The sequence below is a fragment of the Gigantopelta aegis genome, chromosome 14 (genome assembly GCF_016097555.1).
Source record: "Gigantopelta aegis isolate Gae_Host chromosome 14, Gae_host_genome, whole genome shotgun sequence".
NCBI classification, from domain to species: Eukaryota; Metazoa; Mollusca; class Gastropoda; order Neomphalida; family Peltospiridae; genus Gigantopelta; species Gigantopelta aegis.
Genome location: NC_054712.1, coordinates 39792070 through 39864158, shown reverse-complemented (window position 1 = coordinate 39864158; position 72089 = coordinate 39792070). Strand labels below are relative to the sequence as shown.

General features: G+C 37.7%; 2 protein-coding genes across 2 annotated transcripts in view; one reads left to right on the top strand and one right to left on the bottom strand.

The window, feature by feature from the left end:
- The window catches only part of LOC121389237 (piezo-type mechanosensitive ion channel component 2-like), a 77301-nt gene extending 69078 nt beyond the window's left edge, over nucleotides 1-8223 (bottom strand). The window contains exons 1-2 of the mRNA XM_041520835.1: nucleotides 8103-8223; nucleotides 1554-1649 (exon numbers count right to left, since the gene is read on the bottom strand). Of these exons, the coding sequence (XP_041376769.1) occupies nucleotides 1554-1649; nucleotides 8103-8175 (169 nt within the window). The 5' untranslated portion in view covers nucleotides 8176-8223. The remainder of the gene's footprint in view (nucleotides 1-1553; nucleotides 1650-8102) is intronic.
- A 25437-nt stretch (nucleotides 8224-33660) lies between these two features.
- On the top strand, nucleotides 33661-44876 carry LOC121389485 (receptor-type guanylate cyclase gcy-12-like). The gene is made up of 4 exons (XM_041521134.1): nucleotides 33661-33768; nucleotides 34688-35035; nucleotides 36932-39509; nucleotides 44050-44876. Exons 2-4 carry the CDS (start codon nucleotides 34698-34700, stop codon nucleotides 44119-44121), a joined length of 2988 nt encoding a protein of 995 aa, XP_041377068.1. The 5' UTR covers nucleotides 33661-33768; nucleotides 34688-34697; the 3' UTR covers nucleotides 44122-44876.
- The last annotated feature ends 27213 nt before the right edge of the window (nucleotides 44877-72089 follow it).

The window sequence follows — 72089 nt, the reverse complement described above, 5'->3', positions numbered from 1 at the left end:
GAGAGCGTGTTTATGTCCAAATGTCCGTCTAGCTCTCTTACAGTCAGAGTACTCGGGCTAGTGGATATTTTGAAACTGTGCCTGCCGAAATGAGTAGGATTTTCGCTCAGATGTAATCTGTTCGTTTGAAATGGAAGGGAATGGTTTATTTAACGACGTACTCAACACATTTTATTTACGGTAATATGGCGTCGGACATATGGTTAAGGACCACACAGATATTGAGAGAGGACACCCGCTGTCGCCACTTCATGGGCTACTCTTTTCGATTAGCAGCAAGGGATCTTTTACATGCATCATCCCACAGACAGGATAGTACATACCACGGCCTTTGTTACACCAGTTGTGGAGCACTGGCTGGAACGAGAGAGAGAGGGGGAAGGAGGGAGGGAGAGATAGAGAGAGGGGGGATGAAGAAAGGAGATATCACACAAATAAACCAGTGGTCAAAATATTTTTTTTGCGAAAGAAGAAGCGGAATATCTTCATGTTGGTTGTTAGATAAGTATGACATAAATATAAGAGAAAGTCAACATTAATTTATCGCCATAACTGGGACATAACCAGATACACATGCAGGCGTGGACACAAAAACATACATGAATGCATGCATGCATCCATCCGAGGCAGGACGTAGCCCAGTGGTAAAATAGTTCGCCTGATAGGCGGTCTGTCTAGGACCGATTCCCGTCGGTGGACTATTTATCGTTCCAGCCACTGCGCCACGAGTGATATATCAAAGGCCGTGGTATGCGCTATTCAGTCTATGGGATGGTGGCCAGGGTTCATACAGAAAGTGTGAAATCAAATTCAAGAACATTCAAGAACATTTGCGGGGGGAAATAGAACTTTTTCAAGAACATTTTAGGAGTGTATGTACAATAAAAAAAAATCAAACATGTCAGGTGCAAGTAACAGTTTATTGAAAGAAAACAGAAAAATAACGGGTGCTGTCCACAGAAACACTGGTCACACTGTGTGATTCCCAACTCCCAAGAGACGCCTCACATTCCCTTCGGGCTGAAGCAGTGTTGCATCGGCGCTGGCTCGCTGCTGCATACGTTTCTTATGCAGGTCTAATTTCGCGTGGCTTTCTAAAGCATACTTCCCAGCATTCACAATGCTTAACCGTTTCTTGCAAAGATTGCATACTGTAATCTTGTCATCTGCGCGATCTTTCACTATCCAATCTTTATATTTGGAATCAACAAGCTAATCATCCCGAAACTTGCAATTTCCATGTTGGCGAGGCAAACTCATAAAATTATAAGGTATAATGTACCCAGGGTGTTAGATTGCATCAAAGTCAAGGCGATAAATGTGCCCAAAAATATGTATGCCCAAAAAAAATCCGGACCAAATTAAGTACAAATATGCTGACCTTAAAATATTTTACCTTAAAACCACTGAAATGCTAAGTTTTAATTAGATTAAAAGAACTTGACATGGATTTCTGAATATCCACAATTATTCAACTGTGAGATGTAAAGCCCTGGTACTTTAACTTTGTAAAAATAAAAATTGTAATTTTAAAAATTAAAATCTGGACTCACCTTTAAATGAGATGGCACATGGTACACTGAGCAATGGACTGATTAGCAGGAATGCTGTGTACAGAAAAGACAGACCACTGAAGCGGAATATGGCAGCTGAAAAATAAAATAATATAAATTTTCCAAATAGGGATATATAGCATAATCTACCCAAATACACAATTGGAAACAAAATAATTGTTTAATCACTTAAATTAATTATCCTGTGCATCACCTAGAAAGACTACATGTAAACAGGTATAGTTTAAACAGTATCATGCCAAAATAATTCAAATATTGTTGGGGGGGGGGGGGGGGGGTGGGGGTTCCATTACTAAATAGTAAAAAAAAAATTAAGATTTATAAAAATAACTAACAATAATTATTAAAGCCTCACACCCTAGTTCCATCCAGCGAAAATAAATTATAATTTGGTTAATCTACAAACCTGTAACACACTTAGATCACGTTTTTATCAAATGGAGTGAAAAAGCAGGTTTTATATCGATAAATACCATGGGAATCCCCATGTCCCAATTGCTTGAAATAATTTTGAAAGTTTGTATTCTGATGTCACCGGTAGATGTCGCTTGAAGCACAACAATGCCTACGTCACGACAAATTTCACAGACTTGGGGTGCGTTCTTTTCACCTCTCCTGGACGTGTTCCAACTGTTCTGTCCTGGTTGTATCCCCTCTCCAGATAGCGTAGGACTAAGCAAAATTATTGGTTTTAAGGGTTTGTAACGTTTTGTATTGAGATACTTACTTGTCTGAACTTTATTGTTTCTGAAAATGTTCACGAACTGTGAAGAAAAATCTCACAAATGAACAACAAATCGGATGTTGATTGCGCGAACCGTGCACAAGAAAACAAACCGAACCAAAATGATAACGGTCACGTGGTATACCAACGTCTGTGACATTGAAATGGAAATATCCCGTCTAAAAATAGATTAGACCTTGTCTGCTCAACGTTTTTTTCTCAAACGTGCGTCCGTTTTTCAGAAATACGAAAAATGCATTTTGTGGTATTACAAACACCAGGATTACCAGGATTACCAAAATACACTTCAGGTGAATGGAAATGTATATTCTAAATAATAAACGGTAAGTAAAGTGCAACCACCAAATTACATTGATCCACAATAGAATAGATTTTTTAATGTATTTTTAGATTTATGTATATGTATGTGTAGTGTTTTCCCTAGCTTGTTTTAGCATGGTGCAGCACCATGCCTCAATAGTCTAGCACCATCTTGCCTTAATCAGCACCATGCTGCCCTGAGATTAAATAAGCCTTTTTCACTAATTAATTCTAAAATTGCCTTTATAAAACACCCAAAAAGGTATTATTAATTAATAAAATATGCCTTTTACATCTTCTGACATTCATTTATTAAAGCAAGCACATAAATTACATTAATGTTCATTTCAATTATTTTTTGTGTATATTTAATGAAAAAAAGTGCCCCGAAAATGGTGAAAATGTCCCAAAAGTGTTTGGTCTACCATGCCTTGACAAATTTCTAGGGAAATCACTAATGTGTGTGTGTGTGTATATATATATATATATATATATACATACATGTATATATATATAGAGATATATATATATACACACACATACACATACATATATATATATATATATATATATATATTATATATATATATATATATATATACTCTTCAAAAAAAGAAACGCAAAAGGGTACAAATGGGTATAAACTCCGATTTTATGTTTCCTACCAGTTCATGCTTTTGTGAATATAAGGTCATTGCATGTCCCAAACACATTCCCACGGTTACATTCGATAAAAACGCAGCTACTGTACAATAAAGTTCCAAAATGTGAATATTCGCAAAAAACGCAGCCACGTGCAAACCATGTCACCACTGCACGTGCGTTGTCTGCACATGCAACATGAACACCGACAGTATAAAAGTGCAGGGTGTTCGCTTGCCTGGCCTCTGTATCTGGCCGACAATTGACAATCCAGGACATGCCACGTCTCGGTGAACCGCAGAGAAACAATGCCATCGGCCGACTAGACGCAGGCGAATCCAGAACGGCCGTTGCCAGGGCATTCCATGTGTCCCCAAGCACCATCTCCAGACTGTGGGACCGTTACCAGCAACATGGATCAACACGTGACCTCCCTAGATCCGGTCGACCACGGGTCACTACCCCCGGGCAGGACCGCTACATCCGGGTACGCCACCTTCAGGAACGATTGACTACTGCCACCTCCACAGCCGCAGCAATACCAGGTTTGCGCAGGATATCCGACCAGACCGTACGGAACCACCTACGTGAGGTAGGAATTCGTGCCAGACATCCAGTTCGAGGTGTCATCTTAACACCACAACACCGTTGACTCTGACTGCAGTGGTGCCAGATTCATCGACAATGGCCTCAACTGTGATGGAGACAGGTGTGGTTCAGTGACGAGTCCCGATTTCTGCTCCGACGTCATGATGGAAGATGTCGCGTGTATAGGCGTCGTGGTGAGCGTTATGCGGCAAACTGCGTGCAGGAAGTGGACAGATTCGGCGGGGGTAGTGTCATGGTGTGGGCAGCCATCTCACACACTGGCAGAACTGACCTGGTCCACGTGCAGGGCAACCTGAATGCACAGGGCTACATTGACCAGATCCTCCAGCCACACATCGTTCCAGTTATGGCCAACGCCAACGCAGTGTTCCAACATGACAACGCCAGGCCTCAAACAGCACGTCTCACAACGGCTTTCCTACAGAACAACAACATTAATGTCCTTCCTTGGCCATCGATATCACCGGATTTGAACCCAATTGAGCATCTATGGGACGAGTTGGACCGACGCCTCCGACAGCGACAACCACAGCCCCAGACCCTGCCCGAGCTGGCAGCAGCCTTGCAGGCCGAGTGGGCCACCATCCCCCGGGACGTCATCCGTACTCTGGTTGCTTCAATGGGCAGGCGGTGCCAGGCAGTTGTCAACACACGCGGAGGCCACACCCGGTATTGACTCCAGATGACCTTGACCTTGGTGGTGTGTCCTATCACTTACTCACAATGGACTAGAGTGAATTGTGAACAATCCTCCAACATTTGGTAATTATCGGATTCGCCATTCAATAATTAAATCAATTCTCCAAATGTTACGACAATGTGGTTTTGCGTTTCTTCTTTTGAAGAGTATATATACGCACACACACACACACATTAGTGATTTCCCTAGAAATTTGGCATATATATATATACTGAAACAAAGGCACACACATTATTTACCCTCTGCACCAAAGTAAATACTAAACATGGAGAGAGGTGGGGGGGGGGGGGGGGACGACCTATATTTTCTTACTGCAGGCCTGCTACAGACACATCTGTAAAAAAATAATTAATAATTAAAGTTTAAACAAGAATTTAGGCCTATATTATAATTATTATATGTGTGTAATTTAGCATTATAAACTTTTATTTTAAAATTTAAAAATAAATAAATAAGATGTAGTAGCTGTGGTATAGCAAAATAAATACAAGTATAGATAATATCCAAGCAACTAAGATTAAATGAAAAATAAAGACCACACAAATTTAATGATAAAGGAATATACTCTTTATTCAAGAACTGGATGCATCGTTTTGTTGGGGGGGGGGGGGGGGGGGGGGGGGGGGGGGGGGGGGGTGCATGGAAGATGATGGAATTGTGTATTTTATTTACAGTATAATGTGGGATTTTTATCACTGCACATGCTTTAACCATTTTGTTTGCTAAATTAATCTCAGTTGGTGTCAACAAGCAACAACATTAAAGTAAACGTAGTCACATTCTGTGAGGGAAGCCATGGAATTCCATCAGGTTTGTCGTTTTAATGACCCTACCCACAAGCGGCGTCTAGTCTCTTCTTTTGGAAATTTGTAAAACGATATGTTTTTTTTACATCATGTTATGGTTTATGCAGCCAACTGCACAACATGTGTTAGGCATCGTGACCGTTAACTGTTGTAAATGATCGACCAAAGTTTCCTCATTTCACTATCAAACCATACGTAACCATATAATACAGATTTACACAGACGGGTCGAAGGACCCTGACACTGGTAAAACAGGAATGGCCTTTATAATCAAAAATCATAATTCTAAAACTCCGACTGCCATTAGGGCTAGGTTGTCGGATAATATTTCAGTCTATACATCCGAACTGATGGCCATACTGTACTCTCTGAAGTGGGTCGAGCGTTATCATAATGTTAATAGCCCTACCAGATATGTCCTTCTCTCGGACAGCCTTAGTGCTTTGCAGGCTATCGGAGGAGCCCACAGTGTCAGACCAGAGATAATTTCAAAAATTTATAAAATCTATAGTAAAATTGTGGGTGAAGGAGTTGTGCTCGCCATGGAATGGGTCCCGGCTCATGTTGGGATAGCGGGTAATGAGCTGGCCGATGGGTGCGCGAAAAGGAGTTTGCTGGACCCCGTGGTCGCTGTGCCGGTGGCCCATAATTTTAATGAAATAAATTCTATAGCTGAGCCACACTTTGGTAAACTGTGGCAGACAGAGTGGGACCACAGAGCCAGGGTGTGGCATTCTTCTATTAAACCAAAGGCGCCCCCCCCCCCCCCCCCCCCCCCGGTCCAGTATCGTTTAATGTTAAAGCTACAATTTTTTTAGCAAGATGGGTGTCTCAGCCGCATTAAATGATACTAGATTTAAAATTAAAGTCAGTAAATCACCTAATTGTTTGGTATGTCACACTATAGATAATGTGAACCACTTTTTGACTGACTGTACCAAACATACAAAAATTAGAATTAAACTAATTAATTATTTAAATAAATATAAAATGAGGTTCACGGCTTATAATTTATTAAATCCGACTAAAGAACATAAAACGATAGTGGACAGGTTGGTGGTCGCCTTTGTATACCAATCTGGGATAAATATATAAACTAAATATAATTGACTCCCTGGCCGGACATCACTAGGCATTGTTAGATAGGTGCGGTGATGGACGCCCTGGGGGTTATTATTTACTTATTCCGGGAGGGCATAGGAAATGACTCTATAGTCTTGACCTTTGTTTCCCTCTCGGTATTTTCTAACTTGGGTAGGTGCGGCAGTATTACTCTAGCAATACCTCTTCTCCCTTAGGAGTTGGAAGGTTATTGCTCGCCCTACCCCGCTTCTCTTCCGCTTTCTGTGACCAAGTCGCGCCTGGCATGCTACGGCGGATTTTTGCCTATATTATTTTAAAATGTACCGGATTTTTAAACTATTAAATTTTTTATAAATTTTATATATATATATATGATATGTTGTAGGTATTAAATTATTTTTAACTGTAATAAGTGTGTTATGAATGATGTTTGAATGTATATATACTCCCGGCTGGTAATGGGGGGTTTGTTATCTGGCAGTAACACCCCTCCATTCGCGCCGACCAAATATATTGTATATACCTTTTTTTAATTCTTAATTTGGCTATTTTTTTGAAATTTTGTTAAGTTACTGGCGTGCTCTTTTTAATATGTTTTAATTTATTTTATATTTGTTTTTAAATTCTTTGAAAATAAAAAGAAATAGGAACCCAATAGGGCGGGAGACTGCTCCTATGCTGATGGTTGGAACCTGGTAATATACCAATATTCCTCCAGTCAGTGTTCTAAAGCAAAGGGTCACAGCGTCTGTTGAATGATATAACGTTTTGTTTCCCCTGATTACAGAGAGGCGCCTCTGGACTCCGGGATCACCCAGCTACGTTTCGCTCTGCCAGGCTGACCGGACGCAACCTCTTCTTAATCTTAGGGGGTCACTCTAGGGGAACTCTCCTAGTGACCCTCTCCACGCAATCAACGAACACCGAGAATGGAGGGCACGACGGCTGGGTCGGCGGGGGGCGGGGTGCCGGGGGGTGGGGGACATGCCACCAGAAATAGGTTAAGCGGTAGGCGTAGGCGGTTTTGGCCGTAGGGGGAGTTAGGTATGTCTGGGGGCCTGTCCGCGGCCCCCGGGCGACCCTCCCCCGGCTTCGGCCACGCTGAAGTTCCCGATAGGATCGGTGTGTCTGTTAAACTTCCCTTTTAACGGTTAACTTTCCTGTGGCCTAGGCCCAACCTCCTAGAAACCTACACAAACTAAGGGTTAAATGAGTGCTCTAAATGGTTTATTTCTTTTCGGAAAACCCGTTCTAAAATGGCGTCCAAAATTCTATATATCATCTTATAGGTAAATTTTTGTTGGGAAAGTCGCAATTAAAATTAAATATATCAAGGTCCCCCCTTTTTGATTGGCTGTAATATCAAAATTGTCCCAAATAATTTTATCACCCCGGACTGGGTTACTGGCATCCAGTGATCGAGCCGGGGGGGGGGGGGGGGGGGGGGGGGGGGGGGTTCATGCTTGAAACCTTCGTGGTATAGGAGCATGTAAAAAATTTAATGAATGAATGAACGTAACTAAGGAGAAGCTTCACCGCGTCACGTGATAAACAATGGCGGCCAGGGGTCGAAGTACCCGTATGTTCGGTTCCGAGAATAGTACAAGAATTACGCTATGAATGAGTAAAACTGTATAACTCACCAGCCAATAATGTGATGGGAAGTAAAAATCTGAACAACAAATAACACACAAGCCTTGTGACCTTGGTAGACATACTGCAGAATGTACTTTATCCTTTAGTATAATATGCTAATAATATTCCACTGAGCTGCAAGTCGATATCTAGCTTATCCACGGTGGATGTAATAATACTCGTATTACACATCTGTAGACACGTGTGTAAGTTGTCACTTTTTAAAATGTATTTCATCTACACAAGTGTCAAGAAAGATAACTGTGCAAAGACAGTTTTTATAGTACGGTCTCACTACACGGATATTATCAGCGTCTTGTTTATGGTTGAATAAACAAAGAGTTAAAAATCTACATATGTGGTTAGTGTGCTAGTACATCTGTGTTAATATGTAGATTTTAAGTACAGGTAAGTTTTGGAGAAACATGAATAGTTATTATTATAACCATTTCAAACATATCGCCCGAGCCATTATACAAGAGATTGCACCAAGCAAAGGGCGTCCCACCTCAACCCTACCTCAAAGCCCAAACCCCAAAAATGAGAGGGAACGCTAACAAATACATTTACGATAAAAACTATTTATTACAAACTATGGTTGCATTAAACCAGTATTTTATTGATATTTAAGGAAGAGCTCTTTCAAGATTAACTCGCAGCGATATTTTTTTTTTATTATTATTATTTATTTTACCCAGGGCAGAGGAAAAGTTACTCCTGTTAATTTGACAATTAGCAAAACTGCCCGAGCCTTAAAACACTCCGAATACCTAACCGATTACCTAATAAAAACACGAATGGTATCATGAAATGAAACTAGTTTGTAAAGCAAATTTTGTACAAACTCGATACACTCACTGTAGAAGTTAAAAGGCTAATTGCTGTTACCTGCCGACGGTATCAAAGATCTTTTCAAATACAAGGTCAATTAGTGGTTTTAATTATATTAGTAAATTGGGGGACAAGCCCGTTGTGGCCCCGGGTGAGCAGCGCCACTAGGAACTCGTTCAGACGATATGCACTCACCCGGAAAGCCTAGATGGTCCACTACCCCCCCCCCCCCCCCCACCTTTCTGTGATTGAATTATTAAAATAATAAATTACAGGGCGGGCACGCACGACACCCCGACGAGTAGCGCCACTTGGAACTCGTCCGGGGAGCACGGCCGGGTCGGTCTATCAGTGTTGTTAAAGGTCCACAATTATGGCACATTATTCATACACAGTAAGTATATAAGAAAAATGCATAAAGATTACATTATTAACCATAAAATACAAAAATACCACCCCAATTATTAAAAAAGCGACTTTTTGTAAAACGCTCGGGGGAAAAAACACTGATCCAGTCGACTTGACCCGCATCTGACCTATGACGTAGCATCAGGTGAATTCCTTTCATTCATTAGTAGGTTAGCATGGCGACAGCATGTAATGATTCTTCGAAAAATAGCTAATTCTTATCGGACGTTAGTTTGGATATTTCGGACTTGTCGCATTTGTCTATTTATTCTAATGCTACCTCGACTGGTGAGGAAGAAGGAGAAAATCCGTTAGGGGTACTTCCCTATCAGTTTGAACCGTAGTACACCGACGATGATCCGTCGAGCCAAATGTGGTCAGCCTATTTGCATCCCGGAGCCCGGACGTCGCCCGGTGACAAAAACAAACCCCGAATGTTAATGCCGAGGTGTACATTGTTCATATTTGGCACAAAGATACCACCTCAACACGATGCATTTATATATGTTAAGACCGGCCTTGGTGGCGTCGTGGCAGGCCATCGGTCTACAGGCTGGTAGGTACTGGGTTCGGATCCCAGTCGAGGCATGGAATTTTTAATCCAGATACCGACTCCAAACCCTGAGTGAGTGCTACGCAAGGCTTAATGGGTAGGTGTAAACCACTTGCACCGACCAGTGATCCATAACTGGTTCAACAAAGGCCATGGTTTGTGCTATCCTGCCTGTGGGAAGCGCAAATAAAAGATCCCTTGCTGCCTGTCGTAAAAGAGTAGCCTATGTGGCGACAGCGGGTTTCCTCTAAAAAAATATGTGTGGTCCTTAACCATATGTCTGACGCCATATAACCGTAAATAAAATGTGTTGAGTGCGTCGTTAAATAAAACACTTCTTTCTTTCTTTTTTATATATGTTAAAAAACTAAATGTTGGAAAAATATTTTTTAGAAAACATACTAATTAATATTAACTGATGACTGGATAGCATTTAAATAATGTATTACAATTATTATTAAAAACAACAAATACACGTACATACATTAAATATGTTTTTAAAAAAACATCATTAAATATATTAAACAAGGGTCAAGGCGCATTCATCGTCAGTCTAATCATTACTTGGTTACAGACATCTACGATGGTACCTGTTTTGTTTACAAAATATGAAAATAGAAGATTTTATTGTTCGAAGTTAATCCTTTAATTGGTTAACTATTTGGCTTATATGCAAAAGCAATAAATGTCTACAGATTTCGCAGACATCGGTAGCTCGGACAGCATGTGATGCAGTCGGCTCACTACGAGATCAAGGAATCTAAGTGGTTGTGTGTGTACTGCTAATATGCTACGGTATCTGTGATTATGTAATGTTGTAAAGAGGTGTTTTCAGACGACGGATGCACGTTTGTTCCTAATTTGCTCTGTCGGTGTCGGAAGGTGTGAATTCCGTTGTAATGAACAGAATAACACTGATGTACGTTTGTTCCCGACAATTTGTGGTCGGATGGTGTAAATGTCGCAGTAACGACTGTCGTTGTAACGAGGTCTGACTGTATATGTTAGAACAATAAATGTAGGATTTTTTTTTTTTTTTGAAAAAATCGAATTAACATTCGCTAGGCCTATTTGTTTTTGTTTTTTGGCGATGTTTAGGATATCGTTATGTATAGCCCGAACATGAAAAATGCGAGTTTTTTTCTTCTAAAAAATATTTTACCTACATTTATTTTTTTAACATATATACATGTATCGTGTTGAGGTGTATTTTTGTGCCAAATATGAACAATGTACACCTCGGCATTAACATTCGGGCTTTGTTTTTTGTCTCCGGGTGACGTTCGGGCTCCGGGCTGCAAATAGGGAGGGGGGGGGGGGGGGTACAGGCTTGGAACAGACAAGTTCTTTAACAAAAGTTTTGCTGCCATTCCCATTGACCATCATAGATAATTGTCGTAATCCCCAGGTGTGAAGTGGTCACTGCAAATCGAATCCCATCTTGATGGTCCTTTCCAATATGGCCATCGGTCTACAGGCTGGTAGGTACTGGGTTCGGATCCCAGTCGATGCATGGGATTTTTAATCCAGATACCGACTCCAAACCCTGAGTGAGTGCTCCGCAAGGCTCAATGGGTAGGTGTAAACCACTTGCACCGACCAGTGATCCATAACTGGTTCAACAAAGGCCATGGTTTGTGCTATCCTGCCTGTGGGAAGCGCAAATAAAAGATCCCTTGCTGCCTGTCGTAAAAAGAGTAGCCTATGTGGCGACAGCGGGTTTCCTCTAAAAACAGTGTCAAAATGACCATATGTTTGACGTCCAATAGCCGATGATAAGATAAAAAATCAATGTGCTCTAGTGGCGTCGTTAAATAAAACAAACTTTACTTTCCAATACGCACGTGTTCGGTTTAAGAACTGCTTCCGTGCAAACAATGTCGGTTTGTCTTTCGGAAAAATATGCAAACTTCTTTTGCCTTTAACTGCAACTTTTGTACATTCATACACCGAACAATGGTTCACCATGTTTCACATTTGAAAGATATCTTCAAAATAATATGCATTGATAGATAACTGGGAATCAGGAGCCAGCTTCACACACGTTTCAGTGCATATTCAACTGCAACCATATAAACCACTAAAATACAGCATTGCCTCAGGTAATACTGAACACATAGTTCAGTTCACTTGGCATTGAACCACAGAGCACCCGTGGCCCACATTTGCGTAGACGAATTTGTAGTCATAACAGGACCTTTTGTTAGTGATTACAATATCATGTTTTTAACATATATTATAAATATTCATGCTGCTAGTACTACAGTAAAAAAAAAAGGAATTTGGGTGGGTGTGAAAATAGCCAAAAATGTGCTAAAATCATGCATTTTTAAACAACATTTTGGAATTTTAGGCATATAATCGTGGAACTGACACAAAAATATATCTCAAAATATTTTAATTGAACCCTGTTTATAAATATGACCCACATTTTTATTTCGCTAAAACAACAAACTCTTGTGTGTTTCTTTATTTTGAAGACATATTTTTGATGTCAGAGGCTGACATTCATGAATCTCGGATGAAATTTTACCAAAAACTGTTGTCTTCTACCTTAATTTTCTGTAATTTCTTACAATTAATATAACAAAAAACAAGACTAAAGATTATCCATTAGATTCTAAGGACTTAAACAGTATATGCTCTGGTAACATTTGCTTGTAAAACATTTGTATCTCTCTGTACATTGCATCACTTATGCCTTAGTAGAACAGTATAATTGTTGACCATCTGGAATTCATTTTCATTACAAGTCTGACATCTTCAAAATTCACCATCAAATCTCCATCCACTATTCCACTCTTCAATTTTATATCTTAGGCCATTTTACTCTTTACTCTTAACCCACATTACAGCATACAAATTGTTATTCTGATTTGCAGTTCGTCGAAGCTGGTACGCCGACTGTTCAGATAAGACAATGCACGGAATGGCATAACTTCAGCCAGACACACATAAGTCCTATAACTCAGGCAGCTGCATCACCAATACAGGTCAATAGCTTGAAAGAATGATACAACCCAATCCAGAAAATCCACAATTGAGTCAACAGCTTGAAGCATTTGAAAAATGTGCTTCTCCAAGTCCTATTTGTTTGCTCTAAGAACCATCAATACATAATACATAACACTGTGTCAAGTCCATTTGAGAGTCAGCAGTCTGGAACATTGACACTATTAAGTTCTACTGAGAGTCAGCTTGATGGAACAGTTATACATGACACTTTACCAAGTATTAATTGGAGTCTGCTAGCTGAAACATCAGTACACAATACTCTACCAAGTCCCACTTCCAGTCAGATGGATGGAAGATCATATCCGGCCACCCGAGATAATTCTACTGTCATTCAACAACATGAAACTTTGGAAGAGCCCCGCTCACCAACCCCACCTTCAGCACCTTCTCATGATGTCATAGCCATTCATCGTTCAAAAGTTCAGCAATAATTGATCAGTGTCTTCAATGATCCCACAATTGTTGCAGCGTCCATCAAATATAGATTTATAGATGAACTAGGAGCAGATGCTCAGGGGGTGTCACGAGAGGTTTATTCATGTTTCTGGCAACAGTTCTTTGAAACATCTGAAGTTGGTGAAAATGAAAGGGTTCCTGCCATATTTCCTGACAACAGAAGAGAGGAGTGGGAGGCTATTTGGAGAATACTTTTGAAGGGCTATGTGGATACTAATGTCTACCCAATACAGCTCTCATATCCATTTTCCTGTGCAGCTATTTATGGGGAGGCTGAAGTTTCAGGAGAGATCTTGGTAGAATCTCTTAGAATGTATCTGTCAGATATAGACAGGCGTATCATTGACACGGCTTTAATGGGGCAAGAATCTGACGCAGATGACCAAGACGACTTCCTCGACCTTCTTGGGAGGGTCAACTGCCATTCAATTCCAGCTAGTGATGAGATTCAACCCATGATCATTAGGATAGCACATACGGAGCTCATCCAAGAACCAAAGTATGCATTGGATGTCATTGCCTGTATAGCAGGGCCTGGTCTGAAAGAAAAGATCCCTCATCTAGAAGACCTACGTGAGCTGTATGTCACCAAAGTCCCAAATCCACGAAAGGTCATCAAGCTTCTGAGTTTATCTCCAACCATTCAAGAACAGGCAGCAGCCCTTTCATTCTTGAAACAGTTTATTTAGAGTTTGGATGACAGGTTGTTCAAAAAGTTCACGAGGCTTATTACAGGTTCTGAGTTCATCTGTACCAAGTCCATTGAAGTTACCTTCAACCAAATGAGAGGCTTTGCACGTGCACCACAATCCATACTTGTGGCCCACTACCTGAGCTGTCCTGCACATATTAATCATATCTAGAGCTCCGCAGCGAACTGATGCACATACTAGATGCCAACTATATGAATATGGATGTTATTTAATTCAAATATTTACTGTTTTCGTTCTGTAGATCCACTGAAATCATTGTTTGCATTTTTATGCAATGCTATATACTGATGTATTTATGCCTAACAGACTGACTCAAAAAGGCATATTTGCTTCAAATGTCACATACAGCGTCACTATCCAGTGTAGATGTACACATGTAATTTTCTCTCGCATTACATCATAGGTGGCATTGCTGGTGTGTGTACCCTTTTGGGATAGATATTTTATTATGTAAAGTCATAGTTTAAGTCACAGTTTTTGCTACAATTCAGTAGACAGTTTTTGCTACCATTCAGTAGACAAGATTTCAGTTACTGGCTGTACAAATTTAATGCTGACAGTTTCTTTGAAACTACACCTCCTACACTATTTCTGTAATTTAATGGACTGTAGTTAAGCGTTTTTGTTATTGTACTTGAATGTGTAGTATATGTAGAATACTAAACGAGATTGCCTGTCATACCATTTTTATGCAATGAATAAATAGTTCTGATATCTGATGAGCAAAAGCGAGTGAAATATCTACACTGTTCATGAGTTTCGTAACAATGGTATAACAGGCAAACTCATTTAGTATTTTGTTTATTACAAACCAACTACAACCAAGCTGAAATGCAGAAGAAAGCTGAAACTGAGACCTACTAACTGGTTTACATACTGTGTCAGGAAGTGATCTGCATTACATGTATGAATGCCATAGGTGACAATGTCCCCATAAGGTACAGATGAGGATAATTGGTAAAATGTTTTGGGGGCATTTTTGTTAGCCAATCATCATTAGAGTATCGTATGAAAATATTTTGGTTCCAAGATACACGACACGACTGGAATCTTGAACGTTTTTGAAATGTTCAACCTTGAAATTCCTAATGACATCATTTTAAACAATATTTTCTTTGAATGACGTAATTCCTCACCTTGGCGCATGCCAACATTAAACTAGTTAGATACTGAGTAATTGTTATGACATGATCAATATCTTATGCTGGTGTGTAATAAACAAATGTATTTCAGTTCAGGTTTTATGTACATGTCACTGTATGCAGTAGACGTTTTTGTTTGTTGCAGTTACATTATAGTTACTGGCGATACTGAGTGTTCAATTAGATGATCGCTTTCATTGATTTCGTCAAAGATATATGACAATACAGAGCTTACTCCATTATATTGTAGAAATAATTATATTTTTACAACTGATAGATCTCAGGCCTCGAAACGGCCTGTGGCCAGGTCGCCAAATGCGACCAATGTCCCGTGTGGGCGACTTAAATATTAATATATATTTTAAATAATGGCATTAGTCGCCCAAATAATATTATGTGGGCGATCTTCTTTAGAGCTATAGTCTATGAGCCACTATTAATGTTTGTATTCCACATTAAAATCTTGCTTGTGGTTCTCTTACCATAATTTGCCAACATCAATTATTAATTTTTGGGCCACCATATTTTTTGGTGAGTTTCGAGCCCTGAGATCTGTCTATTTTATATTGAAAGGCCATAGCAAGAAATGCACATCCTGAGGGGACAAAAATGTGTAGGTAGGTATGTTTTGTGTTTTTAAATTAAATGGTTTTCTGTGGATTTTTACTTTGATATTTTAGAGTCGGTAGGCATAATTTTATATTTATTTCACACATATTTTCACATTATTGCATTGGTAGTTCAAAATTTGACCAACTAGCAGGTATGTAATTAGGAAATTGCATGAGGGGTTTTCTAGAATCGACTAGATTCAAGAACAGGGGTGACTATTGCAGCCACTTAACTATCGCAATAGTACTGCGACAGTTAAAATACTATAGTGGTAGTATTGCAGTAGTGATAGTACTATAGTATTGCAACAGTATTTTGAATTTTTAAAGGACTTAGTAACAATATTTCAGACAAATTATTAACATCGAAGTCTTCCAACATATGCACAATGCAGATGGCATGAACTTATCAGTTTAGCACGAAGTACATACCCTTAGTTATTGGAAATATGTCACTAACTAGTGAAATATATAATAAAGTAGCTGGATTGTCCTCTAGCCATACCCTGTTTATATGTGAGGATGCACTAGCTAGTGCGCACTTGGTGTTAAAACTGTCAGCTTACTAAAATTCAGTTTCTAAATCTGACAAAACAAACATTTAGTTTGATCATTTTCGAGTTCACCCATGACACTAATTATATGTGTTCCTGGTGAATATAAGTCAAAAGGTACCCAAAATTACCCTTATTTTTTGTCAGCTTTCAAATTTTAAACACATTTCTTTAATTTGTTTGAAACAATCAAATGACGTGTACACGTTAAATGACGACAATATTAAGCAAAATAAATTTATATTTCAATATTTTCACAAATGTACTGAAACAGCAATGTATAGACTACCGAAACGAAAAAAAAAAAAAAAATTCAGCTACTTCATTAAAATATATCCTTGTGCTAAGGAATCTGTCCATTTGTTAAGAAAGATATTTTGTTTTGTTTCATATGTTTTTAATGTTCACATACTGAATCCTCATTTGGTACGTTTTGACCAGATATGGGTATGTTTTGGTAAAGTATAATTTGGTTTAAGATAGTTTAACCACAGTGGGATGTGTTAACTGTACTACATATTCCACTATGTATACTATCCAAACTCAATAGTTGAGCAAACAATTGCGATATCTGATCGAGAGATATCATTTAATTAATGGATCCTGTATTATTTTGGCCACTTGCTTTCCAAGTTTAAATCATTTATAAAGTTGCTGGTATGTATCATTTATTAGTATCTGCGTGTTTTTTAACTTGATAAATGACTTCTTGTATGTTTAAACGTTCAAGGATTATATTACTTTTAAATAAATAGTTAAGTTTGTTAATTAGTTCCAAAATTACACTTGGTGGTGATAAATCTGATACCATTTAAGCATTTGCAATTGTCACCAATCATTATAAATTCATGCGATTTTCTCCCATTTAGCATTTAGACATGTTTATTGAATAAAATATCATTTTATTCTATTTGTTTGTAATGCAAGTGCATATTTGTTTATATGCTTATTAAATATATATAAAAGCTATAAAAGTAAATGCCAAAAGGGGCATAGCACATATTAATTTCATCTTGGAATCTTACACAATTAAAAACAAAGCTACATTTCCATGTCTTATCTTAGCAGATTGCCGGAAAGACGTGAAGCTTTTGTTTGGGGATTTTTGTGGTTACTTATTAATACCAGCTCAGGGTGGGGTGATTGGTCTAGGATCGATCCCCGCCGGTAGCTCCATTGGCTATTTCCTGTTCCAGCCAGTGCACCATAACGGGTATATCAAAGGCTGTGGTATGTGCTCTCCTGTCTGTGGGTTGGTGCATATTAAAGATCCCTTTCTACTAATGGAAAATATAGCGGGTTTCCTGTCGAAGACTATTTCAAACTTACCAAATGTTTCACATACAATAGCCAGTGATTAATCATCGTTGTGCCTAGTGGTGTCATTAAACAAAACACACTTTTTTACTACCAGCTCTTATAGTTCAACTCGTTTCATTTAAATATTTCTTTGTATGAGCTTTTTGTTTTTACAATAATTAAATAGCTATTGCAAAATTATTTGTAAATGTGCTGAAATACACACTGCAACACTTGCAACAAATTGATATTTGGCATTTCCAAATGTTTTTCTTTTTATTGTTGTACTCACATGATTGAAAAGGTTTTCTAAATCTGCTTCAGAAATATTGACTTTTACACTTTATACATAGTAGTCATGGGCGGATCCAAGGGGGGGGGGGGGGACCAGGGGGACGCGTCCCCCCAAAAATTGTTCAAGTGCCCTCAAAATGTCCAAGTGCCCTTTTTGTTTGTAGAATTTTTTTTTTTTTAAGTAAACAATAATTATATTGTAGATAAATGAAATCAAGATTTTCGTGTACATGCGCAAGCTTGCAGATATGTGTCTGTGTTATTGAGTCTCAATGGGGCCCCATTGAGGTTCTAACGCGAGTGACGCCAATTTACTTCATTATTGCTAGTATATTATGACGTAGAACTGTAGGAATTCATATTAATTGTAAATATCAAAACTTGTAGTAAGGTGCCCTTTTGACGAGTCAATGTGCCCTTCTTTTTTGGTCCCCCCCTAAAAATATTTCCTGGATCCGCCCATGGTAGTTTTCTACATCTAGACAGGTGGCATCATTAATTTGCTTACCAGGAAAGTATCTTGTCATGTTTGGCATTAATCAACAGGCAGAAGCATTCCTCAGTATTGTTACACACACCTCCACTTTCACACTAATCGTGTATTTACACACATGCACACACTCCACTGACCCATCCATCTTGTAATCACACACCCTCCATTTATGTATCCACTATATAATCACACACACACACACACACACAGACACACACACACACACACACACACACACACACACACACACACACCGCACCGCACCGCACCACACCACGCACACACACACAAGCTACAAACTTTGGCTCCAAAAATTTATAAATCAAACATATTGTAGGTTACTGCTTATAATGGTGAAGTTTCAAACATAGCTATGTTACAGTATTCAGGAAGTTAGCTATTTTTCACTATTGTACAGTTTCTTTGGCTAGATGTACCCAAGATCAAAATGAGGGACTGAATGAGATTGTTCTGGGTATCAGACCATGCCTAGGAAATGACGAGGTGCCTGCCTTAATGTTACATATAAGTCTGCTCTTCTTGGCTGCTTGAAGGGTGAGAAAGATTGTTCTTATTCATAAGAACAGAACACATCTCAAAAACATCTTCATCACATGGGATAGGCTTTCGAAAGAGACACTTCTGTTTGCAGAAATATATGTCTTCATTTGGGACAAGGCACAGATAGTCTCGAGTTTCATAAAGCTGTGGAAGCAAATACAATATTGAGGGACGTCCACTCGGACTTCTAGAATTTCGAACACGACGAATTCGATGGCCGTTCCATGTTTCAACTACCATAACCAGATCCGCCTGCAATTCAAAGCACATTGAAATTTACTAGAATTAGTGTGCATAATTATTAATGATCATACCCTTCTCTAGACCTTCAAATTTGGAGATTTTGCATGCAAGTACTCCCTTTTGCATTTATGTGATTGTGCGGAACCTCACAATGTCTCACAGTGAAAATGCACTCTGGGTAGCCACTCCCTATACTATAGTGACCCTCCATGGGTATAGCAACAGACAGTCTATGAACATCCTTATTACACATTCTTATGGCTAGAAAGTATCTGTAAACAAACAACCTTATCCGTCTTGGGTAGAGTCTGAATATAGGCATTCATAGGGTTTTTATAAAAACGACAATAAAAGTGTTATGTCCAGTGCCAGCTGTTGTTCTAGCTATAAGGTGTGCCGTTAACAGATTACGCAGCACATCACCATGTTTAATGCACACATTTAGAATCAGGACTAACCTGCTATTGTTTTCTAACAGGATTTAGTTATGAATACTAACAACATAAACTCTCATCGTTTCGTCTCATATTTACTTACCACACTTCTAGGGTCGGAAGTACTATAATGCTGTCTGCTGAAGATTAACTGGTGCCAGTCATATCTGAACTATATTTCGATATTGTCGCTCGCTTCACTTCATAGACACTCAACTGCTTGCTGATATAAAAGCTTGTACAAATTGGCAATATCAGATGCAGGGCCCGTGGTGGATAATGTACATGCCTGAACCTTAGTGGATAGAGACATGTGACATGTCAAAACTGTACTGTACTGTACTGTACTGTACTCCACTGCACTGTACTAGTTACTAATGCTCCCAATATCTGATGATACAGTAATTTAAATGGAATGGGTCAATAAATAGTCATATAGTGTGTGTGTGTGTGTGTGTGTGTGTGTGTGTGTGTGTGTGTGTGTGTGTGTGTGTGTGTGTGTGACCAAGGAATGACTGGTTACCGTCTTAAGATATCGGATTTATCCTGCGAAGGTTAGAATGGCGAACGCAGCGAGGCTCTGCCAAATATGAACTCTTATATATTAATTTCGAAAACTCGAACTCCCTGACACTCGAACTATTTCCTCGTCGAAGAGAGAGAGAGAGAGAGAGAGAGAGAGAGAGAGAGAGAGAGAGAGAGAGAGAGAGAGAGAGAGAGAGAGAGAGAGAGAGAGAGAGAGAGAGAGAGAGAGGCAATGTTTTATTTAACGACGCACTCAACACATTTTATATGGTACGATTATATGGCGTCAGACATATGGTTAAAGGTAGGGTCAACTCAAACAAGAGCCTTATGTGTTGGAAAGATGCATACCCGGACCACCAACACATACTGATACTTAAACAAATGAAAAACGCGTAATTTTAGAGTTTATAAAAAAATATCATTATTCCTGCTAACTGGGGGCAGCCATTTTGTTTCGTTTTTGTGACGACCGGTGGTATAGCCTGGGGCGAAGTGACGTCAGCTCCGCTATCTCCTCTAAGCACAGTGTAAACAAACGCTCTAATTTAGGACAAGGCGCTTCGCTTTCATCAACCTGACTTGTAAAACAACATAAATGACTTGATAGTATAATAAACTATTTAACTAAATATATTTCAATTTACATCAACAAAACGAAATGGAGTATTTTTTTATTTTTTTTAAATCCAAAGAAAAAATGCATATTATTAGGTCTATTGGTAGGGTACGTTCGAGCAAAAACGACCACTCACGATACCCAAGTGATACTTTTCTTTTTGGAGGGACGACGTAATTGGTCAGTTTTGTGATTTTAGATGGGAAAGTCTACTTAATCAAGAGTTTACAGAATTACATACAGTAATAAAGCAGGGCGGTTGATAATGTCCATTACGATTTGAGGTGTATCCGTGCTGTTATCACACAATACCCTGTGATTTTCATAAAAGAGGCACGTTTTTTTAGTGTGTCTAGACACAGTGTCTGAATACCGTCTAAATATACACCTGCCAATCAGGAACCACAGGTACAGGCCACGGAAAGAAAAGATCAATTGACCAAGAAAACATTCCGATTATTATTTCAGTACATGGATTAATTTATGTACAAAACATAATACAGTTATTTCAATACTTTGACAATGGTGGTTTATTTTGTATTGAAAAATAATATATAATTGTTGCTGGCTTACTGGGATGGCTATTATTACAGAACATTGCGATGCATTCAGTTCGAAGACTAATTCCTGACGTGACACGTTAGGTATTACGTAACCACCAGCTCGCCAGATGGCGTATTCACTGGGAAGGTACACAATGGCTGCACCCGTTATATATAATAGCCGTCACATTTAACAGTTTTATTAATTAAATATACGATTATACTTGTTGATATTAAGCAATAATGTGCATTATATATCGTTGAATATGCGTACCAGGCCAAATGCCTTAATTGTCCCCTCCTTTAAGGACTACACAAATATTGAGAGAGGAAACCCGCTGTCGCCACTTCATGGGCTACTATTTTCGATTAGCAGCAAGAGATCTTTTATATGCACTATCCCACACACAGGACAGTACATACCACGGCCTTTGTTACACCAGTTGTAGAATACTGGCTGGAACGAGAAATAGCCCAACGGGTCCACCGACATGGGTCGATCCTAGACCGACCGCGCATCAAGGGAACGCTTTACCACTGGGCTACGTCTCGCCCAGCTAGAGAGAGAGAGGGGCGGGGGGTGCATATACATACATACATACATACATACATACGTGGCAAGTCTGTAAAGTTGCGGGCGATTCGGTGCCATAGGTTCGAGTCTCAGCAACGGCATGGGACAATTTGTGAGGCCAGAAAGGATTTAATTATCCCCTGCGCCAGTGCGTTAATATCTATGTATGTAACAGTCAACCTCGACATACATGCAATATATATATAGATATTCATATATACATACATACATACATACATGCATGCTAAAAGATATAAGTCGATCCTATCTTCAGTCCTGTTTAAGGTGTACTGATTAATAAGTGTTGGTAATCTTTGCAGTCTCCTATCTTTTGCCAACTCAATACTCAATACTATAGAAGGGCAAAGTTATGAACTACATGAAACAATTTACTTGCTATAATGCTTTTAAGAGAGAGCGACTTAGTGAGCAAGAGAGCGAGTGACAGACAAGAGGACAGGATGTGAATGAGTGTGAGTGTGTGTAGCAAGGATAAATGATGAATTAAATAATAATTAGGACTTTGAATCGTTATACCTGTATAAGATGCATGTAACAATACTGGAGTATACTGATGTCGAGAAAGCCCCCATTGAAATTGCCACCAGCGTTTATGTTTCGGAAATGACATATCCAGAATTCTGTGCATTGTCTACGTAGAAAATTCCACAATACTCTATTCTCTGATTTGCAGGGCTTCGTCCTTCAAGATAGCTTCTTTTCCCTGCCCATCTCGCCGGAAGAACTTCTGAAATTCGCGAACGCGAACATTTTCAGTCCCAAGGTCACCTCGTATCATCATGGGACAACCTCCCAAAGAGGAGATCGCTTCTATGAAATAACCACCAATGATCCTTGGATCACTACTTATGATATAACAATTGAGCCAAATGACCCGACGGGTGAATCCATCAACACATCCATTTATACAAAATCCAAAACGTTTCAGTTTATCATATGAATCAAAGTGCCATATGAAATTAGGCCCCTTGGCAATGTATGAACGTCGCACAAGACGGTGTCGTTTTCTCTCCTGGGACCCTTCAGGGTCTAGTGCCCGCAGGATAATGCAGTCTTCTTCCTGTGTGCATTTCAAGCCGTTGCCATGGCACTTCTGTGCCATCCAGCGATAGTCATGCTGACTGCCAGATTCTTGTAGCTGGTGTTCAATAAAATTTACTATATCAGTAATATCGCTGTATCTCTTTTGTCGAAACAGTCGGATACCACTCAGAATATGCTTTATTTGTCTTTCACTGATCGATATGTCATGATAAAGTGCAAGTGTTTGAGTAATATCGCGGTATTTCAATCCCATTTCGAAGTAGACTGATGATGGCTTCACTTTCAGCATCCATGATGAATTACACATTTTGCATTTGCTTGGTATTGTACTATTTTCGATGTCCCTAATGACAAAAGTTTGTGAGATCCTTTAAAATACACGTTACTCACAGATCAGTGCCATGATAACTCAAAAATGCGTGAACAATATTACAAAACTTCAATTAAATATAACAGTAGGCCTTAATAATATGATTCCTTTGAGCATTCAATACATTTTATTGTTCGAACAAAGATTTTATTGTCCGAACAAAGATTTTATTGTCTGAACAAAGATTTTAATGTTCCAACAAAGATTTTATTGTTCAAACAAACATTTTATTGTGCGAACAAACATTTTATTGTGCAAACAAAAAATTTACTTCTTTTTGTTTTCTCTTTTTTTTCAGTTCATGTCCCTTAAACGCCACCGTTTTTTGTTGTTGTTGAGGTGGGGGCATGCAGAATTGATTTTCTTTTATATTGTTTTACAAAAAAATAAATAAAAAAAATAGTTTTTACAAGTTTTTACAGACAATTTTGAAGGTCTAGTAAACTTGGGTTTAGAAAACTGCATTATTCTTGTCTTGTAGCTATGATTGAAGTAATGTTTTGTCCGTTTTCATTGTTGTTTAATGTGCTTGGTGCTGTAGAACAGTAGATGTTAGAAGTTGTAGAGGGTAATAAAATGTTTTCATATACAAAGAGTTCGTGTTATTTATCTTAAATTTTTCCCCAGCTTGGCATCAGATATTACAATCAGAGTATGATCATGAATTTGGTTGATATCTAGTTCAGTTAGGTTTAATTTATTGGATTTTATAAAACAAAGATGTGAATAACTACTGTTTCACCAAAGGCGATGTTATTTCTATACTATCTGTGACTGTTCAGAATTCCATTTAAAAAGTAGCTATAGCCCGTGTGACGACAGTGAATTATCTCTTGCACATATAGCTTGGACTGGAGGATTGAACACCCTCAGTTGATAAATTGTCTGGTGTTTTACCATGTGCAAAGAAAAAAAATAAGAAGACTATTTGCTTACAGCATTTCTGGAAGTAGAGAATATTTTTAAAATTGGGTTAATTTTAACTTTTGAGGGACTGCTCTTTATCAAGGCCCGGAGGATTTACAACTTGGTTTCTCCGTGGCATGTACCACGTGCCATTGAAGCGTCCCTTCCCACAAACCTTTGGTTGGAATTGGTATAGTAATTTTGGAGAAGTAAAAATGTGAAAGCTTTACAAATGACGGACGACGTTCGAAGATGGAACAAAAAGTAAAAACAACTTGCCAAACAATATGCTGTGAGCAAACAAAGATGTGAATAACCATGGTTTCCTAGCTGATATACAGTTATTGTTATTATATCTATAGGAAAGTACAGGAAAGGTTCTGGTTAATAGGTGTATCCTATGTCACAACTCTGTTTATTACTAGCATATGTCTGTGACGGTACATGCTCTTAATTCGCCTGTGGCGATATTAATTGTTTTAGAAGGCCGTGTGCAGTTCCATTATGCACTTAGCCCAGATGGGCAACTTTGTTACGTGATACCTCTGCGCGACGGCCGTGTGCAGTTTCTAATACACACCCAGCCAGCTGCGGAGGCCATGTGGCCAGTAGTTACGTAATACCTCCGCGCGACCATGGAATCTCTAGCGAACTGGCGACATTAAGTCTGACGATCTGAGAAAAAAAAATACCGCTTGGTCGCGGTGGAAATAGCACTTGTAGGGATTCGGTGCCGCGATGTACCCCCGGGCGATATTCGCTGTCTCTGAGAGTTTTGAATAAATAGCTAGGATTTAGATATATCGAAGAGAAACATTAGGAAGGCTCCAGGGGATCGCTGTCCGTCCACTGAACGATCTATATTAGTTCAGACGGAACTTTGGTAAATATATATTTTCTGCTCTGTGTATAACCTTGATGTGATTGATGTGACTTTAAATATTTTAATACTGTATTATACCAATATTATTTAGACGGTGCTGCCGGTCATCTGACGCAGTATTCTGTAGGATCACCGTTCTGATATATATATATATATAAAGCTTAGCCAGTCATCCTAGAGGACCTAGGTAAACTGTAGGTTATTGTCTTTATTGTGATAGGTACCAGTATTAATTCTGTGTTACAAGGTTACTGAAGGAGTAGTTAAGGGTTAATTAAAAATTAACCAGTTAGGAATAGAGTGGTAATTCCTTTATTAATTAAGTTCCCCTGGAAGCGTTTCTCCATTATCACACGTGTGTGTGTTAGCGTTTCTCAATTATCACACGTGTGGGTGTTGTGTCACGGTGAAGTGATTAGCATATTGTGTAAACTAGACACCTAGAGATTAACTAATTAAGTGATCAGTTCTGGGTTGTTATTATTTTTTTTTGTTAATTAACTACTGCGGCAGTACATTGGTCTGCGTAGGTTAATACAGATTCCAAAGTGTATTGTGTTTTTGTTGTGTTTTCTAGTGAACTAAACGTGCTATAATAATATATACTTTATATAAGATCTTATCTCTGATCATACCTAGACGAGCCACACGCGGGTAAATAACTGCCCGTTACAGAGAGATCTAATAGATATACAGTTAGGAGAGATATTTGGATAATCGTGTTTCATTCAGTTACGGGTATTATAGGATCCCCGTGACAATGTCCTAGACAGAACATGATAAAACTCTAGGTGGATGGGAGGAAAATAAAAGTGTAAGTCCATTTCTCTGTTGTTGTGTGTTTGGATACTGGAATTAACACAAGAATAGAATTTTTACTAAATTACAGGGGCGAACCAAAGATTTTGTAAGGATGGGGAGTCGCAAAATTCTAAAAAGGGCAATTTACGTTTGTTGAAGGCAGATGAGCCGAGATCTGTATTGGGTTCGGGGGCATGCTCTCAGAAATTTTTTTTTAATAGAGATGTTCAGGACAATTTAGTGTTGTGTATTGTGGACGATGAATTAAAAAAAAATTTAAACGGTGGTGGGGAGGGGGGGGGGGGGGGGGAATCCGCCACAGTATTATTTGTTTGGAAAATCTAGAAATTTCCATAACCAACATTTTAATTGAACGTTACAGAATCCAGTGAAAAGGTTGTTCTCAAAGCTGGAGCTGATAAAATAATCCTTGTAAACATTTTTTAATCCACTGTATAATGAATTGAATTAAATGATTTAGATCAGTCATTGCAAGTTGGCATATTTTGAGCCTGTGTGGAATGTGTATTGATGACACATCGGCTAATTTATGAACAGAATATATCAGGTTACTACATTTTGACACCGTATGTATTTGATAAGGTTTCAACTAGCGTAATCAGAGGCGGATCTACGGGGTGTCCAGGGGCCCGTCTCCCCCCCCCCCCACCCCTAAATTTTGCGATAGTTATAAATTTATTATATATTAATTTTAAATTTTTTACGATCCCCCTCCAAACCTCTCCAAGGCAATGCACCTCATGTCACTGCCCCCCCCCCCCCCCCAAATGGATTTTCTGGATCCGCCATTGGTAACAGGCAAAAAATCATCAAACTTTTTGCACAGTTATTGAACCGAGCCAAATAAACAATTCCAAGACGCACTTCGAAGTTTCATAGGCATCAGAAGTTGCCAGCAACTGGAAAGGGAGGAGGCTAACTACATATTACTTTATTGGGGTGGGACAAGGCAACTGCATAATCTGCAGATCTGGGGGAGGGGGAGCAGCGCATTCTGTCGTCCACCTACTCGCTTCCATGGCATATGACGCCCCTGAACCCGCGCTTCATCACACATATATTAGTTACGATAAAAATGTAGACATCCGAGAAGAAATATAGTACTATTATAGTTTATGTGTGTGTGTGGGTGATGTGCGTGCGTGAGTGAGTAAAGGTATCATATGACATAGAAAAAGCATACATAAATGTCATCCTAGCAAGTAACTAGAAACTTGTAACAATAGCTATGCGCCCAGAAGGGCTTCTCGTTGTTGATAACATCATTAACGAATTCTGTTTTGAACCTATGACAAATGTCGTTGATGGGTGTATTCAAATGACATGCCAAGGTATTCTACTATCTAATTTGTCTTATGCTAGTATCTGACTACCAACTGTCACGACGGAGTTTGCCAAGTCGCCGATCTCACGACTTCTATAACTGTCCAGTTGCTGGTCTGAGTACTCTTACAATTTGAGTCTCGTCATATAGAACTCCTACGATCGATTAGTTGTTAATCTGAGTGACAGTTGATAGTCTTGACAATAGCATTAGTCTGTTTTTAAAATCATCATTAGTCGAGTACATACTATCGAATTCATGCTGTCGTCAAATTAGTGTTGGACAAATTGGCGATGTAATACTTTAATACTAATGTGTTGGTGGGGGTGAGAGGGGGGGGGGAGGAAAGCAGGCTTGTGTGGTGGTGGGGGGGGGAATGGGGGGGGGTAAGCCAGAATTTGTCTTTATAATATTTTCGTGCAAAGCAAATTAGTTTCAGATTAATCCAGATATCTGGATCCAGTAATTATTTTTAAAATATCATCTGTGCGTATGTTTATTTTAACCTGATCCTTCACATAAATGTTTGTGACTTAAGCACTCACGCACGCACACAGTTGCAATAGTAGTATATAACAGCTCTCTCACCCAGTTGTTGGCACCTTTTAACAGTACTGCATATACAATCTGTAAGTTATATTTATCTGTTAAAGGCATATTGTCACAGACTACTGACCTATAAAATGGCCTAACAAAGTATTACGAGAAAATATGTATTTGATTTGTCCCAAAATGTAGTTTATATAACAATCTAATTAACCATCATACTCCACTTATTAATGATATTTTGTAAAAAAAAAAATTGAATTATGGCAATGGTCCATAATTTAAAAATGAGTACTGTCAAGATGATTGACATGGATTTCACTCCATTATGGTTTAGTAAAGGTGATTCAATAGTCAGATTTGATTTCCAAACATTGATGTAATTTTAATTTATTATCTACTTTTGGAGAAATAAGGTCCTTAAATCCGTGACAGTATGCCTTTAAGTTAATACTAAAGTGACTGTCATTGTAAAATGTTTCTGTCTAACAGACGTTTTAACAAGTATACGAGCGTAAGTACACGTTAAATTCATTTATTTTTGTTTAGAATATCAGTGTCTGTATACTATACTTAGTGTGCTTATAATCGTCAAAATGTTTGTTATAGCTGCTAAAACTTCATTTTACTTCCTAACATATATTTTGTCGTACGTACGAAATTATTGGGAGGTAAAATCTAGTCTCGGCTTCTAGAAACATTCAGGCGATCAGAAACACTTTGTATGTAAAGACACTAATATTCTAAACACGAAAATACATGTCATATGTAATTTTAATGATTCAATATGTTCTGCTGGTCGGAAATGTGTTAAAATAGCAACATACTCAGGACAGTCTCTTTAAATATAATGAAATTCAAGTCTATCTTTAATCACAGCTGTGGTGGCAGTCCTCATGATGGGTGCCACCGGTGGGGCAGGATATGCTCAGCTTACACGAACACCAGATATCACCAGTGGCGTAGGGAGGTGGAGGCACGGGAGCCATGCCCCCCCCCCCCCCCACACACACACACAATTAAACCTTTTTGTTTTTTAAAAACCTTAAATTTTATAAAATCATATATATGTAGTGTGGGTTGCCCTCTCCCCCCCCCCCCACCCCTCATTTAAAATCATGGCTACGCCAGTGATCATCACTGTACCTATATCAATGAGCTCTGTCTGGTGCTAGTTTTGATTTAGTAAAACTAGTCTGATAGTGGCAGTCCTCTTTCTGGTGGTGCAAGAAGGATGAAATCTCCAGTAAAGGATCTCCTCATGAGTGGCTGTCCTCCTATAGACAAGGCATTTTTATAGAGATCCATGGAATCAAACACTATTTTGCCAAATGCTCATTTGACTTTGCACTGAGCAGAGATACGGTCCTGATCACATATTACGTTTTATCTGTTTAATTAGCCACTTATCTTATACATTGATCGTTGGTCGAAGTTTGGTTCTTGCACTCTCACTGTAGTTTCTGGCGTATTGTATTTGGCTATCTATAGTGGCCATGGCAACACGCAGAAGTTAACATGCTTGCTGACAATATTTATTTATGCCTGTCTAAAAGAAGGAATGACTTTCTTGTATACCCACAGTGCTCCATAATGACTGGATGTAATGAAAATAGATACATTAGACGAGTTGTCCGCAAAATGGATTGTTATTGGGAATGATCTTTTGTTTGATGAACTATAATTACTGGCTTTGTAGTTTTAATAAACTTGTCAGTTGCTATATGGCTTAGTTAGGGATGTTGTTTGTTTGGTCATAGTTGCTCTGAATAGTGTAAAGAAAACAGTCAGGGTTTCAATTGTATTTTCAAAATTTTAATATTTTTAAAATTCAATAACATATTATTATGCTATATAAGTTAATGATTTAGCGTAGGATTAAACAAAAAATAATAATGTTCAATATCAAGATGTATGTCATTTGCGAGAGAAAAAAACCCTATTCATTTTTAACTGCAAGGAGAATTTTTTAGATAATTTGAAAATGCAACAATAATATTATTTAATGTTGTATTTAGTTTTCTTTAATTTAGATAGTTTTAACTGCAAGAACACAGTTATGCTATTCAGACTTAAATTAGACAAAATTAATGTTCAACTGAATGAAGGGTTATTATCTATATTTTAAATTCTACTATAAATTGTCTTAAAACAACAACTTACGTGCATTGCTTTAAATAAAATTCAAGTAGGTCATCGTTGTTCCCCGCTTTACCTATTTTGTTCTAGATGATTGCAGTTTTGTTCAAAGCCAGACCAGTTGACCAATAACATACATTTTTTTCTTAATGGAATGGGATAAGCTTTGTGGTAAGTACATATTATCTGTAAAATATTATTTAACCTGTGTTGTTTATTTTGTATGATATCAAATTATGGGATTTTTAAGTATATACTTTTACATACTTCACCCTGGTTGGGGACAGGTCTATCTGTAACAGGGATACTGTGAATAATAATAATTATAATTATAATAATAATAATAATAATAATAATGATGATTATATATATATATATATATATATATATATATATATATATATATATATATATATACTCTTCAGAAAAAGTAGGGTAACTCTAATAAGAATTTACAATTGCCAACATAGTAAGGTATATTAGCTGTGGGGAAATGTTATATGATAATAGTGAATTAATTGGGCAGTATTACAGTAGGTTTTATGACCACCAAAGATCTTGAAGGACGATTGGGGTCAGAAGTGAAATTTGAAAGTTGACGTAAATTGCAAATTCAAACAATAAAAATTACTTTAAAAAAACCCCAATAGCAACTGTATGATCAACAGAATTGAAAAGATTGACAGAAATAATGTTCCACAGTTCCACAGTGATTAACGAACCTTCCTGGAAATTGTCAAAATCGAGAATGACACCCCGCGCACGTGTACGGGGCAACTGCGTGATGCACGTGCAAACTATGGAATGTGTTTCGGTGTGTTGATAAACAGACCTGGGCCCCGTTCCACGAAGCGATCTTAGCCCTAAGATCACCTCGTGGAACGGGGTCCTGAACGTTCTTTACTAGGATGTCTGTGGTCAAAACATATGTTGGTCTAATAGTTGATATTAGCATTAATATTTAAGGTTTCCCTACTTTTTTTTATATATATATCTTAAAGCCGCACACCCTAGTTCCATCCAGCGAAAATAAATTATAATTTGGTTAATCTACAAACCTGTAACACACTTAGATCACGTTTTTATCAAATGGAGTGAAAAAGTAGGTTTTATATCGATAAATACCATGGGAATCCCCATGTCCCAATTGCTTGAAATAATTTTGAAAGTTAGTATTCTGATGTCACCGGTAGATGTCGCTCGAAGCACAACAATGCCTACGTCACGACAAATTTCACAGAGTGCGCACAGACTTGGGGTGCGTTCTTTTCACCTCTCCTGGACATGTTCCAACTGTTCTGTCCTGGTTGTATCCCATCTCCAGATATCGTAAGACTTAGCAAAATTATTGGTTTTAAGGGTTTGTAACGTTTTGTATTGAGACACTTACTTGTCTGAACTTTATTGTTACTGTAAATGTTCACGAACTGTGAAGAAAAATCTCACAAATGAACAACAACAAATCGGATGTTGACTGCGCGAACCGTGCACGAGAAAACAAACCGAACCAAAATGATAACGGTCACGTGGTATACCAACGTCTGTGACATTGAAATGGAAATATCCCGTCTAAAAATAGATTAGACCTTGTCTGCTCAACGGTTTTTTCTCAAACGTGTGTCCGTTTTTAAGAAATACGAAAAATGCATTTTGTGGTATTACAAAAACCAGGATTACCAGGATTACCAAAAAACACTTCAGGTGAATGGAAATGTATATTCTAAATAATAAACGGTAAATAAAGTGCAATTTTATTTGTGAAAAAATGGATTTAATAGCGAAAAACAACGCCGTAATGGTTAACAACTAGCCGTAACTAGGGTGTGTCCCATTAATTCATGGGCGTACATGGGGGGGGGGGGGGGGGGGATCGGTGAGTTCGACCGAACCCCCCCCCCCCCCCCGAAATCGCTTTTTTTTATAATTTAATATATCTGACATTATTATATTTACTCAAATTAGAAGTATATGCCCAATATCTCTGCAATCTATTTTGGACCCCCCCCCCCCCCTTTTCAAAATCCTACGTACGCCCATGTAATTAAGCACCATCTAAATTGTTTTGCAAGCAAAAAGGTGCTTAGAAGCAGTTCTGGCTGAAGTGGGGGTGGGGGTGGGGGGTAAAAGTTTTTTTACATGTTCTGTATCTACCGAGATGGAATGAATAAATTATGTTAGAAAACCATACAAGTGTGATTTCAGGTCCATAGTTAATTACCATACACGTTCATTCATGCGTATGGTTTCTTTCTTCTACACTAGAATATATCAAGATACTGACGCACGGATAGTGTTACTTCCACCGATCCGCCTTGTTCGATATCTTCTGTATACACACAACATTAATTTCAGTGTTCTCTATGCACCAACGTGTAAGTCATGTGGTGTTTAATTAATTTCCAGTTGTTTATTAGGATTTTGACAATTGCAATCATCTTCACATGTGTACAAACATTAGGCTACTTTGTTTTAAAGACAGTGTTTTTGGTAACCCCTCACTCACACACACACACACACACACACACACACAGAGAGAGAGAGAGAGAGAGAGAGAGAGAGAGAGAGAGAGAGAGAGAGAGAGAGAGAGAGAGAGACAGACAGAGAGAGACAGAGAGAGAGACAGAGCGAGAGAGAGACAGAGACAGAGACAGACAGACAGACACACAGACAGACAATTCTGAACGGCCCGTTATTTAAAGGGACTGTCTTGAGTTTGCAGCCATTGTAGCATATTTACGACTAACATATCATTTTTGATGACTAAAATTACATTATTAAATATATTTTCCGGTTTTGAATATCGGTATCTGTATAGACAGGTCTTTGTTGTCGCCCTAATGCCTGTAGTAGCTCAAACTGGATTTTACTTTCCATTAATTTCGTACGTATACAAAAATATAATATCACTGTAAAGAAAATGACAACGACTTCTACAGATATCACCATACGACCGCAAACATATTGGATATACACACTGGTGTTCTATACAAGAAAGTGTATTTAATATGTAATATAAAAAGACAGTCTCTTTAAAGAAGTATATAGACATGTATACATACATACATACATACATATATACATACATACATACATACATATTTACATGGAATGATTAATAAATCAATGTGCTCTAGAGGTGTCGTTACACAAAACAAACAAATGTATCATGTTAGAACCCTATTATTATTTCCTACTGCTGAGAGAGGGTATATGTTCGATTATTTTGTAACTGTAGGCTGTGTAACCATTAAATAATTAAAGATTTTCCACATCTTTATTAATTTTTAATACATCTTTTTAAGTAGAAAGAATGAACACACTACTGTCGCATTTCCCCCCGAGTATACCTACCTGACGACAAGCATTTAATGATGTGTCCATTTCACCGTGTAAAATGACACAATGTGTGTCATTAATTATGTACATATTAGGATGTATCGCCTGACGTGTTTCTTTAACTATTACACTAATGATACATACTGTTGGAGTGTACTTTTATGACAATAGTTAATGCAATTGTTTGTGCCGGGATGTCATGAAACATTCATCGATTTGGCTACATGTTTGTACGTATGATCCTTAATGTTGTATTGTATTTTACGACTGACTGGATGAATACAAAACAAAATGTTGTTGTGACATCTGGAATCTCCACATTGAAACTGTGTTTTTCTATATTACAGGACAGTATTTTCTATATAATTACAGAACCTTATTTTTTGTGTTAAAGAAGAGAATTTTCTATGTTTCAGGTCGGTATTTGGTATGTTACAGAACAGTAGCTTATTTCCTGTGTTAAAGAAGAGTATTTTCTATGTTATAGAAGAGTAATTTCTGTGTTAAAGAGCAGTATTTTCTGTGTTAAAGAATAGTATTTTCTGTGTTAAAGAGTATTTTCTGTTTCAGGCCAGTATTTTGTATGTTACAGAAGAGTAGTCTATTTTCCTTGTTAAAGAAGAGTATTTTTGGTGTTAAAGAACAGTATTTTCTTTGTTATAGAAGAGTATTTTCTATGTTTCAGGCCGGTATTTTGTATGTTAAAAAAAGCCTATTTCCTGTGTTAAAGAAGAGTATTTTCTGTTAAAGAAGAGTATTTTCAGTTTCAGACTGGTATGTTACAGAACAATATTTTCTGTGTTACAGAACAGTAGCCTATTTTCTGTGGTACAGAACAGTATTTTCTCTGTTAAAGAATAGTATTTTTTGTTACAAAACAGTATTTTCTATGTTTCAGGCCAGTATTTTCTGTGTTTTAAAGGCATACTGTCACAGATTTAAGGACCTTATTTCTCTAAAAATGGATAATAAATAAAAATTACATTCATTGTTGAAAACTAAATCTAGCTATAGCATCACCTTAAATGAACCATGATGGAGTGAAATCCATGTCATTCCTCTCGGCAATTTTAGTTTTTGAATTATGGACCATTGTCATAATTCAATTATTTTTACAAAATGTTATTAATAAATGGAGTATGGTGGTTATGAAGATGGTTGACTAAAGTACATTTAGGGACAAATCAAATTATATTTGTTCAGGTAACACTTTGTTAGATCATTAAATAGGTCAGTGGTCTGTGACAATATGCCTTTAAAAATAAGAGTATTTTCTATATTTCTGTGTTAAAGAAGAGTATTTTCTGTCACAAAACAGTATTTTCTATGTTTCAGGCCAGCATAAATGACGGTTGCCATGATGTGGTGTAAAGGTGAACAGTGTTTCTTTTTGGTCATCGTGACGTCATTTCTCCGAAAGTCGTGGCAGATGGTAAACATCAGCGGCGCGGGAGCCTCGTTTCCGCTCAACGTGTACACATCGTGGATGCCCGGTTTTGAGACGTATCGGCATCGGTTCAAGGATGTTGATATTACGTATGAGAGCATCGGCAGCGGCGGCGGAAAAGCCCGAATTAAAAACGAAACCGGTCCCCCGGTAGATTATGCCGGGTCAGATTCTCCGTTGTCAGATGAGGATTACCAAAAATATCCGGACCTTGAAATGTTTCCAACCATGGCAGGGTAGGTTCCAGGACAAGAATTATCCATAAAACGCCTATTATCATATTCATAGTTACAAGTCCTATATTTCAATATTTTTGTTTACTTTTATTTGTGATGAATACTTACAAACTACTCGACTTCACACAGAAATCTTTTTATAATTAACTCCAAAATATCAATCTTGTAATGTACTGCCACTGGGCATAAACATTTGTTTCCAAAAAAGAAAATTAGACAGTGCACAGAAACATTTAATTCATTTAAGTTTTCTGGCTGAATTTTTAGCTTCACTTTCCTGGGAACTTTTTCAATTAATTTTAAAAGATTATAAGTAGACAGTGTATGCAAACCATGGTTACCAAATACATAAAGTTTGTTTTGTTTAACGACACCACTAGAGCACATTGATTTATTAATCATCGGCTATTGGATGTCAAACATATTGTAATTTTTGACACAGTCATAGAGAGGAAACCCGCTACATTTTTCCATTAGTAGCAAATTATCTTTTATATGCACCATCCCACAGACAGGATAGCACATGCCACGGCCTTTGATATACCAGTCGTGGTGCACTGGCTGTGATGAGAAATAGCCCAATGGGCCAACCGACGTCACGGGGATCGATCCCAACCATGGTTACCAAGGCATTCCCACCCATAGTAATCTTTCCGGCAAATTCCCCCCCCCCCCCCCCCCCCATCACCATTTCATCACTGTTCTCTTTCCCCAGGTTATTGCCTCATTCATTCCCTCTGTTGTCAGATACCGGCAATAGCTTCTTAACACTGATTAATTACAATATACACAGAGGCGGATCTAGGGGGGACCCAGGGCCCGCCCCCCCCTAAATGTTGTGATAGTTATAATTTTATTTTATATTAATTTTAAAAAGTTTTACGATCCCCCTCCAAACCTCTCCCAAAGTTCCCTTGGCATTCCACCTCATGTCACTGCCCCCCCCCCCCCCCCCCCCCAATAGATTTTCTGGATCCGCCACTGATACATATATCAAAGATTCTAACATAAAACTGAACACATATACAGACATTTGGGATTTAGGATAAGTCACTGTGTCAGAAGCAGCAATTATTGCACTTGGATCGTTTTGGGGTTGTTGGGTTTTTGGGGTTGGTTTTTTTTTTTTTTTTTTTTTTTTTTTTTGGGGGGGGGGGGGGGGTCATGACTATGAAAGAGAGTATGCATGGCATGATTAAGATTTTGTTTACAAATCCTTTCCATAAACGCGGCTTTTGGTTAATGGAAGGATCATTTAAACTTTTGCCAGAACTGTTTTTCCGTTTGCACTCTGTGGATCGCAAATCTGTTTCTTGTGTTTATGGGCTTCTACACAACAAATGTCAAGTAATTCGTCCAAAGTCCAAACATTTTTACATGCCAGTGGTAAAGCGCTCGCCCGATGCGTGGTTGGTGTAGGATCGATCCCCGTCCGTGGTCACAGTGGGCCATTGTTTTGGCATGGCCACTGACTTGGTCCAGAGTGGATGGGAATATAATGGAGACAATTCGTAATTATTAATAATGGGATTATTTTTATTTTGAAGCGTCATCCTAATGGTCTGTGGTGATATTGAATTTATTTACATTATTTGACGCCATTTTTAGAACGGGTAATGAATTAAATTTGTGGCCATTGGGGATGAACTAGGGGGAAATTGTGGTGGGAATCCAATCGGCCATTGTCTATAGATTTTTTTTATTCTTTTCTCTCTCTCTCTCTTCCAGTATTAAATTACATTATTAGGTTGTAATTTTTAAGGTCATGTAGTTGAATGATATACTAGTTATATTTCAAAACGCAAAATGAAAAACACAATATGGCTATTTTTATGTTATCGCTGCCTTGTATTGTTGTGCTTTAAATAACATGGCGTTTTCTTTGCTTACTTTCAGGGCTGTCGTTTGCGTGTTCAATCTACCTGGAATACTCCACCTCAACATGACGATTCATCAGCTGGCTAGAATATACAGTGGACAGATCACTTGGTGGAATGACTCATCTCTAGTGGAAATAAACCCCAAAGTCACCTTACCACACAAAAAGATCATTACCATCGCGAGGCGTGACAAGTCCGGTACAACAGAGATTTTCACAAGGACAATCAGCGCTGTTGATTCCATCTGGCAGCAGCAGTATGGAGTCTTCAGCTCGGGGTTGGACGACAATGATAAGCCGTACCATTGGGACCCCGAGGCTGTTCGCGTGTTTGGCCTGACGAACAAAGGCCTGTCGGGTATGCTGCTGTCCATTCGATATTCCATCGGCTACCTCATCTTGTCTGAAGCAGCGTCAACGAAACTGGGCTACGCGTTTCTACAGAACAGAGCAGGCCACTTCATCGCCCCAACCACCACTGCTGTCCAGAAAGCCATGACGGCCACCATCTCTAGATTCAAGTCGAAAATGACGGCCTCGCTGTCAAATCCTCTGGGAAATAAATCCTATCCAATGGCTGGGTATACATACTTCATCATTAGGAAAACTAAGATTACCAACTGTGAGACGGCTAAAGAACTCGTCAGATATATTGAATGGTTCTTCACTAACCGCATCGCAAAGGAATACTGCTTAAAGTCTAACATGGTGCCTTTGCCCTTCAGTTTGTACCATCGCATCATTAACATGATTTTGTACAAGGTAACTTGCCATGGTCATAATGTGCATGCTATGATTAGGGCAGAAAACAACAAAAAGAGTGAAATCATCGAGACTTGGGAACTTGCACTGTACATCTGCGCCTCACTGTTCGGAGTGTTAGTCATCGCGGGGGCTGTGTATTACGCAGTGATTAAGACGAAGACCTGGAGAGAGGTACTTGAAAATAAATGGAAAATAGAATCTTTTGAGATCGATTTCTGCAGCGTATCTATGCCCAAATTTAACACCAGAACCACTAGACATATAGTGTTCATCAAAAACAAAATCCAACCATCTCCAGAAGGTGATTTTCATCCCGTGACTCCCACAATGCCGTCTCAGGTGGGAGAATGGCAAGGGAAAATGGTGTATCTGAAATCACTGGAGATGCATCGATATTTGTCATACGACAAGAAAAAGAAATTGCTGTGGATGGCGAAGACGATACAGCATAAGAACGTGACCAGGTTTTACGGTATTTCTCACTTAAATGACGTGTATCACTCCGTGATGGACTACCACACGAAAGGATCACTGTCACAGTTTCTACACCAGTCAAATCTGAAAACAAACAATGATTTAAATTTCTCCATTTCTTACGAGATTGTCAGCGGGATGAAATTCCTGCACAAGAACAACATAGTGCATGGGGATTTGTGCAGCAAAAACTGTTATTTTGACAATAACTGGTCCCTAAAGATCAGCGACTGGCATTGCGAAATACTCGAAGCCCGAACCCGAAAACATGTGGACTATGATAATATCAAGAATGTAACCACCTTTGATGATAAAGCGTTCTGGACTGCTCCCGAATTGCTACAGCGGAACGGAGTGGTGACCAAAAGCAGCGATGTCTATAGTTTTGGCATGGCAATGCATGAGATATTTAGCAGAAATGAGCTTTACTCAGAATTCTCAAACAGCAAAAGCCCTGGCGAGGTTCTAGTGGACATCATATCGACGTCTCTGCGACCAAGGTTGTCTTCCAAAACGCCTTACATGGCGCAGGTCATAATGGAGTTGGCGTGGGATAGTGATGCCGAGATTCGGCCATCATTTGCCACAATAGAGGATAAGATAATGAAAACCAGCACCAGAGGACACGTCGTGGTGGACTCTATCATTCACCTTCTGGAGGACTACATCGGCGAACTGGAAGAGACTGTGGAGAAAATAGAAACCAGAGACAAGACGATGTCGCGTGACAAAACACCAGATAAGCAATCGAATCAAACTAAATTACCGGATAAGAATTCGAATGAAGCACCAGTCACCTCAGCTATACGGCTTTCTTCAATGCCGGATGGAAGACCTAAGCCGCTTGAATTTTGTTCAGTGACCGTGGTAGTGTGTAATGTGTACGATTTCCATTCGTTGGTGACGAGATTTCCACCGGGTCTCATTGTCGAGATGCTGACCAAGCTGTTTCAAGCACTCGATGACATAACGCTCAAACTGGACATCTACAGACTCGACTTGTCCTCCACCAGCTACAAGGCTGTGGCCGGCTTGCCAGAGACTTGCGAAAACCACGCACAGATTGCTGCACAGGCGGCTCTGGAGTTTGCGACCGTGGCGCGAACTGTTTTTGTCCATCCACTCACTAAAGAAACCACGAGACTGAAGGTCGGCTTGAGTTCTGGTTCTGTGTTTGTCAGCTGCACAAAGACCGGTAAACAGGGTTGCCGATACTTCTTTTTTGGCGATGCTCTTATGATATCGGCGAAGATGGCTGAATATGCACACAAAACCACAGTGCTTGCGTCGGAGTCGACGAAAGAACTACTTGGTGCAGAGTTCCTCACTGTTCCAAAGTTGGATCTGATCCCTTGGGTATGTATTGTCCTACTACATGCTACATTCTATTTTCAGGGACCTTACTTTGAAGCAGAGCTCGGACTTAATGGCGGCACCAATGGCGATATAAATTGCTGTTGTTCAGGATCTTTACCGATGTCTGATTCTTGTCTCTAGATAAAACATATTTTCGTCGGCTGCAGGAATAATTCTTTTTAAATGATTATTTAATTAACATAATTGGTTTAGGTGAGCATATTGTCTTCGGCAAAAACCTTGTCGGAGGGGTTGGTGTTGTGTGGGAAGTAAGGATCATGATTGTGTGTGTGCATGAGCGGGTGGGGGTGGTGTCCATTTTGGATTCCTTTTCTTTACCACGCTGAGCACCTGTTGAGATTGGTTTAGAATATATATATGGCTTTTGGCATCGACGGTTTCCAGAAGTATTCAAATGTTAAAATGGTAATGTGGTCTTCCATTCAACAAACCAGATGTGTTTTTAACTGATGCTTCCAAATGTTTGCGAAAGTCACTGAAACATTCATATGCTGCTGTCATAGTAGTGGGGTTGGGTTTTGTTTTAGGGGGAAAGGTAGTTTTCTCTCTCTCTCTCTCTCTCTCTCTCTCTCTCTCTCTCTCTCTCTCTCTCTCTCTCTCTCTCTCTCTCTCTCTCTCTCTCTCTCTCTGTATATATGCCCTGAGGTGCTTGTGTCGCAGGATCGAACTATCTCGGTGAATCCATTCAACTGATTGTTTTTTTCTCTCGTTACAACCAGTGCACTATAACTGGTCAACGGCCGTGGTATGTGCATTCCTGTCTGTGGGAAAGTGCATATAAAAGATCTCTTGTTGCTACTGAAACAAATGTAGCGGGTGTTCTCTAATGACTATGAGTCAGAATTACTAAATGTTTGATATCCAACATCCAATTGATTAATTTATCAATATGATATAGAGGTGTCGTTAAACAACAACGTTTTTTCTTGTATATACAGCATACCTGACACATAACCACCGATGATTAACAAGACAGGATGACGTCCATTTAAACCAGCGTTAGTTTCTCTTTTTAATTGTATCACAGTAGCTAAATCTGGCATGCGCACCATCAGAGAGATACTCGCTAATGGTATGGTGTATTTCATCACCTTCCGTTTCACCTTAACAGCAGAACACATGCTAATTGGTAGCAGCCATCCTAATTTAGCACATGGAGCCGGATACGCATCTACATAAAGACTGACTAGCGGGGATGACAGCCAGTTAGAACGGAAATGAGACCTCTGGTTTTTTTCCATAACAGATACAGCTTATATATAACAAGTAACAAGTAATCTTTCTTACTAAAGTACATATGAAAAAGCATGAATGAATAATGTGTTGGGAAAAAAAAAAAGGCAACAACTGAAGATTGGTCGCCATTTGCATGCAAATGACTGTCATTTAGACTTTTTCTTTGCTGTGCGATTCCTGGAATGATCTACAGCAAATAACAGTCTTTAACAAGTCTTTCTTGCTAAAGTCCAATGCAAAATCATTAATGAATAATGTGTTGGGTTTGTGATTTTTGTTGTTGTTGTTGTTGTTGTTGTTTTTTGGTATTTTTATTTAAAAAACAACAATTGAACCTTGATCGCCATTTTCAAGCAAATGACTTTCATGTTGATTTTCTCTTTGCTATATGATTCCTGGAATGATAACAGTCTTTAACAAATCTTTCTTACTAATTGTCTGACATATCATCAATGAATAATACTATCAAGTGTTAAAAAAAAGTAGAAGAAGAATACAAATGATTATTAGTTGCTAGTTGCAGACGACTGCCATGCCGACATTTTCTTTTCTGTGTTGTTTGTGTAGTTCTTGGAATAATCTTTAATTGTGATGTCACGTGGCTTATGTTTTTGTCTATGTCCAAATTACGTCATCAGTATTTAGATCTAGAAAGGCTTTTGAAGTTAATGAAAAATCCCACCGTCATTTTTCACAGTATAAATGAAGAAAGAATACAATTTAGTATACAGATATTAATTTACAATGAAATAAAACTATCGCTGGTTGTGTAAATGCATAGAGTACAAATTCTTCAGGAGTAGAAAATTATGAAAAAAAGAAAAGAGAAAGCATTTGAATATAATTTGACAATTTAGAATAGACCATCTTTTAAAAACATTTCCCAATGAGCTCTGTCCGGTGCTAGTTTTGATTTAGTAAACTAGTCTGGTAGTGGCAGTCCTCTGTGACGGTGCAACAATAAATGAAATCTCCAGTAAATGATCTCCGCAGCAGTGGCTGTCCTCCTATAATCTATAATGCATATAGTATGTCGGATGTGCGTACACATCAGGCCTACATTAGTTTTTAGTTTTACAAAGTATATTCAGGCAGGGGGAGGGTTTTGGGTGTCGAAACCCCTTCAAACACAACACAATTTTCTTCTTCTTTCTTCGATATATTTTACGGGGAATCATGACTCGACAACCCCTCACCACCACCACCACCACCACCACCACCACCACCACCATTACCAGCACCACCACCCATAAACTTCAAGTCAAGAATGCTAAAATTCCTTCATACGCGCCTGAAAACGTGTTTTAGGTTCCTTCGCAGACTGTAACGACGGACACAATGATGTTCATTTGACTTGATGAAAAAAGATATAAACTCTAATTATATAGATGGTTCTGCGGTTTTTTAAAAATATAATAATCTTTTTTTTTTCTCTATATGGGTTATTATAAAAAAAATACTGTCGTGGTTTGTTATTCATTACATGCAACAAAGGCCAACATCAGAGAAAGTCCCTGGTGTGCCTTTATCATGGAGACAAGTCGACTGTCTAGTCGTGACGGAATATAATAAGTAAAGAAAATTAGATTTTGTTTTGTTTTATATGTTCAGACATAAAGAAAATCGAGGTTTAGATTAACTGAATTTTCTCAGACTCTTAAAGGGACATTCCGGAGTTTGCTGCGCTTTTTAAGATGTTATCGACTAACACAGTCTTTTTAACGATTGTAATTACATATCAAATCTATTTTTCTGCATAAAATAGTGGCTGTATATTAAACTTGTTTCTGATCGTTCTAATATTTGTACTAGGTTAAATTTCATTTTATTTCCAAAAATATAATTTTATCATACGTACGAAATTATTTGAAGACAAAATCCAGTTTGGGCTTCTTACAAATATTAAGACGACCAGAAACACATTGAATATACAGACACTGATATTCTAAACCAGAAAATATATTTAATATGTAACTTTAATCGTAGAAATATTTTATTATTCGAAAACATCTTACAATGCAGCAAACTCAGGAATGTCCCTTTAACTGTACATTGATATTCTACAGGAAAAATAATAGTACGATTAGGCGTAGGAGGAGGGAAAAAGGGAGGATGTCACCTTGACATTTTTGTTACGGTGCTATGTTTTTCGCATACATTTTGTATGAGACCATGAAGGAGTTGCCACCCAACTAAGCACCATCTGTTATTCTTCCTCATAAGGGGCCAGTGGTAAAGCGCTCGCTTGATGCGTGGTCGGTCTGGGATCGATTCCCATAGGTGGGCCCATTTGGCTATTTCTCGTGCACCACGACTGGTATATCAAAGGCCGTGGTATGTGCTATCCTGTCTATGGGATTTAACCAGAACCAAAAACAATACAACCCATCAGAAGAATATGTCCTTAAAAGGGGGTGGGACATAGCCCAGTGGTAAAGCGCTCGCCTGATACGGGGTCCGTCTGGGATCGATCCCCGTCGGTGGGCCTATTGGACTATTTCTCGTTCCAGCCAGTGCACCACGACTGGTATATCAAAGGCCGTGGTATATGCTATCATGTCTATGCGATGGCGCATAAATATCCCTTGCTATTAATGAAAAAAAGAAGCGGGTTTTCTCTTTATGACTATCAAAATTATCAAATGTTTGACATCCAGTAGCCGATGATTAATAAATCAATGTGCTCTAGTGGTGTAAAATAAAACAAACTTTAAAAAAAAAAAAAAAACTGTCCTAAAATAAAACCCACACATTTTAATTCATGGAACTGGGATCACCGCCCTTTCCAGATCCCCTCCTCTGATTCATAAGTCGATTGTAAATGAATGAATGAATGAATGAATGTTTAACGACACCCCAGCACGAAAAATACATCGGCTATTGGGTGCCAAACTATGGTAAAGACAAAACATGAAGGTAAGTCGATTGTAAAGTAACATTGTAAAGTAACATGCCAAGGGCAAAATTTAGTAACCTCACCCTGAATAGGTTTAGGTGATGACATTGTATTAAAAAACGCATAGAAACCTTCTGCAGCTTCCAATGTCAGGTGTACCTCAAAAATAAAGTTTGGAGCTTGGATTACATAGATGTTTACTTTTATAAAACTGGAATTATTTTAAGAATGGTTATGTTGATAATCATCTTCGCAGTCCACGGTACCATTCCGTATAACAACCGCATTTTGAAATGCAGTCCTCATACTGAATGGTACCTGGGCTTGTGAAGATGGTCGATAAAGTACAATATATATAAACGTGTATTCTGGCTTTGTTTATTTCAGAAAGACACATCACTTAGAACATTCTGGCTGATCGGCAACAAAAACTCGCCAGACAAACAACAGTTGGATTAAGCCGCTGATGGAAGTTGACAGTTTTCACAGCCACAGAGGAAATTTAGGGTTCCATGAATCGGCTCAATTAGCTTTGTCAAATTGATATCTATTATATGATGGAAATACTAATTTTGTAGAATAACAGTAATCACACGAAGTGTCCAAGAGAATAACCTGTGATGTCCAAAATATTATAAAGGTCGTGTATGTCAAGATCACAATGAAACAATTAAATAAAAACCTATACTAATTGTTGGTAAATCATGTTTGCTTAGGTATAAATATTCCACGATTGCAGAGTTGTAAACTTTACAATTCAGTTATCTCAGCATACCAACAAATGTAACATCACAGGTTACTGGAACCTCCATATATAAAAAAGGAAGTATTGAACTGTTGAGGAAGTGAACGAGTGCATACATCATGAGACAAAGGTTTCCGAATTGTGGTGGAAGATGGTGGGCAAATTGTCCAAGGTTTTCATTACTAACAGTAGACGTTGAGAAGCTTCTTAATGCATAGCATTTATTAAAGATTATGTTTTGTAATATACACCATTTTAAATCTCAATTATGTTTTAAAATGTGACAAAATAATAAACTGGGGCCTAATTCACTAAACTCTCGCAATTTTGTGATCTCGTAGTGCAATGCTGAAAGACTTGCAAAGAGGATGCTTTGTTGACCCTAAGAGACCTTTGTGAATTTGTCCACAGGTTTTGTGCGATATTTTTAGTTTTCTGTGGTTTTATGCAATTAAACTCCAAAAATTGAGATGATGTTTTGTTTTGTCGGTAAGTCCGTTTTTTTATGATCGAAAGGCAGATAATATGTTTTACGATACGCCCTGCCTGTATCAGGAGTTTTCTTAATTTCGTTTGAAACCTTCCTGAAAATAGTGAAGAAACTGTTGTAAATAATGTACCGGTGGAAAGAAATAAGGAATAACATAAATACTAAGTTACAGCAAATAGTGATATCAACTGGAACCCTCATTCATAGTGTCACAATGCTAAACTTCAACTTTATAACAATACCTATTTAATCCGTATTGTTATAAAGCTGAAGTTTACCACTGTGACAGTATCATAATCATAACTTATTAACCATTGGAACTGATTTTAATCAAATTACGCACATACACACCTGTATACACATATTGTCATCGACAACATATTAACAGGGCAGGGCTAGAGGACAGTCGAGCTAACACTTGTATAGATGCATGCACACACACGCATGGATGTATTTAGGACAGTAGGAACATTGCCCCACCCCCCCACCCCCCATACACACAAGCTTTGCCAATGAAAATGTACGAATTTTTGCCCTTTTTTATATAAACAGAAATAAAAATGTTGCTTGTGCCCCCTCCACCTCTCCCGAGAGTATGGCCCCCTCTCCCACACATTCCAGATATCGTTCCTACGGGCCTAGTTTATTATTATGTATAAGCATATTGGCCACCATTTAAGATTTGTGGAGTGGGAACTTGTACAACCTGCTCAAGTGTAACATTAAATCAGCTATTTGTTGTAGCGGGTGAGACGTAGCTCAGTGGTAAAGCGCTCGCTTGATGCGCCGTCGGTCTAGGATCGATCCCCATCGGTGGTCCCATTGGGCTATTTCTCGTTCCAGCCAGTGTTCCACAACTGGTGTAACAAAGGCCGTGGTATATGCTATCCTGTCTGTGGGATGGTGCATAAACGATCCCTTTCTGCTAATCGAAAAGAGTAGCCAATGAAGTGGTGACAGCGGGTTTCCTCTCCTCTCTCAATATATGTGTGGTCCTTAACCATATGTCTGACACAATATAATCGTAAATAAAATGTGTTGAGTGCGTCGTTAAATAAAACATTTCCTATTTGTTGTAAGAGGTCGTCTTACTGTTACATTCACCATTTCCTTAAATCTAGCGAGCACAATTTACACCAGAGTAGCTTAAGTCTTCAGAATAAAATGACGTAAACATTGCCACTATAAGAGGTGGTAATAGCAGGAGAGTGGCACGGGCAGCCGCAATATTCAAACACATGTCATGGATGGAGAGACAAGGACTAGTACGTGGAAGTGGACAGCAAAAGAAGTTGAAAATATAGGAACTGCCAGAGTAAGAAGAAAGAAATTGAAAAAAAGGAATGGTGGCTGTGGGATTTAATTATCATTATTATATTTTTTAAATAAAGGTTAATTAGATAGTGTTCTGAGTTTGCTACCATTGTAAAATATTTCAAATCAGTAGAACCTTTTTAACGACTAAAATTAAACACTAACGATAGTTTCCTGTTTAAAATATCAGCATGTTTATCCCATGGGTTTTTGGTTCTAATGTTTATAGCATCTCATACTCAGGGCCGTACCCTGATCAAAATCCGGGGGGGGGGGGGGGGTCACTACTTTTTATAAACATATAAAATACTATACAAATTAAACCCATATGCTATTTTCTGGAGTAACAAAAAAAGAAGAAAAAAGTGAGATTCTCAGGGAGGCAATTGCTCCCCCCCCCCCCCTCCCCGCCCTCGGAGTGTACGGCCCTGTCATACTTGATTTTCTTTCATCATAATTTCGCATGTACGAAATTTATATATATATATATATTGGGATATAAAATGAAATTTCTGCTAATTAAATTTCAAGAAACAGATTGAATGTACAAAAACTGATATCTTAAACATAAAAATGTAATGACTATGTATTGTTAGTCGTTAAAATATCTCTATTAATCGAAGACAGTTTACTACGGCAGTAAACCCAGGACGATTCCTATAATTAATTGTTAAAGAGCTATTAGCTTCTGTTTTTTTAAAACTCGCTTGCATTAACTGATTGGGTTATTTCTCGTTTCAACCAGTGCACCACAACTGGTCAAGGGCCTTGGTATTTGTTTTCCTGTCTGTGGGGAAAGTGCATATAAAATATCATTCAAAAGTCAATGATTAATTAACCAATGTGCTCTAATGGTGTCGTTAAACAAAACCAACTTTAGCTTTAACGCTTGCATTGCATATAATGCAACAGAATCTAACAGAATTTTGCTATCTGGTTGACGTCAACGTTTGGTTAAACCTAAAATAAATATTACCACTCTTCATCTCATCCACGTCATCGCTTGATTAAAGTTTCGTTGAACTTAAAATATTCCCAATCTTCATCTGATCAACGTCATCGCTTGATTAAAGTTTCGTTGAACTTAAAATATTCCCAATCTTCATCTGATTAAACTTAAAATATTCCCAATCTTCATAATCTTCATCTGATCAACGTCATCGCTTGATTAAAGTTTGGTTAAACTTAAAATATTCCCAATCTTCATCTGATCAACGTCATCGCTTGATTAAAGTTTCGTTAACCTTAAAATATTCCCAATCTTCATCTGATCAACGTCATCGCTTGATTAAAGTTTCGTTAAACTTAAAATATTCCCAATCTTCATTTGATCAACGTCATCGCTTGATTAAAGTTTGGTTAAACTTAAAATATTCCCAATCTTCATCTCATCCACGTCATCGCTTGATTAAAGTTTCGTTAAACTTAAAATATTCCCAATCTTCATTTGATCAACGTCATCGCTTGATTAAAGTTTGGTTAAACTTAAAATATTCCCAATCTTCACCTGATCAAGGTCATCGCTTGATTAAAGTTTGGTTAAACTTAAAATATTCCCAATCTTCACCTGATCAAGGTCATCGCTTGATTAAAGTTTGGTTAAACTTAAAATATTCCCAATCTTCATCTGATTAAACTTAAAATATTCCCAATCTTCATAATCTTCATCTGATCAACGTCATCGCTTGATTAAAGTTTCGTTAAACTTAAAATATTCCCAATCTTCATCTGATCAACGTCATCGCTTGATTAAAGTTTCGTTAAACTTAAAATATTCCCAATCTTCATCTGATCAACGTCATCGCTTGATTAAAGTTTGGTTAAACTTAAAATATTCCCAATCTGCATCTGATCAACGTCATCGCTTGATTAAAGTTTTGTTAAACTTAAAATATTCCCAATCTGCATCTGATCAACGTCATCGCTTGATTAAAGTTTGGTTAAACTTAAAATATTCCCAATCTTCATCTGATCAAGGTCATCGCTTGATTAAAGTTTGGTTAAACTTAAAATATTCCCAATCTTCATAATCTTCATCTGATCAACGTCATCGCTTGATTAAAGTTTGGTTAAACTTAAAATATTCCCAATCTTCATCTGATCAACGTCATCGCTTGATTAAAGTTTCGTTAAACTTAAAATATTCCCAATCTTCATCTGATCAACGTCATCGCTTGATTAAAGTTTGGTTAAACTTAAAATATTCCCAATCTGCATCTGATCAACGTCATCGCTTGATTAAAGTTTCGTTAAACTTAAAATATTCCCAATCTGCATCTGATCAACGTCATCGCTTGATTAAAGTTTGGTTAAACTTAAAATATTCCCAATCTTCATCTGATCAAGGTCATCGCTTGATTAAAGTTTGGTTAAACTTAAAATATTCCCAATCTTCATAATCTTCATCTGATCAACGTCATCGCTTGATTAAATTTTGGTCAAACTTAAAATATTTCCAATCTTCATCTGATCAACGTCATCGCTTGATTAAAGTTTCATTAAACTTAAAATATTCCCAATCTTCATCTGATCAACGTCATCGTTTGATTAAAGTTTCGTTAAACTTAAAATATTCCCAATCTTCATCTGATCAACGTCATCGCTTGATTAAACTTTCGTTAAACTTAAAATATTCCCAATCTTCATCTGATCAACGTCATCGCTTGATTAAAGTTTGGTTAAACTTAAAATATTCCCAATCTGCATCTGATCAACGTCATCGCTTGATTAAAGTTTGGTTAAACTTAAAATATTCCCAATCTTCATCTGATCAAGGTCATCGCTTGATTAAAGTTTGGTTAAACTTAAAATATTCCCAATCTTCATAATCTTCATCTGATCAACGTCATCGCTTGATTAAATTTTGGTCAAACTTAAAATATTTCCAATCTTCATCTGATCAACGTCATCGCTTGATTAAAGTTTCATTAAACTTAAAACATTCCCAATCTTCATCTGATCAACGTCATCGTTTGATTAAAGTTTCGTTAAACTTAAAATATTCCCAATCTTCATCTGATCAACGTCATCGCTTGATTAAACTTTCGTTAAACTTAAAATATTCCCAATCTTCATCTGATCAACGTCATCGCTTGATTAAACTTTCGTTAAACTTAAAATATTCCCAATCTTCATCTGATTAAAGTTTGATTAAACTTAAAATATTCCCAATCTTCATCTGATCAACGTCATCGCTTGATTAAAGTTTGGTTAAACTTAAAATATTCCCAATCTTCATCTGATCCACGTCGTCGCTTGATTAAAGTTTGGTTAAACTTAAAATATTACCACTCTTCATCTGATCAACGTCGTCGCTTGATTAAAGTTTCGCTAAACTTAAAATATTTCCCAATCTTCATCTGATCCACGTCGTCGCTTGATTAAAGTTTGGTTTAACTTAAAATATTGCCACTCTTCATCTGATCCATGTCAGTGCTTGATTAAAGTTTAGTTAAACTTAAAATATGACCACATTTCCACTTGGCCCTGTGGCTAACGTTAACGTTCAGTTGCATAACTCCAGCCCCATGAATGTGACTTTAGGGCAGTGGAATGGTAATTTTAAATTTGATTAAAATTTGTTTGTTGTGTTTGTTTTGTTTTGTTTTGTTTTGTTTTGTTTTGTTTGTTTGTTTGTTTTGTTTTAGTATTGTTTTTGTTGCTTGTGTGGGTTGTTTTGTTTCTTTTTCTCTTTTTTTTAATTGTTTTTTTTTTGGGGGGGGGGGCGGGAAGAAGGTTTGGGTTTTTGAGGGGGTATTTTTTTATTTATTGTATTTAACTCTTAATTATTTAATACATGGCTTTCATATTTGGTGTGGATGTTCACCAAATCATAGTACCATAAATAAAACCGCATGAGAAAGGTCACTCAGTTTAACACTGAATGTGCAGTGTGTTTAAAGGGACATTCCCGAGTTTGCTGCATTGGAAGATGTTTCCGACTAATAAAATAGTTCTACGATTAAACTTACATATTAAATATATTTTCATGTTTAGAATATCAGTGTCTGTATATTCAATGTGTTTCTGGTCGTCTTAATATTTGTAAGAAGCCCAAACTGGATTTTGTCTTCAAATAATTTCGTACGTACGAAAAAACAATATTTTAGGAAATAAGATGACATTTAACCTAGTACAAATATTAGAACGATCAGAAACACGTTTAATATACAGCCACTAATATTTTAAGCAGAAAAATATATCTGATATGTAATTGCAATCGTTAAAAAATCTGTGTTAGTCGATAACATCTTTAAAATTTCAGCAAACTCAGGAATGTCCCTTTAAAGTTTATCACATTGTCTTTAACACCACTTCCATATCTTGTATAGCCACACATCGATATAACAGTACAACAGGGTTGCAGGCCAAGGTGATGTTCATTAAGATCTTGGTTAACGTTTAGTTCAAGTTTCTCTAATTGACTTCAGCTCTTGACTCCTTGACTCCTAATCGATGAGTTAGGTTTGAGTGCGTAATTACCAGGTGAGTCGTTCGTTTGGACGTGTTCATCTCGAGCCTCGTGATTGCAATATAAGGGCAAGATTATTTTGGTACTTTAATAAAAAGTTTTTAAAATTGCTCTTCAACCAAATCACTTAAATAGATGGCTTTCTGATTTGGTATGTTTGTTAGTCAGATGAGTATTTCAGTAACACGTTTTAGTACTATAAATATGATATCAACGTCATTTAGAACTGTGGGGAAAAAAACAATGTAATTGCTTTTTTATCTTGTGATTTTTGTCCACGAATAGCTTTTATATTTTGGCCTATGCATCCTACTCTAATGTAAGGTGAAGGCAGGGATCAGTGATTTTAAAAATGTACTAGCAATGATTAAAAATTCACTAGCCCTACTTTAAATAAATACAATTTTACTAATAGTAATAATCAGATATGTCACTGAAAGATGGAGATTGGGCCTAAAACTCCTTAGATTGGGGTGGAAAGAGGGAGCAGGATATTCATATTTACAAAATATATAAATGCAGCATTTGATAAGGGTTTTTTCCACTAGCCGTCGGGATAGTCATAGTAATTATTTACTAGCCCAACACTGAATATCACTAGCCATGGGAATGGGGCTGCCATAATCCAGAAGCCCTGGTAAGGTAATTGTGAACTGTCTGGATTTTAATAGCCCGAGTACTTTGCCTTCCCAGAGCTAAACGGACATTTGGACAGTTATAAGCGATTATAACTGTCCAAATGTCCGTCCAGCTCTCGAAAGGCAGAGTACTCGGGATAGGATTTCAATTGCTTATAACTTTTGAATTCATTCGTGGATTGCTTTAATATTTGGTATAAATGTTCAGCGAGTAATATTTATTAAATTGCTTATCTCTGTGTTTATAAATGTCATATACAATGGCTTTTCTACTGTGTGATTTACTGCCCAGTCAAACTGTTTAGGATGACTGCCGCTATAAACTGTGGTGTTCGTCTGCGATCATTATGACTAACATTTAGAAGGACATGTTTATTGCATAAAGTATTATATAACACTTATAGCAAACATACAATGAAAAATACAAATTAAATGTAGAGTCAGTGACTCAGTAAGAAGGTGAGTTGAAGAAAATACATGAAAGTATAAAGCTGTGAAGAACAGATAAGAAACCAATTATAACAATAACTGGCGTCTCTGCATAGCAAGATGTACATATTTTGCTAAATTAATAACAATTTTAGGGGTATCACAAGACATTAGCCTATAAAACATTTGGATATTTGGCCATCTATTGTAAATCTTATTTAAATACTGTTGTTGTCTTAAATCTCTATACATTGGGTAAACTAACACAAAGTGATATTTGTCTTCTATAACTTTCATATTACATAATGAAAGAGCACGGTCACTGTACTGTTGGTGGACTTGCATTTGTAAAACCAAATAGCCAGAACTAACGATGTATTGTCAAGTATTGTAGCTGAGAACTTTGACCCATGACAGAAAATATACGTTCTTTACACTGGCGGCATTAGGTAGAAGAAAGGACTCAACACATTTTATTTACGGTTATATGACGTAGGACATATGGTTAAGGACCACACGGATATTGAGAAAGGAAACCCGCTGTCGCCACTTCATGGGCTACTCTTTTTTATTAGTAGCAAGGGGTCTTTTATATGCATCATCCCACAGACAGGATAGTACATACCACGACCTTTGTTACACCAGTTGTGGAGCACTGACTGGAACGAGAAATAAAACATTAAGCCTACTTTTTTTTTGTCTTCTTCTTTTCCTTGGTTATTGTTTTTTCCCCCCATTGTTTTTGTTTTGTTTTTGTTTGTCTTTATGTGTGTGTGTGTGTGTGTGTGTGTGTGTGCGCGCGCGCGTCTGTCTGTCTGTTACTGTCTCAGTCTCTGTGTCTCTGCCTCCTCTCTCTCTCTCTCTCTCTCTCTCTCTCTCTCTCTCTCTCTCTCTCTCTCTCTCTCTCTCTCTCTCTCTCTCTCTCTCTCTTTATATCTATATCTATATCTACATGTGCATGTTTACATGTAACACTTCATTGATGTAGAATGTTTATGGTTTTAAATTTAACATGAAAAATAACGGTTCAGCTCACTACTATTATTCATTCCGGAATATTGTAGCTCAGAGATTCCCTTCCCACCGCCCCCCACCCCCAATGACGTCACGCCATCCATGTGTGTGTGTGTGTGTGGGGGGGGGGGGGTCAATAGCCAAACTTTACACCTGGAAAATAATTAAGCCCACCTAGTTTTGATCATATGTCTTATACTTAACAATTCATTGTGATCAGTTGTCAAATACAATACACTGAAATTAATGTTCTATATAAAGTGGATATTGAAAAAGACTGACAGCAAGTCACACGGCCGTTAATTCAATATTTAATGTACTCTAGAGAAAAAGCAGAATCCCTAAATATGCATAAACATGTATGGTAATTAACTATGGAGTTGGAATCACAATGATGTGCTTCTCATAAATAATTTCTTCTTCTTCTGCGTTCAAGCTATAGTTGATCATGTTTTAGATTTGGAGTCCGGTTGTGGTGATAAAAAACGCTGTCTCTTGTCAAGTCTTCTTTGGAACCCCAAAGCTTGACAGCCAGTGTTGCTCTGTTCGGCTTGTGCTTTATCCTGGCTTCATCGTAGAATAAATAATTTATTTATGCCATTTCAGTCAATACCCAGTAGATACAGAATATGTAAAAAAAACTAAATCAATAAATCAATATCACGTGTAAGCTCTGTCGACAATACAATTCAGGTAGTGCTTCATTAATTTCCAGGCTCCGTATTCATAAACGTACTTAATTGAATGTATGATACGTATCTGTGTACTTTAAGTATGTATTTAGGTATCATACATTGACTAATTCACTAAACTCTCGCTACTTTGCGATCTCACAGTGCAGTTCTAAAAGACTTGCAAAGAGGATGCTTTGTTGTGTAGCAGAGCCTAAGAGACCTTTGTGAATAAGGCCCCTGGGGCCTAATTCACTAAACTCTCGCAACTTTGCGATCTCGCAGTGCAATGCTAAAAGACTTGCAAAGAGGATGCTTTGTTGTGTAGCAGAGCCTAAGAGACCTTTGTGAATGAGGCCCCTGCGGCATTATTCACTAAACTCTCGCAACTTTGCGATATCACAGTGCAATGCTAAAAGACTTGCAAAGAGGATGCTTTGTTGTGTAGCAGAGCCTAAAAGACCTTTGTGAATTAGACCCAAGGGCCCTCTTTCACAAAGCGATCTTAGCGCTAAGATCACCTAAGTGCATATGCTAGCTGTGCAGTTACGGCAATCTTAGGGCTAAGATTGCTTTGTGGAACGGGGCCATGGGCCCTAATTCACTAAACTCTCGCAACTTTGCGATCTCGCAGTGCAATGCTAAAAAACTTGCAAAGAGGATGCTTTGTTGTCTAACAGAGCCTAAGAGACCTTTGTGAATGAGGCCCCTGTGGCCTTTGTGAATGAGGCCCCTGTGGCCTTATTCACTAAACTCTCGCAACTTTGCGATCTCGCAGTGCAATGCTAACTCTCGCAACTTTGCGATCTCGCAGTGCAATGCTAAAAAACTTGCAAAGAGGATGCTTTGTTGTGTAGCAGAGCCTAAAAGACCTTTGTGAATGAGGCCCCTGTGGCCTTATTCACTAAACTCTCGCAACTTTGCGATCTCGCAGTGCAATGCTAACTCTCGCAACTTTGCGATCTCGCAGGGCAATGCTAAAAAACTTGCAAAGAGGGTGCTTTGTTGTCTAACAGAGCCTAAAAGACCTTTGTGAATGAGGCCCCTGGGCCTTATTCACTAAACTCTCGCAACCTTTGGTAAGACCACCATGCGAGATTTTTGTTAACACATGGTTGTTTTTGTTAACACATGGTTGTTTACACATATACGTGTTAACAATTTCAAAACAGGCTGCTCCTAGATGATGATCACATCACTACTGCCATACATCTAATGAAAAACTACACGATGGAAATCGATTACATTGTGACGTACAGTTAACCTGACAATCATGGGTCTATGACGCGTAGGTTAGCTACAAGTGCAACGGCTGTAAATAATTTTTAGTCGAGAAAGATGTTAAAATTTGCATAAAACCTAGTTTTTGAGGGTATGTAAGAAATAGAATAATACATTCGTGTCCGTTAGATACCATTTATCTGACAACTCGTTGTTTAAAAACATACCAAACTCGCTTTCGCTCATTAGATACATTTTAAAACAACTCATGAGATAAATGGTATCTAACGGCCACTTGTGTATTATTCTCTATATATCAAAGAATGCATTCAACTGTGCGAAAATTAATTTTGATAAAGTTTCATTTTGTTTAACGACACTACTAGAGCACATTGATTTATTAATCATCGGCTAATGGATGTCAAACATATGGTAATTTTGACAGTCATAGAGAGGAAACCCGCTACATTTGTTCATTAGTAGCAAGGGATCTTTTATATGAACCATCCCACAGACAGGATAGCACATACCAGTCGTGGTGCACTGGCCGGAACGAGAAATAACCCAAAAAGGCCCACCGACGGCTGCGGGATAGTGCATATAAAATTGGGACGGGGTTTTTCATTGTTCCAACCAGTGCACCACAACTGGTCAAAGACCGTGGTGTGTGCTTTTCTGTCTGTGGGAAAGTGTATATAAAAGATCCCTTGTTGCATTAAAAAAAAATGTAGTGAGTTTCCTCTGATTACCAAATGTTTGACATCCAATAGCCGATAATTAATTAATTAATGTGCTCTAGGGGTGTCGTTAAAGAAAACAAACTTTTAGCTAACAGCAGATGATTAATTAACTAATGTGCTCTAGTCGTGTCATTGAACAAAAGAAACGTTTAACGTTCCTCTCTCAGACTATATATCAGAATTGCCAAATGTTTGACATCCAATAACCGATGATTAATTAACTAATGTGCTCTAGTGGTGTCGTTAAACAGTCGCTGTCCTCAGGATTTTATATGGGGTGGGGGGGGGGCACTTACATTGTATTGTCTACGATAGTTATGTTACGTGGCGACAGGAAACTATATTACCTGGCGGGGGACAAAAAAAGGTGTTATTACGGGTTATTGCCTCCATGCCCCCCCCCCCCCCCCCCCCCCCGATACGCCAGTGACTGTCCTCGAGCTGGCTATTAGAGTTTGCAAGCACGCGATGTCTTGCATAGGATTTGTGTAATTTCCTCTCTCTCTAGTGCATTTGATTCTTAATAGTATACTTCAGCGAGCAACTGCTCTAGCATAAGTACGCCTAATATAGCAACAAATATAGCAACAAACATGGAATAGCACTATAGTTCAAAATGCATGAAGAAAAAGTATTTAATCGTGAATAGATAGAGAACCTTTTGTATGTTTTTTTGTCTTTCTTTTTTTCTACCCTTTTGTGTGTGTGCGTGCATGCGTGCGTGCGTGTGTGCGTGTGTGTGTGTGAATGACCTGAAGGTTACATTATTAATGATAAACATACCTTTCGTATTTGAATATTAGAACTCACCGTGGAAAAATATTGCTGGGGGATGGGGTGGGGGGTGGGGAGGTGATTAAAGGGACATGTCTGAGTTTGATGCAACTTTTAATATATTGTCGACTAAAAGAGCCTTTTTAACGATTGTAATTACATGTCAAATATCTTTTTCTGCATAAAATATTAGTGGCTGTATATTAAACGTGTTTCTGATCGTTATAATATTTTGACTAGGTTAAATTTCATTTTATTTTCTAAAATATTATTTGAAGACAGAATCCAGTTTGGTCTCCTTACAAATATTAAGACGACCAGAAACACATTGAATACACAGACACTGATATTCTAAAAAAGAAAATATATTTAATACGTAAGTTTAATTGTAGAAATATTTGATTAGTTGGAAACATCTTACAATGCAGCAAACTCAGGAATGTCCCTTGAATTGTTCCCCTAACTTAAATTACAGGAAGCCATTTGCTATATTACCATACCGAGCATTGATATATTTAATCCTTTTGCAAAACTCTTGATTATTATTTGTTTTTATTATTATTATTTTTTAATTTATATATTTTATTTTATTTTATTTTATTTTGAAATTCACATGATAAGGGGAGCTAAAAAATATATTAAATGGCGATCAGGGACCCATTTCACTAAACATCGTAAATTTACGTCTGCTCCTAGCAGTTATACCGGTCGTGCGTTTACACGTATCTGGCATCAATTTCACGTAGAAAATTACATCATTACGGAAGCTGGAGTATTTTAAAGACATTTAAGGATTGCCTGTTATTTCTTTTATTTTCATTGGGGTATGAAAAAAATGAAAAATCATCCGCAAATTGTGTGAATCGGCTCAGTAAGACAACTTGACCATATAAAATGACGTCATCAGATATGACGTTCCCTGACGACGTAATTTTTACGTTCATCGAGAATTCTAATTCAACATATTTGTAAGAACCAATCTGATTGGATCTCTAATAAAATTCTAGGTGGTAAAACCGCCGTTATATCGGTCGCAAATTTCCAGGTGCTACCTACGTCACATGTATTCATACGCGCAGACTTGTTTATCAACAAAACGTTGGCCACATCTATAACCCGTTTGGCACATGCTTGGGTAGAAACTTGGGAAATCATAAACATTTCGGGGCATCGTAGTGAAGCGAGTGTTAGGAGTTATAATGCAGACTCCTCAAAAACAGGAATCTCGAAAATTAACAATTGAATCACTAAACGCGCGCGTGGTAAAAAAAGACCCCATCAATGTGTTTAAATTTTGGGATTGGTATAGCTTTATTTTCTATTTGATGTATTGACGGCATCGGAATCGCTTTCGTGAATAATATTTAAGTCACTTGACCCTCCCCCCTCCCCGACCCCCCCCCCCCATCCCCCTGATTGTTAATTCGAGAAGGGCAGTCGAAATTCCACCAATGACTTTATTCGAGACGGAATGAAATGTATGACATATTAAACATATTTACGGTACCTGTACCAATTATGCCAGACACGGTTTTAGTTGAGAACGCATTCGATAGTGTCAGCTGTTTAAATAAATTCATCTCTAAACAACATGCAATATAAAAAGCAATTCGCCGAACGCAACAAATCAATAGTCAAATTTAACTGACATTTTATTATTTTGTCGGGTGATCGTAGTTGATCAAGATATTTCATAAGAAAAGCGTCCATCGTTTGACAGCTCTTGGCTGCACGCTTTTTGCTTCGTTCTTTGCTCTGGTCGTCCCATGATAGTCGTAGTTTGTAAGTCGACAAAATAGCGCCCCACAATTACTTACATGATAGACTGGTTCTCAATTGAATATACCCTTAACGACGCCTTGTAATGTCATTCGTGTAACGCATGCACCATTCTAGACCAAAAAAATATTTACGGAAATTTCCGAACGCTGAAATTATTATTTGAGCTTCTACAGAGACGAGCCAAATAATATCAGGAGGCGGGCTTCCAATAATGGTTTCGAATAAACTAGCATTTAATACAGCCATCTGTTAGGGTAAACGTTAAAATACTTATAATAGGAAATAAAAAGCATTATACATTTTTGGGCAGAACTGCAATTCTCGCGGGGGGGTGGGTGGGTGCGTTTTCGCGTTAGGAATCATTTGTTGGTACGTAAATCGGTCTACATTCCTGAGCGACGTCACTGTAATAACACTATATCTGAGGGAAATCTGTTATAGTTTATTTCAGAAAAAAAGGAATAAAACAGTTGAAATTAGAATAGCAATAACCCTACTGTCTTTTTCGATTTGAGGACATATATACGTGGTTTTACTGTCGGAAATTACTGTTTTATTGGCTCCGCTAACGCGTCGCCAATAAAACTAAATCTGCGACAGTAAAACCACCGATATACGTCCGCAAATCGGAAAACATAGTAGGGTTATCCCCTAATTGAACAAACTCTCGTTCCTACGTCTGGACCAATGGGGATGACGTTATGTGGTAATGAATGTAACGGAAATTTAATTATAAGAAAATGAAATATGTATTTTTGTAACTATATTTGTTGAACTATAATAGTAATAAGAATTGTGGTTTAGTCGTAAACGTGCAAAAACTAGGCTTACGATGTTTAGTAAAATGAGCCCTTGGAAAATACTTTCTACCGACTTCGGTGGTGTCGTGGTTAAGCCATCGGACATACAGGGTTCGCAGCCCGCAGACCACCACATCATCTTCTCTCTCATTATAACCACGAACCAACTAACAACTAATGCACTGTCCTGGACAGACAGCCCAGATGGCTGAGGTGTGTGCCCAGGATAGCGTGCTTGACCTTAATTGGATATAAGCACGAAAATAAGTTTATATGAACTTAATTCCGTTTAATTTTTTTCTTATCATTATTGCTTTGAAAATTATTCCCTTAGGGCCTACTTATTATTGATGACTAAATTACAAAATAATTAGTAAATATTTAACTTTTAATTTCTGTAGTTCTATCAAAACAAAGCTAAGTTTGCTGTCAAGATGTCTTTAACAAGAATCAGTTTGTTAATATCAACAAAGACTTAAAGGGACATTCCTGAGTTTCCTGCAATGTTTTAAGATGTTATCGACTAATAAAATATTTCTACGCTTAAACTTACATATTAAATATATTTTCTTGTTTAGAATATTAGTGGCTGTATATTAAAAGTGTCTCTGGTCGTTCTAAAATTTGTACTAGGCTAAATTTCATTTTATTTCCTAAAAAATAGTTTTTCGTACGTACGAAATTATTTGAAGACAAAATCCAGTTTGGGCTTCTTACAAATATTAAGACGACCAGAAACACATTGAATATACAGACATTGATATTCTAAACATGAAAATATATTTAATATGTAAGTTTAATCGTAGAACTATTTTATTAGTCGGAAACATCTTACAATGTAGCAAACTCAGGAATGTCCCTTTAATGGAATTCTTATTAATATATATCGATATTAATAAGAATTCCGTTAAGTCTTTGATCTTGTGTATCTATAGAAATATATTTCAATGAAATGGTATTTTGATAAATATATATATATATATATATATATATATATATATATATATATATATATATATATATATATATATATATATATATATATATATATATATATATATATATGACATTAATCGAGATAAAACTAAATGAGAAAGACCGTTTTGAATTCCATCAGAAAGAAAATAATGGTTAATGTCAACCTCTATGAAACTCCGAATAGTAAGTTAAGATGGTTTCGTTATTTATTACTACACACAGTTATTGCTAATGGAATTTGGATCCTCTCATGTTCTTTGATGATGACAAAGCTGAAATTGACAAAAACAAATGTCTTTGTTTACAAAGGCAAGCTTGAAACTAGATGCCACGTTCGTATATAATGAAGATATACTGATCTCCACGCAACAGTTAGGTTTGTAGTTGTCAAAAGTATATGAGAAGAATAAAGAAAAGAAAAAAAGAAAGAAATGTTTTATTTAACGATGCACTCAACACATTTTATTTACGGTTATATGGCGTCAGACATAATGGTTAAGTACCACACAGATATCGAGAGAGGAAACCCGCTGTCGCCACTTCATGGGCTACTCTTTTTTCGATTAGCAGCAAGGGATCTTTTATATGTACATACCACGGCCTTTGATATGCCAGTCGTGGTGCACTGGCTGGACGATAAATAGTCCAATGGCCCCACCGACGAGGATCGATCCTAGACCGACCGCGCACCTAGTGAGCGCTGTACCACTGGGCTACGTCCCGCTCCGAGAAGAAAAACGAATGCATTTAAATTATTTAATATAACTGTAGGTATTCTAGTAGGCAATAAATAGCCCAACGAATTGTATACAAGGGTTGAGATTATTGTGTATTTCATAGCAATCTCGCACACGTGAAAACAATTACCACTGAATCCGAGTAGTGCGTTTTTAAATGACGTTCAGTATATATCAATGTACGCGAAATGCTTAAAATTGATGTGTGCGCGTCCTGCTAGTTTGGCTTGAACCTAACCATTAAGTAAATCCATTACTCAGGAGCTCACAGTAAACTGTGAAGATCAATAATAATTCAACTAAAGCATGATCATTTGGAAATGAAATGAACGAGATACATGTATTTTTAACGACACCTCGACAGGCTTTAAACCGCGGCTGCATGTACTTGGTCTCTAAAATATGTTTATTGCTATTTGGTGTCTAACATATGGTTATTATCATTTGGTGTCTAACATATGGTTATTGTCATTTGGTCTCTAAAATATGGTTATTGTCATTTGGTGTCTAACATATGGTTATTGTCATTTGGTGTCTAACATATGGTTATTGTCATTTGGTGTCTAACATATGGCTATTGTCATTTGGTCTCTAAAATATGGTTATTGTCATTTGGTGTCTAACATATGGTTATTGTCATTTGGTGTCTAACATATGGTTATTGTCATTTGGTGTCTAACATATGGTTATTGTCATTTGGTCTCTAAAATATGGTTATTGTCATTTGGTGTCTAACTTATGGTTATTGTCATTTGGTCTCTAACATATGGTTCTTGTCATTTGGTGTCTAACATATGGTTATTGTCATTTGGTCTCTAAAATATGGTTATTGTCATTTGGTGTCTAACATATGGTTATTGTCATTTGGTCTCTAAAATATGGTTATTGTCATTTGGTGTCTAACATATGGTTATTGTCATTTGGTGTCTAACATATGGTTATTGTCATTTGGTCTCTAAAATATGGTTATTGTCATTTGGTGTCTAACATATGGTTATTGTCATTTGGTCTCTAAAATATGGTTATTGTCATTTGGTGTCTAACTTATGGTTATTGTCATTTGGTCTCTAACATATGGTTATTGTCATTTGGTGTCTAACATATGGTTATTGTCATTTGGTCTCTAAAATATGGTTATTGTCATTTGGTGTCTAACATATGGTTATTGTCATTTGGTCTCTAACATATGGTTATTGTCATTTGGTGTCTAACATATGGTTATTGTCATTTGGTGTCTAACATATGGTTATTGTCATTTGGTCTCTAAAATATGGTTATTGTCATTTGGTGTCTAACATATGGTTATTGCCATTTGGTCTCTAAAATATGGTTATTGACATTTGGTGTCTAACATATGGTTATTGTCATTTGGTGTCTAACATATGGTTATTGTCATTTGGTCTCTAAAATATGGTTATTGTCATTTGGTGTCTAACATATGGTTATTGTCATTTGGTCTCTAAAATATGGTTATTGTCATTTGGTGTCTAACATATGGTTATTGTCATTTGGTCTCTAAAATATGGTTATTGTCATTTGGTGTCTAACATATGGTTATTGTCATTTGGTGTCTAACATATGGTTATTGTCATTTGGTCTCTAAAATATGGTTATTGTCATTTGGTGTCTAACATATGGTTATTGTCATTTGGTGTCTAACATATGGTTATTGTCATTTGGTCTCTAAAATATGGTTATTGTCATTTGGTGTCTAACATATGGTTATTGTCATTTGGTCTCTAAAATATGGTTGTTGTCATTTGGTGTCTAACATATGGTTATTGTCATTTGGTGTCTAACATATGGTTATTGTCATTTGGTGTCTAACATATGGTGATTGTCATTTGGTCTCTAAAATATGGTTATATTGCAATTTGGTGTCTAACATATGGTTATTGCCATTTGGTGTCTAACATATGGTTATTGTCATTTGATGTCTAAAATATGGTTATTGCCATTAGGTATCTAACATATGATTATTCCCATTTGGTATCTAAAATGTGGTTATTGCCATTTGGTGTCTAAAATGTAGTTATTGCAATTTGGTGTCTAAAATATGTTTATTGCCATTTGGTGTCTAAAATATGGTCATTGCAATGTCTAACATGTTTATTGCTATTTGGTGTCTAACATATAGTTATTGCTATTTGGTGTCTAAGCTATTGCTATTTAAGGTATAATATATGGTTACTGCTACTCAGCGTTTAACATATGGTTATTGCTACTTGGTGTGTCTAACATATGGTTATTGCTATTTGGTGTCTAATATATGGTTATTGCTATTTGGTGCCTAACATATGGTTATTATCATTTGGTGTATAAAATATTGTTAATGCTATTTAGTGTCTAATATATGGTTATTGCTATTTAGTGTCTAACATATGGTTATTGCCATTTGGTGTATAAAATCTTGTTATTGCTATTTAGTGTCTAATACATGTATATGGTTATTGACATTTGGTGTCTAAAATATGGTTATTGCTACTTCATGTTTAACATATGATTATTGCTATTTGGTGTCTAACATATGGTTATTGCTACTTCATGTTTAATATATGGTTATTGCTACGTCATGTTTAACATATGGTTATTGCTACTTGGTGTCTAACATATGGTTATTGCTACTTGGTGTCTAACATATGGTTATTGCTACATGGTGTCTAACATATGGTTATTGCTACTTGGTGTCTAACATATGGTTATTGCTACATGGTGTCCAACATATGGTTATTGCTACTTGGTGTCTAACATATGGTTATTGCCTGAGGTGTCTAACATATGGTTATTGCTACATGGTGTCTAACATATGGTCATTGCTACTTGGTGTCTAACATATGGTTATTACTACTTCATGTTTAACATATGGTTATTGCTACATGGTGTCTAACATATGGTTATTGCTACTTGGTGTCTAACATATGGTTATTACTACTTCATGTTTAACATGTGGTTATTGCTACTTGGTGTCTAACATATGGTTATTACTACTTCATGTTTAACATGTGGTTATTGCTACATGGTGTCTAACATATGGTTATTACTACTTCGTGTTTAACATATGGTTATTGCCTGAGGTGCTTGTGTCGTAGGATTGAATTACCTCGATGGACCCATTCTCCGATTTTTTTTCCTTTCCCAATCAGTGCACCACGACTGGTATATCAAAGGCCGTGGTATGTCCCCGTCGGTGGGCTCATTCTTGTTCCAGCCAGTGCACCACGACTGGTATATCAACGGCTGTGGTATGTGCTATCATGTATGTGGAATGATGCTACTAATGGAAAATTGTAGTGGGTTTCATCTCTAAGAGTATATGTCAAAATTACTAAATGTCTGACATCCAATAGCCAGTGATTAATAAATCAATGGTATCATTAAACAAAACAAACTTTTAAATCTTCGTAGCCCAGTAGTAAAGCGTTCACGCGGTCGGTTTGAGATCGATCCCCGTCAGTGGATCCATTGGGCTGTTTCTCGCTCCAGCCAGTGCACCACGATTGGTACACCAAAGGCTGTGGTATGTGCTATCCTGTTTATGGGATGGTGCATATAAAATATCCTTTGCTGCTAATCGAAAAGAGTAGTCCATGAGTTTCCTTCCTCAATATCTGTGTGGTCCGACACCATAATATAAACCGTGAATAAAATGTGTTGAGTGCGTTGTTAAAATAAACCATTTCCTTTCGTTCTTTTGTAAATCTTAATTGGACAAAAGCATGAAAATAAGAATAATAACTAGTGTAGCCATTAATTGGTGTCTTTATTTGAATAAATCAATAACACAAAGCCGTTTGATTCTGATTAATCCGTCTGGTAATTGTGTGCATAAAAGAACGTTTGTTTTATGTTCTGTAATTACAAACTATCTGGCGGACACAACATATATTGGTTGCACGGCAAACTCGAGTAATTGTCCACGGAAGCCAGTTAAAATTATCTATATAAAAAAAATTGCAAGACATTTACGATAAAAACAACAATGATGGATGGGTTTTTACTCTCATAACTGTAAATTAAGGTAATGAAATGGAAGTAGAAAAATGTAGCTTAAGCCGGATTCACACGGTGCGTATTTGCAGCGATAATATATGATAAGATTATGATACCTGCGATACAATTATGGACGATACGGTGTCATCTTGTCGTATCTTGAACATTTTCAATGCAATCAAAGTATATGATATTTTTCAGATTCAGAATTTGATAACTTTGTCAATTAGATGTAAATTAATCGAGGTCACAGCACTAGGTTTATTGACATTTAAGCAAACGTACTAGGCTGACACTCCATTCCATAATTGACGTATGCATTCATAGTCACCTTGACATAGGCGTACGGGCTCCTACTTTTGTAGGGGGCCAAGCTGATGTTTGTACAGGCTCCCACTTTTGTAGGGGGCCAAGCTGATTTTTGTACGGGCTCCCACTTTTGTAGGGGACCACGCTCATTTTTGTACGGGCTCCCACTTTTGTAGGGGGCCAAGCTGATGTTTGTACGGGCTCCCACTTTTGTAGGGGGCCAAGCTGATTTTTGTACGGGCTCCCACTTTGTAGGGGGCCAAGCTGATGTTTGTACGGGCTCCCACTTTTGTAGGGGGCCAAGCTGATGTTTGTACGGGCTTCCACTTTTGTAGGGGGCCAAGCTGATGTTTGTACGGGCTCCCACTTTTGTAGGGGGCCAAGCTGATGTTTGTACGGGCTCCCACTTTTGTAGGGGGCCAAGCTGATGTTTGTACGGGCTCCCACTTTTGTAGGGGGCCAAGCTGATGTTTGTACGGGCTCCCACTTTTGTAGGGGGCCAAGCTGATTTTTGTACAGGCTCCCACTTTGTAGGGGCCCGCCCCCTAAATTTTGCGACAGTTATAATTTTATTATATAATAATTTTTACGATCCCCTCCCCCAAAGTTCCCTTGGCATTCCGTCTTATGTCATCGTCCGTTCCCCCAAATGGATTTTCTGGATAAGCCTCTGGTTGTTTTTATTCGCATCCGGTGTTCATCTAATATTCTCCAACAAAGTGTTGTGTGTATTTCCACTGTTTAATATGTCTTATGAATAACAAGTAATCCAATACTGACGGCCAAGACAAAGACAGAATTCAATATAAGCCCCGTGACTGGAGTTTGTGACCAATATGATGCTTGTATTGAATGGCAAAAAAAAGAAAACAAATACCCCAGAGGTGTTGGACAAAATTAGTACTGAACTGAATTATATTGGTCAACACATTCATAGAATCTGAATGTTGTTGATACAAAAAACAAAACAATTAACACCACGCTTAGGTTTCCAATTTCATTAACGTCCATGCTGACTGTCAACCCAGTACAAACTATTGGTGATTAACACGATTGTGCTGAATTTGATGTCATTGGTAAGATAGTTTTTATTAACAGAGCTTGGACCTGCCCAAAGGTCAGTCACCTAAAGTTTCGCTAAAATTCGCGAACTACATGTGTATTTGATTGGTTCCCAACGTGGCCATTTTGTTAACCACGAAGCGCATAAACCAGTCTAGCGAACGGGGTGTTTTTTTTGTGTGTTTGGTCTGGTTGAACTCAGACCTGGTGTGGGAGCGGGACGTAACGCAGTGGTAAAGAGCTCGCTTGATGGGCGGTCGGTTTAGGATCGATCCCCGTCGGTGGCCCCATTGGGTTATTTCTCGTTCCAGCCAGTGCTTCACAACTGGTTAACAAAGGCAGTGGTATGTACTATTCTGTCTTTGGGATGGTGCATATAAAAGATTCTTTGCTGCTAATTGAAAAGAGTAGCCCTTGAAGTGGCGACAGCGGGTTTCCTCTCTCTATATCTGTGTGGTCCTTAACCATATGTCTGACGCCATATAATCGTAAATAAAATGTGTTGAATGCGTCGTTAAATGAAACATTTCCTTCCTTCCTCAAGACCTGGTGAGATTCTGTTTAGTATACTGTTACCAGCGTTGGGGGAAATCGACATCCAGCAGCCGTTGATTAATATATGACCTCTAGTGATGTCGTTAAATAAAACAAACTGTACAGTCATGGTGGCAGTCTGCCCTCTTTCACCAGTTATTCAGTCAATGATTTGTTAAGAATCTTTGGGGAAAATACATTAGCAAAATCAGAGCATTTGTGTTTTAAACGCGCGCGCGCAAACGTATACACATGTAGCAGGCGATTTTCCCCTACTATTGGAAACACGAGGTTTCCGCCCCCAGAAATTGCCTGTTCCCCAAGTTCTTTTTATTTAGGACTCGTATTTTATCAAACTGGCTATCACAGAAGAACAACGATGATGAACAGAAACAGTTTATTACCATACGAATAACAAAACAAAGAAAACCAATACATTGCGCGCTGATACAAATAAAGAAAGAATGAAGGGATCAACAGCATTTATCATGCTCGGTGATATATAAAAAGGTTTCAGTCAAAATTAACCATTCCTCTTTCACTCGTCCCTTCTCAATGAGACAAATCTCATTTGTCTAAAACATAATATTCAAAACAGGAATGACAAAAATCGCACACTCTTAAGGTCATCATTATTTACAACAGTTCGTCCCCCCAAATGTCCAACACTTTCAAAGATTCATTTGCATGACGATTCCACTTGCTATTCGACCGAATCTCCACTGTAACCCGATCTCTATCTATGGTCACCCGTACCTCCTCATCTCTAGCCTGGTACATGGGGATTTGTGGGTGTACAGGTCCCTGCACTCTTAACCTTTTCATTTTCAGCGGCCTGGACTTAGGAGGTTGCACCGCACCAGGAGGAATGTATTGTTTATTCCATTCCATTCGTGGAACTAATCTTTTGGCTAACTCATTTTCCTCCTGTGGCTTCAGACTATGTTTCGCTCGACAATGTCTAACCAGCTTATTCTTCTTCATGTGTCCAAACGTACACATTTCACAGTGGTATCTGGCCAGTTCCCGACAATGTCGAACTTTCCAATGATTCATAAACTTTTGGTATGTGGTAAACACAGTGGATCCACATCCCACAACCGAACAGGCCATCCCTTCCAGGCACCAAGACACTCTCAAGTCATCATCCAACCCTTCTAGTTCCTCTGCAGACACATTGACGTCCAAATAGTCCATTCTACACGATGTAAACACAAGATAAATAAATTGAAAAACTAATATCTCCCAAAGGTGAGATCTCAGCAAACCAGCTGCTTATAACCTTAGAAAAACAATCAAACTGTTCAATCTATCTCCTTACCAGGCAGAAAACAAAGTTTGGATTTAAATACTAATAAGAGTATCTCTCAGGAGGTCTAACAGTTCTGCCATATCTTGTTTTTGATGTAGACGTGTCAAGTCCTACAAGTGGCTCCGTTATCCCAATGGATGTAGTAACTTTTCCCAGTTTATCTCTTTGTTCCAGCCAGTTATTTGGAGGATTATTTCCCTCATATTTTTTTTAAATGATCCACATGTACTACTACACTCCTTGAACCTGACGTCATCTGGATTTCGTAGTTTAACTCTGACAGTTTTCGAATAACTAAATATGGACCAGTCCAACCCTGACCTAATTTAACTGCTAATGAAGGTGGATACCATTTCCATACCCAGTCACCCACAGAATAATGCCTAAGTCGTAAACCCCTGTCATAGTAGCATTTTTGTCTTTCAGCTGAAACACCCAACATTTTCCTTGCAAATCTGAAAGAGGATTCCATAGCAGACTGTAACCAAGAAACATACAAAACTGGACAGTTTTCGTTTGTCTCCGGAGGCATTCCCATCATTATATCAAGTGGACCAGATAGTTCCCTTCCCAACATGAGCAAGTTTGGACTACATTTTGTACTTTAATGACAAGATGCCCTGTAAGCCATAAGTAGATATGGAAGATGATCATACCAATAATTGTTATTCTTATTTACAAAGGTGCTCAACATCTGTATGAGTGTTCTATTAAACCTTTCTATCATTCCATCAGATTGGGGTCGGTAAGGAATGGTTGTAGTTTTTTTCTACGCCAAATTTCTCACATAAAGCACTAAATAAATGAGATTCAAATTCTCTCCCTTGGTCTATATGTATGTTTAGGTACTACAAACCTACTTATAAACTCGGTCGCCAACTTATCAGCAACTGTAAGAGCAGTCTGATCGGGAATAGCATAAGCTTCCATGCATTTGGTAAAGTAGTCTCCAATAATCATTATATACTCATTACCATTTTCTGTTTTCGGCAAACCACCAAGAATATCAATGGCTATTCGGTCAAGAGGTTGTGACACAATGGACGGACATAATGGAGATTTCCCAAACCCAGGTTCAGGTTTCCTTCTAGCACAAGAATCACATGATTGACACCGTCGTTTTACATCTCCAGTTAGACCAGGCCAATAGAACCTATGTTTCACCGATTGTAGGAAAGAAAGAAACAGGAAAAAAAGAAACAGGAAAGAAAGAAACGGAAAAAAAAGTAACAGGAAAAAAAGAAACGGAAAGAAAGAAACACTACATTTTTACTAAAATTCCTTTTTTTTTTTAAATTTATTTATATATAATATTTCCCAATTAACTTACCCAATTGAGTTTTAATGGTCATTGAGTCCTTGACCTATCCAATGGGTTCTTTAAATGTCTCAATTATCATTGTCCTTAAGAAGCCCTTTAAGAAGCCATTCTCTAATTGACCCATTCAAAGGATAATCCCTTCTCTTTATGTCCTCAGATCTATCCCTTTATCTTATCCCATATATGGCCTCCCAGATGGCTTCCAACTTAATTACCCATCATATCAATATAAAAGATGTGAGGGAGCACCATTCCTCAGAATCATTAGTGCCATCATTAGAATAAAGAGCACAAATATATGAACAAAATTACAATGGAAGAAGATTTGGTGGAAGTGCTCCAAGAAAGTCAGTCTTGGTATGTATAAGGGTGCATGTACTGTATATGATTTTATTTATATTTTATATATCTGAAATGCAATGATGTGTTAATGAATGCGATTTAATTGGAGGGATGGGAGGAGACTCAAATCCTTGTGCCAGGACCGTGTCAATGGTTCCAAGTCCATTCCTGAGTTTTTGCATGGAGTCGGACACAACATTCGCATTACCAAGTGCTTATGACCTAAATTATACAAAGAAATTCATATATGAGAATAAAATTGTCAACAAAGTATGAAATAAAACTGTTTCTTTCTTTCCGTTTCTTTTTTTCCTGTTTCTTTTTTTCCTAGCCAAAATTGTTTCTTTCTTTCCTGTTTCTTATTTTCCTGTTTCTTTCTTTCCGTTTACCCGTTTCACCATTGCTATTGTTTTGTCTCTACCGAGATGTCCAGAAGTCTTACAGTTGTGCAGTTTATGTAGAATTTCTTCCCTAATATTTTGAGGAGCCACAATCTGTTTAACAGATTCGTGCTGACCTTCCACTATTCTATACATTATTCTGTCATCTCCTTCCACAAGACTTTCCCACATACTACACAATACTCTAACTTCTGATGGATATTTGATCAATGTTCCCCGAGAAGGCTTCTCCTTCTGACCATGTTTTAACTTCAAAACTTCTCCAATATTTGGATCCTCCCTTTGCCACTCTCTAATCTGCTCAGGTCCCCAGGACTCTAACCAATTTGGACTTAATAGTTCTTTTCCCCCTACCGCCTCTCTAATTCCATCTGCAGGACACACTACCCCATGGATTGCATTCGGACCTGTATCCTTCTGCTTTTGACTGTTTGAACTCATGATCTTACTATCTACACAATCAGGACAATCATCCCTCTTGCATTTTCGAGTTGGTTTTCTAGATAAGCCATCAGCATTGCTGTGTTACGACCCAGAACGATGTTGTATCTCAAAATTGTACATTTCTAATACACTTATCCATCTCGCTATCATTCCCTCTGGATTTTTGAAATTTTTCAACCAAACTAATGACACATGGTCGGTTCTAACCAGACATTTCTGTCCCCAAAGAAAATGACGAAAATAGCCAATAAATGTAACTACAGCTAACAACTCTTTGTGTGTAGTGCAATAGTTCCTCTGTGCCTTATTTAAAGTGTGACTTGCAAATGCTATAACTCTCTCCGTCCCTTTATTACTTGCATCTGTGTCCAGTACCCCTGCGTGTGCTGTAACCTCACCGTGGTGCAGGGGTGTAACATTCTCTTTGAGAATGGCCAATACAGCACAAAATTGAAGTTTTGAGTAAAATTCAGTATCCGTAAAATTCTGTGATATTTGTGTTTTTGCACAGTTCTTTACACTGTTTTTGTTTGTCTTGAATTTTTATATTGATGTTGATCATCACTTTATTTATTTGCATTACCATAGTTTGACACCCAATAGCCGATGTATTTTTCGTGCTGGGGTGTCGTTAAACATGCATTCATTCATTCTGTGTCCAGTATAAAAGTTCCATCCCCCTGGGGATAGGCCAGTATTGGAGCAGATGTCAAAAGCAATTTCAACTTTTCGAATGCCTGCTCACAAGACTCATCCCAAATGAACTTTCTATTTTTCTTTGTCAAGTTAATAAGAGGGGCAGCTACTTTAGAAAAATCTACTATGAATCTTCTATAGTAACCTGTCAATCCCAAAAACTCCTTACTTCTGATACACTGGTAGGCGTAGGCCAATTTTGTACTGCCTCAATCTTTGCACTATCACATTTGATACCTTCTCTTGTTACAACATGCCCTAGATATGACACTTCTGTTTGAAACAACTTCCACTTCTTTGGTTTCAATTTGAGATTAGCCTGTTGCAAACTTTGTAACACAAGTTTCAAATTTGTAAGTGCCGTTTCAAATGAATGACCAAAAACAATTATGTCATCCAGATAACATGAACATCGTGTCCACTGGTGTCCACCCAGTACAAGTTGCATAAGCCTGGAGAAAGTAGTAGGGGCATTGCATAAACCAAATGGCATGACATTAAATTCATAAAGTCCTTTATGAGTAGTGAATGCTGTCTTTGGCCTATCTCGTTCATCCATCGTACACTGCCAATAACCACTAGCCAAGTCTAGAGTACAAAACCATTTCCCCCCTGCCAAAGCATCCAATGCATCATCAATGCGAGGTAAAGGAAATGCATCTTTTCTTGTTACTGAATTTAGCTTCCTGTAATCCACACAGAATCTTATTGAACCATCTTTTTTAGTCACTAACACAACAGGTGCAGACCAAGGACTCTGGCTTGGTTCTATGATTTTATTTTCTAACATAGTCTTCAGTTCCTTTTCAACTATTTCTCTTTTTTTGTTGATATTCTCCTAGCAGGTAATTTTATTGGATTTTGATCACCTGTATCTATTGTGTGCTGAGCTACATCAGTTTGACCTAATTTGCCATTTGGACTTACAAAAACATGTTCGTATTTCTTAAGTAACTCTTTTACTTGAGAATGTTCTAATGTACTCAGATTTTCTGACATTTGTTCTAAAAGAGGAAGTAAATGCTCAGGAAATGCTTCAACGTTTCCAACCTTTTCTGCTTCTGTTGAATGAACTTGACTAATTGGATATATCCTACCAATTATTGTATTTTGATGTAGCTGAACTGGCTTTGTGTACAAATTTACAACAGACAAATTGATTTCTTTGTTTCTCGGATTGACAAGAGCTTTGTTCATCAATAACCCCTTATC

What these genes read in the sequence shown, in the direction of transcription:
- LOC121389485 (XM_041521134.1), top strand. Translation starts at nt 34,698, where the DNA reads ATGACGGTTGCCATGATGTGGTGTAAAGGTGAACAGTGTTTCTTTTTG. An exon ending in ATGTTTCCAACCATGGCAGG is followed by an intron (nt 35,036 to 36,931) that starts GTAGGTTCCAGG and finishes GCTTACTTTCAG; the next exon opens with GGCTGTCGTTTGCGTGTTCA. An exon ending in AGTTGGATCTGATCCCTTGG is followed by an intron (nt 39,510 to 44,049) that starts GTATGTATTGTC and finishes TGTTTATTTCAG; the next exon opens with AAAGACACATCACTTAGAAC.